General features: G+C 34.9%; 3 protein-coding genes across 3 annotated transcripts; 1 reads left to right on the top strand and 2 right to left on the bottom strand.

The window, feature by feature from the left end:
- Positions 1-7435: 7435 nt before the first annotated feature.
- On the bottom strand, positions 7436-12637 carry LOC145665159 (uncharacterized). The gene has a single exon (XM_081732441.1). The coding sequence runs from the start codon at positions 12635-12637 to the stop codon at positions 7436-7438; it is 5202 nt and encodes a 1733-aa protein (XP_081588567.1).
- A 28416-nt stretch (positions 12638-41053) lies between these two features.
- LOC145663587 (adenosine receptor A2b-like) lies at positions 41054-42865 on the bottom strand. The gene has a single exon (XM_081729699.1). The coding sequence runs from the start codon at positions 42660-42662 to the stop codon at positions 41406-41408; it is 1257 nt and encodes a 418-aa protein (XP_081585825.1). The 5' UTR covers positions 42663-42865; the 3' UTR covers positions 41054-41405.
- A 798-nt stretch (positions 42866-43663) lies between these two features.
- On the top strand, positions 43664-49765 carry LOC145665158 (uncharacterized). Its single transcript, XM_081732439.1, has 3 exons — positions 43664-43740; positions 45944-46186; positions 49503-49765. Exons 1-3 carry the CDS (start codon positions 43664-43666, stop codon positions 49681-49683), a joined length of 501 nt encoding a protein of 166 aa, XP_081588565.1. The 3' UTR covers positions 49684-49765.
- The last annotated feature ends 22324 nt before the right edge of the window (positions 49766-72089 follow it).

Here is a 72089-nt window from a genome sequence, read left to right as displayed (position 1 = left end):
TCACGAAGAAGAAAATGTCTTACCACTGGTCTAATTCCTAGCTCTGTATCTTTCGTGCACATGATCCCTGTTCGATTTCCGGCGGAGAGCATAAAAAGTTAATCTCAAATCATCCACTTTCAATAATCATCTGTCTTACTTAGTCTAAATTGCTGGAATCTCGAATAATAATAATAATAATAATAATAATAATAATAATAATAATAATAATAATAATAATAATAATAATAATAATAATATCATCAATCAAATACATATGTACTTTTATATAAATTACTGGTAAGGTCGACACTAGAATATGCATCAGTGACTTGGAACAGCCTAACAAAAACTCTCGTAAACAAACTCGAGATGGTGCAAAAGTGTTTTATTAGAATATACTTTGTTTTAAGTTAGTATTTGACTATTATTCTAGCACGTATGAATATTGGATAACGTATTTTAATTTGGAACGACTGGCTGACAGGAGAAAATTGATTGAATCTGTATTTGTAGAAAAGTCACTTGACAACCAATGTACCTCAGACTATATTTTAAAATATGTTGATTTTAAAGTTCTAACATATGGTACAAGGGTAAAAATTTTATTGCAACCGCATAATAGAAAACATATTTTAATCTGTAGGATTTTAAACAGTTATAATGAATGCATATCATAAAATATGACTTTATTTTAGAATGTTAACTATCACTTAGTAGTTTTTATTTTTTTACTTTTAATTTTTGACACTTCTTTGTTTTAATAATTGGCGTACACTACACTGTCAGTGTTTTTCTTATTAATAATTTGTTATAGATGTAATCATAATTTTATCACTTGTATTGTATATTCATTGCTAAAATAATGTAGAATAAGACAGTGTTGTATTTTAGCTGTTCTCAGCACGTAAAAACAAAGTTTATTATTATTATTATTATTATTATTATTATTATTATTATTATTATTATTATTATTATTATTAATTTTCGGAGGGAAAAATGTAGATTTCATGCTTCTTTATAGTAGAACAGCAGACAAAAATAAGTGGTTACTGGAAATGGACTTTTTGTACCTTATATTCATACAAAGAAATGCTAACAAAATACATATTGTCGGAGGAGAGAGCTGTTTCTGTACCCTAAAGAAAACAAAGCCGAAAATATTTGCAGTAAGGATGCTTTTTATTCAGAAAAACTTTGCGAGCAGCATTTCAGATTTCACTGAAGTCAGAAAAATTTGAAGCTCGAAAAGAACGAAGAAAGACCTAACATTTTAAAATAATGCGTAATTTAGGCCCTCTTAATTAAATAATTTTGTTTAACTGCGTCATGAATATATGCAATTTTCTTGCTTTTTTTCTTCTTTTTGGGTTAACGATATCATTCATGGCTTAGATCTACAGCACATGTTATATATTCAATTTATCCCTTGTTCAATAACGTGAGTGTAGAGGTTTTGTATATAAATAGTGTATAAACGTACACTGATAGTGGTTGTTTGAAAAAAAAAAAAAGGAAATAGCTTATATATTAAATCAATATTAGAGAATACACTTTAATCAATAAATATACAAATAGAGCTTAAAAGGACTTTCTTCTTCATATTTCCTTAATATTTTTGGGGGGATAAGACTCAAGAATGCTGGAGGAGGGAAACATTTGCGCGTATCTGCATACCTTTGATATTGCAACATTGCAACCGGTGCTTCTAGAGACCACGAACCGCTACTGCGGTATACCCTTGTAATGTATTTTATTTGATATTTCTTCCTAATTTTGTTTGATTGATCTCAATTGTTGATTCATAAGCAACCCTTACTATGCTCTTCAGTGGAATTTGAACTTACGATTGGCTTTATCCTCTCGATCATCAGCCTATTGTAGTGGTTTCCAACCTCGTTTACCTTGTGCTTTCTTCGCAAGCTGCACATTTACGTCTTCCTTCTTCCCTCTCGTTGGTCATATGCACTTTTTGTCTGTCCCATCTGCGATTTTAGATGCACCATTGAATTCTCAAATCTTCAAGTAATAATAATAATAATAATAATAATAATAATAATAATAATAATAATAATAATAATAATAATAATAATAATAATAATAATAATATCGCCCGTTTGTATTTATTCAGTTGTGCGTGTGGGGTTAGCCGCTGGGAGTGATTTGTTAGAGGAGGTATTGGTGGAGCTTAGAATGAGTTACCTGGTCTTCTTGCTACCTGTGTTGTTGATTTTACGTTCTGCCAGGGACAAAGGTGCAGGGCTCTTCTGAGCATGGGTAACGGTTGTAATAGTGGGGAGGGGGGTTCGTTCACTGGGGTCTTGAGTCTGCGCCTTGTCATGTTGCTGGGATCGTGGTTGTGCCAAGGGCTTGAGATTACGTTTCTTGCCAATATATACACATGGCATTGAGAAACAAAATACAATTAACGATAACTTATTGGATACAGGTAACTAATAAATGAATGAAAACAGGTAAATCATAATTTTCTATACATTAAAATGCTAAATTTATATGTTTGTCTCCAAAGAAAAGTTTATGTTTGTCTCCTATCTTTCGACAATGAGATCTCGAAAATCACAAGTGCTAGTAACATGCCATTTTCACTGGTCGATTCCAAATTTTGTGTAAATTGTCCAGTTCTAATTGAATATTTAAAAAGCATGGCCGTTATTTTTTATTACATTTTTAGGGATACACTGGAAGTGTTGGAATTTAAAAAAAAAATAAAGCATCATATCCTACGAGTTACTCATTCCAACACCACATAATTGTGTATGGGAGTAGTATATATCTCAAGCGCTTGTTTCATGTTCAAACGATAATGAAAAATGAAGAATAACCGTGTTTCCAGTCTAAGATGAATCTTTGTTGTTTGGAGTGTTTTGCCCAATGAACGCCACTTATCAATGACATTATTATTAATTGTGTGTGTAACGTATTTGCTTATTACATACTGCATGCCAGAAGAAAGAAAACACTGATCATGCATGAATTAGAAAGTCCAACCGGAAGTAGGCTCAAATCTTGCAAACGGTGCGAGATATCGAAAAAAATAATCAAGAAAAATTCCCCTTTTTGGTACTCTTTGCCGATTTTTATTAAGACGTCTTTACTTCTGTCTGTAAAGGGAGACATGTACAGATGTTGTGAGTAATGATAAGAAGATTCATGCTCATATGTGAATGGTGCGCTGTGTAGAGAGCGCAGGTTCAACTAGTCTATATAAATATAAATAAAAATGAGAATGTTTGTGACTCTTAATCTCTTGAACCACTCGACCGACCTCGATCAAATTTTCAACATTGATGAGTTTGGCCTGGGATGGTTTCTATCATTTCACTTTGACGTTGCAACTTAGGAGAGAGGGAGGGGTGGATATATTTGAAAATGATATAAAATGACTGATATTAGTGTCGAATCGATAGTTTTCGGGGTCGCTGAGATGAACACTGACACTTCCGTTGTTTAAATCCAAATTCAGCCCCGCAACTTGGGAAGGAAAAAATATAAAAAAATGATCGAAAATGGCCCGTATTAGTATCAAATTCATAGTTTTCGGGGTCGCTTAGATGAATACTAGCACTTCAGATGCCGTTTAAAATGGACATAACGCATTACGTTGTCGAAGTGTCTGACTTCATTTCGTTTCTGCGATTAGTGATTCTTGGTGATTTGTAAATGAAATAAAATCAAACATATAGTTTTACGACTTACAATTATTGTCTTTGTGTTAAAGGAGACTGATGTTTAATGAAACTGAATGATTATGAAATATAATTGGATCATGAAATTATAACGTGGGAGGAAACGGAAGAATCTCTATAAAATCTAAGATCATGATATTGTCCACCACAAATTCACATAGCCTGTAATCAAACCAGGGGCCCTTCACACCAGAGATGATCAATCTATTATTGAACCATCATACCCTCTTGGTGAATTATGTATGATTATTTTATTTTATTGTTCATACCAACCTTACTTTATGACTTTTATAACATTGTGTTACATTCTTACAGAGCTGGTCAGTTCCTTAAACTATTTTGATTTGTAAGTTTTTTATAATACATCCAGCCTTTAATATATATATATACAGTCATATATGACCGGATCCAGGGTTATCTGAGGGGAGTGCAACATATAACTGCAAGTACATTTGAATTAAATTTGAGTTTTTTAAATGCCTTAAGCATCTGTGGTGTGAATGAGGAAATGCCCTGGAAATGCTAAGTGTCTGCTCTTTGATGAATTCTTTTCGTTCAAGCTTCAGAAAATTGACTGAAACTATTGATTTTGCAAAACTTACTGCTAGATTCTCACTTTAGGTAGTGTATATTTCCAACGAAGGGGGGTGGGGTGCACGTGCACCTTTGTACCCCCTAAATCCGGTCCTATATATATATATATATATATATATATATATATATATATACTTGTCATTTCTTGCCAGTATTACCGCCATAATTTCACATTGGGAAAATCTTGAAGGGCGAATCTTGAATTTTTGAGCTTACACACAAAAATTTTATTCTCAGAGTTACCGGGTGAATCTTGAATGGCACCAACGTCTCAGACCACCCGACTGTACAACACTGGTTATGAATCACTGCAAGTTAAAACAAATATTTCAGATCATATATTATAAAATGTCGATCACTGCTACAACAAGTTATATAGCTTGACTTCATCCCGACATAATAACAATAGACTATACGACATGAGTCAAAACTCAATTTATTAAGAAGTTTGGTGCTCCAAAATTGCTTTGTGTCTGTACGGGAAAGAAAATAAAATATAAATAATTATTTGATGGATCATCATCATTTTTGGCCAAGCTGTAGAAGCTGAAAAATGAGGAATTGACTTAGTTGATGGAGGTGATCCGTTTGGTTGATCCAAAGAGACGGATAACAAAAAATCGTTTCTCATGTATCTAATATATAACGGAGAAAGTAATCTTGTTTGTTCGCTGAATTGTTTAAAATGAATTTTTTGAATATAATTATAAACCCTTTTAGGATTCCCACTTTTTGAGGTAAATTTTAGACTTTCACTCAAACAGCTTGCTTCCTTACTATTTATCGTAGGATCATGGTTCAGACCTTGTTCTTTTTTTCAGGATAGAGCATACTTTTTAACAGCATTACTCTCTTGTCCGTAGTATACACCAAAAACAGGAAACTCGAATAAAACCGAAAGATTTTTCGAAAAGAAAAATCAAAATTTTTGCGTCCCCCTAGCCCGAGCCTGGGTTCACTTAGGGATTTGATTTTTTGAAAGAATATGTTGCAATGTATATAAAAAATTTGCAAAAATGAAATCTTGTATATATATATATATATATATATATATATATATATATATATATATATATATATATATATATAGAGAGAGAGAGAGAGAGATAATTCAAAAATGTTCTGCGTCATTACTATTTGGTCTAGAGTCATGATCCGAGCCTGGGTTCACGTAGGGATCTGAACTTTTCTTACGAAATATGTTATTGTGTACATAATACGTGTGCAAAATTTAAATCTTGTATCTTGAAAACAAGGGGCAGAAAAAATTGTTGAAATTATGAATTTAGGTTATATATATAATGGAAAATTTACAGAGTCATTACTATTTGGCCTAGAAGCATGGTTTGAACGTCAGTTTCTTCAGTATAACAAGCCTTTTCCAACGGTAGCACTTACATGTCCGTATAGTACACTCGAACTGGAAAATTCGGAAAAACCGGAAATTTTTCTGAAAAATCACCCCCTCGGAACATTTGCGCCTCTCGGGCCCGGCCCTGGTTTCGCGTAGGAATCTCAGAAAAAAATTTGAAAAATACCCAATGTTACACACAAAACGTATGTAAAATTTCAATCTGGTGTCTTGAAAACTAAAGGGGTGAAAATTTTTAGAAATTTGCCTTGAGAAAAAAAAAAAACTCAGGCCCCTCCGCCCCACTTAGCGCCACCGAATTGACCATCCTGTTCCAAAACGCATCTGGGGTTTCTTTGGTCGATCCTTGAGTTGAGCCATAAAACAACCGGTTTAAATACCTATTATAGAACCTTAATAAGCGGTCAAAGACGATATTTCGCCATGGTAACAAAAGTTACCAAAAATTCTAACAGGGTTAACTACGTCGAAGTGAGGTTCTGTGAAGTTACTTTGATTAAAATGCATACCCTAAGGGAGGGAGTGGGGTGTTCATAATTTTTGCGTAATACTTAGTACCTTACGAGCCCCTCAAGTTAGGAAGATGGAACTATGCGTACAAACTCCTTATTTAAAATAAGGGAGCATGTATCCAAGCGTCGTTTTTGAAATTTTTTGTTTAAAGGGGGCAAGGAGACATGTTCTAAATAAATAAAAGTATTATGTTTGACGGCCAACCTCTAGGCAGTTGACAAAATTTGATTTTTGGTACATGCTCTAGTCTAACTTAGTTATTTTTTAAAATGATATTATCGGTAAAATCGGAGAAAAACTGGAAGGTAGTATTGTAGGCAAATATAGTTTAGACGAAAGAAATGAAAGGGGAGAATTCACTAGTAATTGGGAACACTTGGTTCATTCAGCACAAGAGAAGAAGATATACCTGGAAATCCTCAATAGAAGGCCGAAGGTATCAGATAGACTATCTTATGATTCAGGATAGATTCCGGAATAGCTTAAAGAACGCAAAGACCCTTCCCGGGTCCGATATTTTCTCTGATTATAATTTTGTGCTGGACAAAGTAGATATTCAACTGAAAAATGTAAACAGAAGAAAAGTATGCAAGAAAGTGTTGAATACTCAAACGTCGAAAAAAGAAGAAATAGATCTTTTCGTTGAAAAATTCACTGAAACTGGAACGAAGCGGTCAATGTCAAATATAAAAGTGGGAGGTGAGAAAATAGAACAAGTGAATAGTTTTCTAACCTGGGTAGTATTCTTAGGAATGACATGAAGTGCGAACGTGAAATAAAAGCAAGAATAGTAATGGCGAAAGAAGACTTTAGGAGGAAGAAAGGACTGTTTTGTAGGACCTTGAATGAAGAGTTGAGAAAAAGAGTCATAAAATGTTTCATGTGGAGTGTTGTACTACATGTATATGGGGAGAAAAACATTACGCAAAAGTGATGAAAAACGACTAGAAGCTTTCGAAATGTAGGTGTTCTGTCTTTTAATGAATAAATGTTCACAAAACTACTTAATTGTGATAAATGAATACATGTTTATTTGCACTAACTACACAACATCTGCTAACACTTAACTTACTGTTATATTGTCTTTTTTGTAAGAATTCCGGAGGACCGTCTTGTATGGATCTCCTGGTGCTCAACTTGCTGACACTCACACACACAAACTAACTTTTAAACAAAAGAGAAACGTTATGCAAATATAATGACAATGATACAAACTCACAATAAAAGTCTCTACATTCTCCCCTCTCTTGATTGAACCAAGTCAATCAACTTACACACAATCCACATGATCATTTTGTGGTAAAGGTACAATTTTAGTAATCGGTCTTTTAACAGTCCCTGTCTTACACTTTACACTCACTACTCTCACTAGTCCATCTTTTCCCGGAAACACTTGTTGAATAACACCTAATTTCCATGACAATGGAGGAGTATTGTCTTCTTTGATTAGAACCACATCTCCAATAGAAATATTAGGTTGTTTTGTTGTCCATTTCCTTCTCTGCTGTAGTTCATGTAGATAATCCTGAGACCATCTTTTCCAAAAATGCTGCTTCATCTTCTGAAGATGATTCCATCTTGATAATCGGTTGGTCGGAATGTCCACTAGATCGGGTTCAGGAATGCTCATCAAAGGTTCACCAATAAGGAAATGTCCTGGCGACAAAAATGAAGGATCATCGGGATCATTGGATAGAACGGTGATTGGTCTTGAATTCAAACAGGCTTCTATTTGTGTTATGACTGTGTTGAGTTCTTCAAATGTCAAAATCGTGCAACCTACTATTCTTCTTAAATGAAACTTAAATGACTTCACTGCACTTTCCCAAATGCCTGCAAAATGACTTGCTCTGGGTGGAATGAAATGCCATGTAAATCCTTCTTGTACTGCAACATCTTGAATTGAGTTTTGAAATTGTTGTGAACTGAGTAGTTGTTGAAGCTCCTTAAGTTCTCGCTGAGCTCCAATGAAATTGGTTCCGTTGTCACTATAGATGTTCGAAAATTTGCCTCTTCTGGATACAAATCTTCGAAGAGCTGCTAAAAATGCTTGGCTACTCAAATCACTCACTAACTCCATATGAATCGCTTTGGTTGCTAAGCACACGAATATTGCAACATACGCCTTTGTCACTTTACGAGATCTAGTTCCTTGCTTAATCATTAGGGGACCGGCGAAATCCACCCCTACGTGAATAAAAGCTCGAGCTGGCTGTACTCGTGCTGATGGTAATTGACCCATGAGTTGTTCTGAGGCTGACGCTTTCAATTTAAAACAAACTAGACACTGATGAATGATAGATCGAACGACTTGTTTAGCTCGTGGGATCCAATATTTTTGCCTCAATGATGAAATCAATAACTGCGGTCCAGCATGTAACAATCTTCTATGTTCCGCTTCAATTATCAATTTGGTGAGATGCTCTTTAGGTGGTAAGATGATCTGATGTCGGCTATCATACGGTAAGTCGGAGTTTTTTAGTCGTCCTCCCACTCGTAGCAACTGTTCATTATCTATAAATGGATACAAAGATTTAAGTTCACTTTGGGATGAAACTTGGCCTGATGAAGCTAAGTCCTTGAATTCTTGCGAATAACTGATCTGTTGAATTAACTTAATGCATTGTTGTAAAGTATCACCAATTTCAGTAGTGGAAATAGTTCCTACTTTCTTCTCGTTGTGATTTTTACAACTGTAAATAAAACGACGACACAAACAAATAACTCGCAATAGTTTCCACAATGATGAAAATTTTTCCAGAAAGCTTATGTCACCTTCATAACTAACCAAAGATATGCTCGTTACTTTCCTTTCTTCTGGAACATCTTCGTCTACCACTTCTGATTGTTCGGGCCATGCAGATGATTCAAGCCATGCGGGTCCATGCCACAAAATATCTGCTTCCTTCAACTGTTTCGGATCCATTCCCCGTGTAATAATGTCGGCTGGATTGTCCATTGACGACACATGATGCCACTGGTTGACTGATGTGATCTCCTGTATCTCTGCAACTCTGTTTGCCACGAACTCCTTCCATTTGGCAGCTGGAGATGATATCCATGCAAGCACTATTTTTGAATCGGTCCAGAAGTAAGTACTATTCACTGAAATGTTTAATATCGGAATTATTTTCCGATACAGCCTGCTCAAAAGTACTGACGCACAAAGTTCAAGTCTTGGTAACGTTACCTTTTTAATAGGAGCTATTCTCGATTTAGAACCCAAAAGTTTAACAGTAGTTTTGCCTGAAATGTCCACAGTTTTAACATAAATGCAACAGCCGTACGCAAGTTGACTGCTGTCAGCAAACCCATGTATCTCGACATGAACATAATTCTTCAATACTACACATCTATCAATTTGTATTTCGTTAACACTTGGAAGATGATGACACAGGTCTAACCATTGCTGGTAGAGCTCTGATGGTATTTGATCATCCCAATTGATCTTATGGATCCACATTTGTTGTAAGAAAATCTTGAACGGAGTAACTACAGGGCTTATAAGTCCTAAAGGATCAAGTATTTTTGCTATGGTCGAAGTCACTTGACGTTTGGTTGGTATGTTGGTCGTGAGACATTCTTTAACTGACTTGTTGGTGATGAGAAGCTTATCTGATGCAGGATTCCACGATAAACCCAATGTTGAAACACCTGACTCGGACTCAAATTCAAACGGTAAGTGAATTTCCCTATGTTCTTCTGGCACTGCTTCCAACAATGCTGGCTCGTTCGAACACCATTTTCTTAAAATAAACCCACCGCTTTGCAATAATTGAATAAGTTCTTTCTGAAGCTTTAACGCCTGTTCAACATTATGGCATCCTGAGCTTACATCATCCATATAAAAATCACGTTCCAATACTGTTGCTGCTCGAGGATATTTACTTCTTTCTTCTTCCGCTAACTTTCGAAGACATGCCGTCGCCAAATATGGGGATGATGTTTCACCATATGTGACCCGCTGCAACTCATAAATCTTGACTGGTTCCACTGATGAATATCTCCACAGAATTCTTTGAAGTCCAATGTCATCTTCATGAACTTTAATCATTCGATACATTGACTGAATATCCGCCGTAAAAGCAATAGGAAAGGTTCGAAATCTCGTGACAATTGAATGTAAATCTTGCTGGATTGTTGGTCCTGTCATAAGTATGTCGTTTAATGAAACCCCCGTTGAAGTCTTTGCAGAAGCGTCGATAACCACTCTTTGCTTTGTTGTGGTACTGGATGGTTTCAATACTGCATGATGTGGCAGATAACATTTCATACCATTATCTTCATGTTCTTCTTTCACTGGTTTCATATGATCTAATTCTTCATATTCCCTCATAAAGTTACGGTACTGCTCGTTAATTTCTGGACACTGCTGCAACCGTCTTTCTAGCTGGTAAAATCTACGAAGAGCTAAATTATATGATTCTCCTAATGGTTTATGGCTTGGCTTAATTGGCAGACATACAACGAATCGACCACTGCTATCTCTGGTAGTGTTTTCCTCAAAGTGTCGTTCACATTGCCTTTCTTCTTGAGTCATGACTGTTGAATGTATAGTTTCGAGCTCCCAAAATGCCTGCAACTGTCTATCAAGGTTACTTTCTTGCACAAAAAATGACACTTGTGGTATACTAGAATCTCTTGTTGTAGGAACTTTACCCGCCAAAATGTACCCAAATTCAGTCTCTTGTACTACTGGATAATTCCCTGGTCTAGTTAGTTTATGCGATCGCAAAATGTCCAAAAACACTTCCGCGCCTAACAAAATGTCAATAGTGTCTGGTTGGTGAAAGTTAGGATCTGCATACACTATGTCTGTCGGCAAGTTCCAATCAGCATGATCTATTGGCCTACTTGGGATGTTATCTGTTATTTTGAGCAAAACTAAACAGTTTACATCAATTGCAAATTCACGAATTCTTGATTCTATATGTACATCTACACAATGCTTTGTTTCACTAATCACACTATTAATACCTTGAATTGGAACTCGGTGTTTATTTTTAGGTAGACGCAACCTTTGAACTAAATCTTCAGTTACAAAATTACTTTGACTGGCAGAATCTAATAATACTCTACATGGATGTAATTTACCATTTGCATCTTGTACATTTACTATAGCAGTCGATAACATAACAGTAACATTTGGTTTTCCCTTGAAAATGCAATAAGAACCTTGTGTCATATTTTCCCTATTCGTATTAGAATGACTCGAAAAATTTCTTGATTGTGAATTAGCAACACTGGTTTTCTCATCTGATTTTGACATTACATCATAATGCAGCAAGGTATTATGCTTTTTGGAACAGCGTTTACAGCCACCTGATCTGCACGTTTTTACTTTACATTCTTTTTTGAGACAGTTGAAACACAATAAATTATCTCGAACATAGTCTTGTCTTTCTTTTGCTTCAGCGTTTAAAAATGCAGGACATTTAAACAACTGATGTATTAGGTTTTGTTTACAAAAGTTACAGAAAGACTGAGTTGTTGTCACGTATGATTTGGTTGTTTTTTCTTTTTGTTTTGGTTCAGCACTCTGTCTATTTTTATCACCCCTTGACCTTGACACTACTTCCTGCGATGGTGTATTTTTTATAGTTTCAAATGCTTGACACCTACGTTCCAAGAAAGCAAAGAACTCTGATAAGGGAGGGAAAGAATGATCTGTGATTTGTAACTCCCACGCACGCCTAGTGTTACTGTCTAATTGAGAAACGAAATGTTGAACTAACAAAACCTCTTCTAGTGGTGTCTGCAAATCTAAAGCTCGTAATGCATTCAAGTTACTAGTAGCTGTATTAATAAATTCTCTGAATTCTGATGTAGTTTCCTTTGCGATACATTTAATATGTAACAAATTACGGACATGAGTAGCTGCAATCAAACGCTTATTTTCATACCTGTCTTTCAATAATTGCCATGCAATTTTATAATTAGCTTCTGTAACTTGCAGATTCGCTATTAAATCATACGCCTCCCCCCTCAATGCACTCCTTAGGTAATGGAACTTTTGCAACACTGACACGTTATCGTTATTATGAATCATAACTTTAAAATTGTCTGAAAATGAAAGCCAATTTTCGTATCGTCCTTCAAATGATGGCAATTCAACACGAGGCAATTTTAATTGATCATTTGACACCTGATTCTCATTTTTCGAGGAATTGTTTGAATGAAATTCCTGGCTACGCTGAATAATAAAATCCTCTAGTTGCGCTAATACATCATAGTAACTGGTTTCAAAGTCCTCTCTATATGCATCGTCCTCTACTTGTTCGTAATTTATTTCTAACTGTGATTGTACTTCATCGAACTTTTTATACAACTCAATCATTGCAGTCTTACGTACTTTCACCTGACTAATTGTAGTTGTTGAATTAATATTACTTACGTAGTTTTGAATTCTTGTCAGCTGACTTTTGCACACACCACGTTGTTTCACTAACTTGCTTCTGTCTGAGTCCTCCATCTTGAAAAATATTGTAAGTCCACACTAACTAATAAACACAAGTCCACACACAAGTCCACACTGATGAACGTGTTCTCACTTATGTCTATTCACATAGTTTCCAGAAGAATTAATAAACGTCACTGCACACATGAACAGAACTACACAAAGAGCAGTGTAACAATTGTTCACATACACATTCACAGTTTGTATCAAACGCTAGTTCACTGATCCGGTCGGAGCTGACCAATGTTCTGTCTTTTAATGAATAAATGTTCACAAAACTACTTAATTGTGATAAATGAATACATGTTTATTTGCACTAACTACACAACATCTGCTAACACTTAACTTACTGTTATATTGTCTTTTTTGTAAGAATTCCGGAGGACCGTCTTGTATGGATCTCCTGGTGCTCAACTTGCTGACACTCACACACACAAACTAACTTTTAAACAAAAGAGAAACGTTATGCAAATATAATGACAATGATACAAACTCACAATAAAAGTCTCTACAGTAGGTATGGGGAAGAATGTAAAGAATTAGTTGGGCCGAGAAGAAAACGAACGAGATGGTGTTAAAAAAGGTGGGGGAGAAAATAACACTTTTAGATATTATTGAGAAGAGAAAGAGAAACTAGTTGGGACATTGAATGAGAAGGAATTCTATCATGAGGGACGTGATAGAGGGTATGGTGGCAGGAAAGAGAGGGAGGGAAGGACGGAGGTTACAAGTAATGGTCAATATAAAAGCAAAAAGGTCATACGTGAAGATGAAAAGGTTAACGGAGGACCGTGGAGCATGGAAACTTCTCAGCTGCAGCAAATGATCTGTCAATAACGGCAGAATACCTATAATGATTATCGGTATTGGTGTGTGTGTGTGTGTGTGTGTGTGTGTGAAAAAGAGAGAGAAAGGGGGGGGAGTATGAAATGTAAAATAATCCAAAACGATTGATATTATGTTGTGTCCAATTAAGAATATTTGGGGTCGCTGAGATGAATAGTGATACTCTCGATATCGTTGAAGTTACATTCATCTCCCTGTTTTAGGTCTACATTTATCTCCCTTTCATAGGGATGTGAAGGTGGAAGAGGTGTAGTGGGAAGGGATTTTTATTATTATACTTTCACTGTATTGCCAATCATATGGGGAGAAAGAATATTCAAATACTTTTAAACCAAATGTCTTTGCGTGGTATGCATATAACACTGTTACTTGTTTACTTACGCATCTTGTTTGTTCCTCTATTTTTGTTATTCCAAACAATCTATTTTGTTTGTTATGAAGGTCAAATTTCATTGGGTCAAGGTGAAAGTCAAACTGAAAGTCAATTTAATTTTCTTTGAACAAAATAAAACAAGTACATTTTTGGAATACTTCTCAATTCAATCCGAGACATTTGTTATTAACTTATTTCGTTATAGTGTTACTTTCTAGGCATTATCTTATGTTACGTAACGGGATAGGTAGTTGTACTGGATTGCATGACTTGAGTTTACTTCTCTATTTTCCTTTAGTTCGGCGACGCCGAGTACTATATGGTGAGGTTGATATAAATGCAAATGTATGCATCATAAATTTATGAAATCAGACACCAACTTAATCAAAAGCTGTGTCGGCGAGAAAACACCACATTCTAAGCTAACTGTTGTCTCTAAGGTAACAGGAAACACCTTCCATATAGACAACGTATTTACATGTAAATATCGTGTTTCCGTGCTGGAAGGAAATTTTAACGTTGCCTCTTGCCAGGATTGTAAGTAAGTATTTCTGATTTTCGAATTAATTATTGAATGTCCGCGGGTCTATTTAAAAGAAAAAAAAAATGCGCTCTGATAATATACTGTTTTTTGAAGCACCTGAAGATTTGTTGTCATTTCACATATACAAGCGTGGTTAAAAAATGTTAACGCTTATTTCGGAAGCTATGATTACAGTATGTATTCAATAAATCAGATTTGTTGGACGATGATAATGTAATTTAGCTGAAAATTTTATATCTGTGGGCAGGAAGCGATTTTTTTTTCACTCCACTAGTCATTTTGCAGTAGGTCATATGAGTGATGTGGATGAGAATGTAGAATATCAGTTACCAAAATTAATTCGTCATCTTTCATCATCATCCCTAAATTTTTATCAAGTTTAACATTGAAATTACTATACAACAAAATCCAAAAATATAGGTGACTTGGATTTAGATCCGCATCTAAATATATATATATACTTTGTACGAGGTAACACGTAACACTTTGTACCAGCTTGGGAACACTGACAACCCAATAACCTTAAATGTTGATCAGTTTCATTCTCTATATTAGTGTAAATGTATTTGCACAGGCATAATTCCATTTGATTGTATTATTCCTGCAATATTGAACATTTCCATTCACTTTCCCATAGTGAGCCATTGAAGGGACTCGACATTTGAACACCCTGTATCTCGGAAACGAAGCGTCATCATACCCATGTTTATAGGAACATTTTTACTTATTTGGATGTCCGCAATCACCTTGTCACTTTTGGAAATGCGTTAATGTTACACCCTGTATCTCTCTCTCTCTCTCTCTCTCTCTCTATATATATATATATATATATATATATATATATATATATATAACACTATAAACGAAGAAAAAAGAGAGAGAGTAGAATCGTGTAGGCTATGTGATCTGTGTTGTATTACTAGGGTTGACAATGCCCTTTATACGTATAATACGAGAGTGTGAGACATTCAATGGCTGAATGTCTATGAGTATAGTGAGACAATGTTTGGCATTTAGAAGGGGAATGTCTTTATACGTATAAGTGAGCGTGTCAAATGTAGGAAGTGACGTCCCAGCAATATTGAGAGAAAAAGAAAGAGAAAAGAAGCTTAAGTATTTATTAAGTATATACTGTATTATGGAAGTTTGGCTTGGATGGAGCTTTTCCAGAAAAGTTTCTTATAGGGCAGTGATGGCAAAATTATGGCCCCGGCCCCACGAAAACATAAAAAAAAATATGGTTTCACTCTTAAAATAAGACTGTCGTAACTTAATGTAAGTTATAAATTGTCATCCATGTTTAATGTGTAGACCTAATAATTGTAATTTATATGCAATTAAGAAACATAAAAGCATAATTAAATTTCTTTAGATTTTTCTGGGCTTACTTCTATAATTGATATTTCAGAGTTATGACTATCTTATTCTGAGTGTGTAGTCATGTAAATAGAATCCTCATGCGTAGTTTCCGAGAAAATCGATAAAAAATAAAAAATTCTTTTTTGTAAAAATAAAAATGTATGTTGGTCCGTAATCAGTTTGTAGTGATAAGATATCGTGAAACTTTGGACTTCTATGTGCACTGATAAAGTGCTCTAAAACTTTGGGCTGTTGTATATACTGATAAGTCTATAAAATTTGCATTGTTATGTGTAGTTATAAAGTGCTCTAGAGAATGTATTTACCAAATATACATGCAAAATATATCACACTTCGCTTTTATACGTATATACAGTAAAAGAAGGTATTAACAAAGAGATATGTTTCTATATTATTTGATCATCTGACTTGAATTTATTTTTTTAATTGTATTGAGCATTTATCTTCACTATTTTGAGTTATATTCTAGTCCCAGTTTTACTGCCTATTTTTTAAATTTTAAGTGCCTATTTGCCTGCCTATCTTCCAGGTTTTTAGTGCCTAAACATCCGGTCTCTAGTAATTACATTTTTAGTCATTTTAATAGACCTTCTCGTTAGTTAAACAAACGTAAGTAGATAATTTACTTCCCTCCCTAGTGAGTGTTTTTTTAATTTATCAGGATCTGTTATGTTTCGTGGCTTTCACAGTCTGTTTTAGCTCATCCAAGGTATGATGTTTCTTTTCACACGTTTTATCTGTTCGCGTTGTATCTTTTTTTTTTTTAATAATGGTTAATTCATTTTCAATATGTTCTGGAGGCATTTGTTATCTTCAAATAACTTCTTTCGTTGATTTTTTAAAATCATTTCTGTTATTTTTAACAAACTAACAACTCACATGTATTACGTCAGAAGTGGAAAAGAATAATTATATGTTTAATCCCGTGAATAAAAGCGAACTAAAATATTCCCTTCCTTTCTTCTTCGCTGAAATCCGGGACATTTAAGCGTCCCGAGAAATATTTACAAATATCTCGATAAGGACAAATATCTCGATAGGAACAAATATCTCGATTCCGTGACGGTCCCGGACTTTCCGGAACGAATGGCAACCATAAACATTGTTATGGCTTTATAAACGCATATCGATCGTTGTCAATCTGATACAGTTGATAGTTTTTTTTTTAAAAAAAATTCTGCTAAAATAGTTTCTTATTATTAATATATATGCTGTATAGGAAAACCATGAACCGTTTATTAGGTTATTGTATCTATTCTTGTTTTTAATTCTCCTGACAGTGACACACAGCTACCTGCAAACTTCATTCATATACGAATATTGCAACAAAGAGGCGTTGAATTAAATACTGTAGCAATACTAAATGACTATTAAGTAAGAACTATACCTCCATTAAAAACAAAGCTGGTAAAAAAAAAATAAGGGTAATAGTACTACAATGATATGCAGAAATTTTGCTGAATTAAATATAAGTTATTGGGAATTACTATTATTAATTCTAATACCGCTTTTCACAGAATAGCTTTATCGAAAAGTATTTAAACTTCTCCCCTCTTTGGATACGCAATTCAATGAAAATATAATGACAAATATTCGTAAGATAATTTATGCGTGAGATAAATGTTAGATTGACCTACGGGTTTAGCCAGCGCCGTAACTTAGATTTTTTTCTGGAGGGGTAAGCATAAATATTTGGGCTCCCTAGGAAAAATTGTTTTGAACCCTCCCGCAAAATTCGAAAATAGGCCCCTTTTTCCATCTTTCTCTTACTCTTTGAGAGCCGCTGGAGCCTGTGGGCCCTCCCGCACGCCCCTGGTGCCGTTCCATAAATTAATTAAGGGGACAATATTGACAAATCTCAAAGCCATACCAACAAAATATTATTTCTAGGGCCCCTAATAGTAGATTTTTTTAATTAAAATGGGCCCACGACTCATCTTCTTCTTCTTCTTCTTTTTTTAACCTTTTGTGTACTGTTTTGTTTATGTAATGTAGTGAACCTGTTTGATGCTTCATTTATAATTCCATGTTCGTATCGTATATGGAGTAAGAAAATTTTGTCTTAAAGTGGCCCCCCTCGAATTGCGGAAGCTTCCCTAGGGAGGCAGTTGCCCCTCCTGCCCCCACAAGTTACGGCACTGGATTTAGCATACATCTTTTAATTAACCCGTTAACTGCCATGATCTCATTTGAGTATTTCTTTTCATCATCTGGCATGGAAAAATGTGTTAAGTGTCATTTGGCATAATCCCCAATAGAGAGTTGTAGGAGGATACACAATTTATTCAGAAATTATTTTATTTATTTATGTATTTATTACCTTTATTACTTTCTCTACGTACTGCACAAAAGAGAAAATATGAACAACTTTAAATTACATTTTTAAAAGAGTGGGAATTAATGAGTTACAGTGACATAATATGAACCCAGCTTGAGACAGGTACTAACGAGCTTTCAAAAAATTCTTTTCCAACTGGTTAGCCGTTTTCCAGTGATCACAAACAACAGATAACGTAGATTTTGAACATGTTTTTCATCCCCATAGCGATGGGACTTAAACGACATAGAAAAAATGGCCGTATTCATCTTATGGACCTCAAAAACTATGGATTGGTAAGTAATATAGGTCGTTTTTGATTATTTTTACATGTCATCCCTTTCTCTCCCCATCTTTTCACACCCGACATACCGATGGGAGCTGAACTTTTACCTAAACGGCATTAGAAGTGTCACTATTTATCTCAGTGCCCCGCTAACTATAGATTGCATACTAATATCGGCCGTTTTCGATTATATGTCAATCCTTTCCCGCTCCTAGAGAGCTAGGGTTTCTTGCCAATAAAAGGGTCTAGCTTGGGGAGGTATTAACTATGCTCTGAAATTCGTTTTAAACGAGTCACCCATTTTCCCATGATGTAATCACAAAGAAACAGATAACTTCAATTTTGGACATTTTTTATTCGCCACCCGTCACCCTTCTCAACTCCATGCCGAGGGGTTAAACTTGGAATTAAACGACATCGTAAGTTTCACTATTAATCTTGGCGACCCCGGAAAACATGGATTGGACAATAATATCGGTTATGTTGGATTATTCTTACATGTTACCCTCTTCTCCCCTCAGATATTCTCGCCTCTCATGTCAATGGAAATAAACTTGGACTTAAATGGCATCGGAAGTGTCACTTTTCAATTCTGCGACCCCGAAACTTATCGATTTGCACACTATTTGTCGTTTTCGATTATCTTGACATGTCACTCCCTGTTCCTAGCCCGTTCTCGAGCTTTTCGAATGTTGAACATAAAAGAGAGCGTTGTGTCACTATTCACTTGAGCGATCTCGAAAACTATTGGCTTGGACACTAATTTCGGTCATTTTTTATTATTTTTACATGTCACTTCATCCCATCCACTCTTAAGGGGGCAGACTACTAAATATTTTTGAAAAGTTAACAAATCTTCTTTTGCCCGTTTCTCGTAAGGGAAAAGAGATAATGAAATGTAACTTACCACAATAATAGATAATGTTATTTTACACCCGAAATTACGAATCGGAAGAATTATCAGTGTTGCCATTCATAGAAATTACAATGAGTCCAAAATTTGAATTACCCAATTATCTAGGTTAAGGCAGCGACTAGAAAAATGAACTCAACGATAGTTGATTACTTATCATGTTGTCCTGGTTACTTGTTAACTACTTTTTAAATAATGTTTGTATTTATTTTGTAATAACTTATTTATTTTGTAATAGCTTATGAAAGTTATTATAAAATAAATACAACTATTGTTTAAAAAGTAGTTAACAAGAAACTAAGACAACATAAGTTCTCTTCCTTATGAACTCAACGGTAGAGGCATATCTACAGGTTACCTGTTGGGGCTAACGACGTACAATAGTTTCACAAAATCTGTCTATGTTGCTTTGAAGTGAGGCAAGTGTTCATCTTATAAAAGTAGTTTCGAATTGTATAGTGTAGAGTAAACTAGCTTATTTGTCGCATTAACTGACAAATGTTTACATAGAGATCAAAAAGGATGTTGTGTTGTATGGCGAACTGCAAAAGAGTTAATAAGTGTGTAAGAAGAAAATGACCTAGAACTGCTTTTCGATATATCGTATAGTTTTTGCTCTATGAAAAGCAACATTGAAACCGGAAATAGTAGTAAATTTCTACCAGTTCCGGTTTTCAATAGAGAGATAGGGGTGGAGATGGTATATTTTCTAGAGACGTTGAATCAATTCCCTAAAACCGCTTATCGCCAGCTATTATAGTTTTTTTATTTATGGCCCGTAGGTGGTCGATCTCTATCACATCCGATTTATATAGGAGATTGACGGAGGAGGTGGAACCTAGTCTTAGGACGCTAAATCGATTCAGGAAAACGTTTCTCGATATCTCTTGCCGCTTTTACTCTGATATCTGCTGGTGAACTGCTTTTAGTCTGAATTGCTTAAATATCTTCCCTTTCCTCTTTCAAAATTAATAAAATCACTTATTGTGTTCTGCCATGTCATTTATTTACTATAAATATTATTATTTTCCAAGTGTATAGTGAATATTTTATGGGATAACTGGGAAAGGATATGACAAAGTTTGTCCTCTAAAAGTTGCATGACATTTAATGTCCTTTCGAACGATTCCAATGCAATTTTTTGTTTGAAGGCTCTACGTGCAGTATTAGCTGCGATATAGGCCTAGTACGTTCTTATTGAATCACCCTGTATATATATATATATATATATATATATATATATATATATATATATATATATATATATATATAAAATTGAAGAGTTTGGGGGAAAACAATGATAACACTCATATGAGCGTCAATGAAACAACAGCATATTCAGTATGTTTTTTTTTTTTTTTTTTTTTTAATCTTTAATTCTTTCAGCAATTCAGCTCACATGAGTGTTATTATTGTTTTCTGTAACCCTGTAACCAACTCACGCGGTTTTAAAATTAGAGTTATCGTTGTTTTCCCTCGAACTTTTCAATCAATTCTGGAAATAAGGTTTTCAATCAAAATCAAGTGAAAAAAATATTTCACTTGCTTATGCTTGGAATACCAATGTCGGGTCCAAATGATCTAGATCCGCAGAAATATTGTAATATTTATTTATTTATTTTGTATATTACTGTTAGGCACACGCCTGAAATTCCATGATTTGTTCTTTCATCTTCCCAGATATTTCTTTTGGTTATAAGTTTTATTTTTTAAAGTTACATTCCTTATTTTGGAAAGCAAAATATTGATAATAATGCTTTTAGTTTTGGCTTTCCTCTGTTGTGTCATCGTTTTCACCTCGCAAAAATCAAGACAAATGGTCGAAAAATGAAAATAGAGAAAGTGCATTCTGTTTGACAAGGCTTGTTATAAAATACAAGTAAAAAGATGTGTAGGCAGATAAGGTTGTCTCATTTCTGACAGCAGCCAGTCTTGTTTTCCGCAACCCTTTCTTCTTCCGAACCATATGATCAGATTGTCAACCAACATAACTTCGAATATACACTCTCTACATTATTAGATGAACAATCTTTTCTCATTTCGTAACTTGTTATCCTCCCCTACCAACGTTTTGAAGATCAGTGAGGAACAATGGTGTGAATGAATCAGGAGAGATTGTATCAGCACCTTCACGAGCAGGAAAAGAAACCCTGGCGATTCTCCAATACCTGAATTTGTGTTTATTTTTATATTATTTCCAGCGTTGTCAGATTTATTTTTAAAATGTAATATTAATGAACTATAAGAGCTATATTAAAAATAAGAAAGTGGACATGTAGTATTGGGGTAGGTTAACATCTGGAGAAAGTTTGAACTGCATAAGACAAACAGTTTTCATAATATTTTGGAAAGAAGTTCACCATGCTATTATATAGGGACTGATGATCTCAGCTCAAAACGTTAGACACGGCCTTAAAGGTCTTCTTTGCTGTGGTCTAACAGCATCGAAATACGTTAACGTGTTAATAGGGAGCACTTTTTTTCTAGCCAGTTTGTGAGAAAATTAAAGCGACAGTTAGCTATTGAATGCCTGTTTATTTGACAGTCACACATTTCTGGATCTCCTGTTGTAAAATACGATAATTTACAGTATTCAGGATCGTGGTCTACTTTATGTCTGAGCTGGAACACATGTACCTTTTTTTATGGATTTGATTTGATTTGATTTTGAGTTTAGCGTAGAGTGACCTGATTCTGACAAGCGAAAGGTAGGACATAAATAGTAGTATATGATAATATATGATAGTATAATAGTATATGGTAATTTACTGCGTAGGCAATACACATATTCTTATTTAATTTATATATAATAGTTTACAGCACCAACAATATGCATGTTCTTATTTCATTTAACTTTAACCTAAATTAATCATTCATTTTTGTTTTAAAAAAAGTACTGAACAAAAGTATTGAAGGAATTCAACACAACTCAGAATACTTTGATTAATGACAAAGTGGTTTATTTTTATGAACGTAAACTTCGTGTAGGGGTAAGTATAGTTTTAAATCGATTTTTGGAGTGTGGGATCCCTTCCCTGTGTAATTTTCTGACTGAGATCTTCTTTTCAGTGTGTTCGGCGTAATAATACGCTCCTGGTCGTTGTAGCTTATTTTGTGTTGGGCGTAATAATACGCTCTCGTACATAGTGTAGTGAATCTGCCTGCGTTGAGCGAATTAATACGTGTTTCTTGAATATCTCACCACTATCAGTATTTATGAAGTGGATGAAGGCTTTTCCTACATGAAGTTCATCCAAAACAAGAAGAAAAAGAAGGAACAATATTTTATTAACTGGCCTATTTAAAGCATGAATACATCTCTGTCTATTCTGTTTCTTCCGCTATTTGTTTCTGAAGCAGTGAGAAACCCTATGTGTAGATGTATATAATTTTCAGAATACAATCGCAAGTAAGAAACGTGTTGTTGAAGACGACGCGACGACATCATTGAACACCTGCTTAGTTCTAGTGACAATGATTTTTTTTTATCCGATATTTCAGATTTTTCTGATTCTGATGGAGACGATGGGAGTGAAATTGAAGATGTTACTGGTACCTCGTGTACAAGACTACGTACGCGCGTGTTACCAGAAGTGTTTTCTAACAATAGTGGTTTGCAACTGGATGTGGATAATAAGGATAATGCTCTTGAATTGTTGAAGTTTTATTTCTCAGATGATCTTTTGCAGTTGATTGTGCTTGAAACTAGTGGTTTGCAAGTCAGACGTTGTTGCCTAAAACATGCCTCCTGAAGAAAAGAAGTCTACTTTGCGTGGATCGACACGTACACAGACGAAGTAAGGGTGTCCTTTGCAATTCTAATTCTTCAGGGACTAGTGTGGATACCCAAACTCGCTATGCATTACCGCAAAAGATGAAATTGGAGACACCAACTTTTGGACATACTGTGCTACACAACAGACTTGTTTTGCTCAATAAATGCCTGTATTTTATTGATAATTCAAAACCATGCACCCATTCCAATCGAAAACTATGGAAAATAAAACCTTAGTAGACGCGTTTTTACAAAAGCCTGTTAAGTAAACTAATAATAGATCCATAAACTAATAACTAATAGCTAATTAGTAAGTAAACAAATAACTAATAACCAATTTTTATTATAAACTAAAAATTTGGGTTTCCAATTCGTGTCGTGGAAACTGCTGTATATTCAAATTTATAAAGTATACGAAACAATTGAAGGCAACAATTAGTTCAATTAATATTTTATATTCGTCATTCTCTTTACATTTTAAACTAAAATTGAGAAAAATGAGGCCTAGCTTGGTAAAGTACTGTATGTTACAAAACTCTTATTTGTAGCTTACAGAGCTGAATGTGTAGCTTATTCTCCTTTCCTTTGCAGTGGAATGCCATGTGTGATTCTTGTATGCTAAGTAAGAATATACACATTGGGTTTTCTAGCACACCTGCACGTCCAGGAATGGAGACACACACAATTTTCATCTATAGTCTCAGGCAGGAACAACTTCCATCACTGAATCCCTTCGCCTTCCGTTTGCGTGACCTTTGCTATCTCTTGACTACACCGATGACGTTCTCAGCGATAAGCAGGTGTCAGAGAAAAACTAGAAATTTATATGCGTACCGTATATCATTTAGAAAACAACTTAGTTTTATTTTCATTTTTTCAAAAAATAAATAAATAAATAAAATAAAATAAAATAAAATAAACGTTCAGAACAGAATTCTTACGAAAATTGATTAATTTTATTCGCAACCACAGAGCCTATACTTTACTCAACGGTCTACTAATTATTCTTGATTTTATTAATTTTTTTAAAATTGGATATGGAAGTATGGTAAAGTTATTTTACTGAAGTCCTAAGTGCTTAATAGGGGAATTTCATTTCGTTTCTAATGGATTCAGTGGCGCGATTCCCTTTCCGGTATTTTAACTAATGTTCTTGAAATACAAACGTACATTAAAGTCAATTTTGAAATATTGTTCTCGTTTCTCTATGTTTTGAAATATAACTTTCATTAGAGCGCTCCGGTTAGTGCTCTCAAACGGGTTGGGTCAGCTCGAGTCGGGTTACGGGTCGGGGAGGGTCGGGTCAACTCGGGTCGGGTTGTCGGATCAGGCTACTCGGGTCGGGTTGTCGGGTCGGGTCAATCGGGTCAGCTCGGGTCGGGTCAATCGGATCAGCTCGGGTCGGGTCAGGTCGGATCGGGTTATCGGGTCGGGTCACTCGGGTCAGCTCGGGTCGGGTCAGTCGGGTCAGTTCACTTTGGTCAACTGAGTTTAGGTTGAGCTTAAACTCGGCTGGAGTCGGAAGCTGCTGTTTTTCAGTAGATACCTAATTAAAAATAGCAATTTTCAATTGATTTTATAGAAACCATAAATCTATTTTGAACACTTGCAGCTAGTGTTTTTATGGTAAATGCTTATTTTTGTATTTGTGTGTACTTTAATTTTCAAATGTGGAAGATTGATTTTACCAATCGACTGTAATATTAATATCTACGCCAATATGGAGTCTGGATTTAGAACAAAACTAGAAGTTGTTTAAGCAGGGCCAAAAGAAAGATTGGATATGGACGACCAAGCCCAAGCAGGGCCGCGGTGGTTCAGTGGTAGAGAATTAATCTCTGGTGCATGGTGTCCATGGTTCGATCCCAGCTTGTGCTAAGTGGGCTTTGTGGTGGAGAAACGCCGTGTAGTGGGTTTTCTCGAGGTTCTCCTGTTTCCTCCCTCTTTCTTCATTCCACCATTGCATTCATTTCTCATGATCACCATATCCTTTAGCCTCGGTGTAGAATCGAGGGACCTTAAACTGAATATTTCATTTTATTTCACCAAGCCCAAGAACATCGATACAAGAATAAGATAAAGATTGGATATGCAAGACGAAGTGCATAGTAATCTTGCTCTTGGCCGTGTTTTGGTGATCACCAAGTAGCGATGAGCATATTTTCTTGTTTTCCTTATAGTATGAAAGACCATAATCAAAAATCACACTTGGTCTTTATTTGTACCGATGAGGCGAGCATTCTTGGCTCTTGTATAGCATGAAAGACCACCATGACTACGAAATGCAGGACCAAGACTTGACTGTGCAAGACAAAGACGCAGTATTGATGACCAAGACCCAGGTGCAAATTGTTTGAATTTAATTTGTTGGGCTGAAAATGATGAAATAAAATTAGTACTTTATAATTATCATATTGTATTTTTAAATTTTAAATTACAAAATTCATATTATGTATCTTCTTACTTGCAATTATATATACTGTAAAATACGTTTTAATTACCGAGATAGAAAAATCAAAGTGGCGCGAGTCCCGGAATCATAAGAATTTATTTTGGAATGAAAGTTGAAGGGTTCGAAAAAATCACAGGTGTTCTCCCGTTTCATCAATCCTTATCATTGTAGTTAAACGATTTCCTTTTGTCTCTGTCAAGAGACTCTTGCTACTGCCTTCCGAGCAGGTGAGAACACTGACCTTGAAGAAAAATTTCGTCACATAGAACTAAAGCAAGAAAAAAAAAATAAATTTCTCCCACGTCGGACATTGGTATCAGTTATAAAAAGAAATAACCAAACCTCAAAAGTGCCAAATATTCATTAAGATGCATATACAAATCCCCCGTATGATCTAGCTAGTGGTTAACGTGTAAGACTTCGGTACACGTGGTCCGGGTTTAATTCCGAATGGGAGTTCATTTTGGCGTTCACCCAGTGTCGTTACAATAGTGCTCTCAAATGGGTCGGGTCAACTCGGGTCGGGTCAGCTCGTGTCGGGTTGGCGGGTCGTGTCAGTCGGGTCAGCTCGGGTCGGGTTGTCGGTCGGGTCAATCGGGTCAGCTCGGGTCGAGTTGTCGGGTCGGGTCAATCGGGTCAGATCGGGTCGGGCTGTCGGGTCAGGTCAATCGGATTGGATCATGGGTCGGGTCACTCGAGTCGGATCAGTCAATTCGGGTCACGGGTCGGATCGGGTCGGTCTTCAACCAGACCCAACCCGACCTGTTGAGAGCACTAGCTCCGCTACCAGAGGCCCCTCGTTCGGTTCGAGGCCATGTGGAATTGTGGTGGACAACATCGTGTGTTAAAATGTTTTAGATACTCTCCAGGTTCTTCCACATTTTCACTCCACTAACTTTTTTCATTGTCATTCAGTTTCATTAATCATTCGTCCCTATTATTATAAAATGCAAGAACCATGAAACGTTCAATTAAATACTTCATTTCGTATTTCCTAAGTATTATAATCCAAATTTGGAGCTACCATGGTTTACGGTGTACGTACACTCATGTCCAAAATTATTGTCGCATATATATAATTGTCTTCTTGTAAGAATATAATTTGATAATGATTTTGAAGGGTACTTTTAATACTGATAGTATGTATATAATCTGAAAATGTATAATTGTGGTAAATTTCATAGGAAAAGAATTATAAATATGAAAATTATAATAATTAAAATAAGATGTTGCTAAATAGACAAGAAAATTTTATTTTCGTTTTATTGTTCTTATTTATTGCTCTTTTGAAATGAAATTTGCCACATACATATCTTTGCTGATTACACATATACTAACATTATAAGAAATACCGGGGGAATTCTTTATCAAATTATATTCCCAGAATAACATACACGGTGAGTCAAAAGTCCTTGGACACCTGCATAAGTTTGAAAATCAACGGGAAAAGTAAAAAGTTATGATGAGAACAGAGGTTTGATGAGGGGCCGCAACTTTTGGAGTGTGTGTCATTCATGGCCGCCATCTTGAAATCCGCCATTTTGGATTCAAGTCATTTTTTTAAATGGGAAGGGGGTGTATGACACATCAAATAACACTAGCTTGAGCTCAGGAATTTAGTTGTGTAATTTGTTTTTTTTCTATCTTGTACAGTTTAGAAGTTATTAATGTTCAAAGGTGGAAAATTACCTTTATACTGAATGCTACAACACATGTTCTACGTGTTGTCCATCCCGTGCAATGCACAACTGTAGTCGCCGCAACCACTCTGACTGCACACAGAGGAGAATGTCTCCAGAAATTTGGTCACAGGCTTATTCCTCCAGGTGTCTCAAATCACGGATTGTCTCAGCATACACTATCTGTTTAAGATGTCCCAATAGATAAAAATCAAGGGGCGTTAAGTCAGGGGATCTGGGCGGCCACTCCCCGGGACCACGGCGACCAATCCACTTCCCTGGCATTGTTCATCCAACCATCCACGGACACCAAGTCCATAGTGTGGAGGGGCTCCATCGTGCTGAAAATAAGATGGGAAAATGCCGTCAGCGTTCAGTGTGGCAGGGAACACAAGGTCCTGCAGCAGCATCAGATACTGTGGTACAGTTAAGGTGTTGTATATGAAAAATGGCTCAATAATGCGGGTGTTCCATATACCACACCACACCATCACCTTCGCTGGACTATGTTCTCGACTCGGGTCAACCTAGTTCGGATTTCCGTTACACCAGTATCGAAAATTATGTCGATTAACCTGCTCGTTCAGAATGAAATACGCCTCGTCGGTGAACAGTATGCCCTTGGCAAACGCAGGATCCAGTTCGTGTTGTTCAGTAGCCCACATGCAGAACTCCAACCGGCGATCAGGGTCATCCTCGTTCAGTTTATGTTGCATGTGCAGCTTGTAAGGATACCATTGATTGGCGTGCAATATCCGGACAACGGAGGATTGGCTTATTGCACATGCTAGGGACACAAGACGGGTACTTCGTTTAGGACTTTTCACAAACGACGCAACAACCACCGTTGCAGTTTCCTTATTGGTGGCGATCTTTGGTTGCCCACTACGTGCCCTATCTTGAACAGAGCCCGTCTCCCGGAATTTGGTGATCACGTGAGCCACCGTGCTGTGCGATACCGGTTCTCTGTCTGGGTGCCGTCTGTTGTAGTCAGCTGCTATTGTTCGGTAGCTGCGTTCCCCTGATATAAGGATGATTTCGACCCCCTGTTCACGTGTCAGACCCATTTTAGATCACCTGGAACAAAGAGAGAACTGGGTCAGTATCAAGGCAATTTTCCACCTTTGAACATTAATAACTTCTAAACTGTACAAGATAGAAAAAAAAAACAATTTACACCACTAAATTCTGAGCTCAAGCTAGTGTTATTTGATGTGTCATACACCCCCCTTCCCATTTGAAAAAAAATGACTTGAATCCAAAATGGCGGATTTCAAGATGGCGGCCATGAATGACATACACTCCAAAAGTTGCGGCCCCTCATCAAACCTCTGTTCCCATCATCACTTTTTACTTTTCCCGTCGATTTTCAAACTTATGCAGGTGTCCAAGGACTTTTTACTCACCCTGTATTTATAGACATGCGACAATAATTTTGGACATGAGTGTACACGTCTTGGACTCGACTTCTCACAAAGTCTACAACACCTATTTGTAGTATAATAGCCAGAAACATCCGCAGAAGTTTTTCAAGGGGAGGGGGAAACCGACATACAAGCGAAGTCGCGAATATGCAAACCTTAATGCATATAATATTTCATCTAAAACAGCTATTATTGACGCGCATTGCATACCTTTATTAACTAAAGAAGATATATTAAATACTGTAGTGAGTGAGTAAGCAAATCTAATATGAAGGATACACGGAAAGAAGAGGCTAATCGACATTTTACATTTTTGTCAGGAGAAGCAATTTAAAATGTTGATGGGCGCCTTCTTTCCTTGTATAGCTGATTTTCTTGTGTAAGTTTTTCTGCAACGAGTCACTTTTTTCATAATATTCGTAGTTCATTTAGTAGTACAAAACTAGCAGCAACAGGTAGTGTCCATATTGGCTTTCTCGCAAAAAAATTCTTTTTTTTTTTTTTTTTTTTTTTTTTTTTTGGTGTAGCCTTCATATATATTTCTAAGTACCAAACTTATTTCAAAGATTCAAGAGAGGACAACTGCCTCCCTTCGTCCCCGCTGCGGGTGCCTATGATAACAGCGAGCACGAGAGATTCACAGATCCGGAGCACCTCAAACATAACCTTAAATATTTTAATTAACATTAGTGGAAATGAAAATTCACCATTTGGGCTCCGTGCCTACATTCAATAACCAATGGGGACCGTGGTGGCTCAGTGGTAGAGCGTTCACCTCTGGTGCTGGGGTCCCGGGTTCGATCCCACCCCCCACCAAGTGAACCTTGTGGTGTACAAACACCGTGTGCGTGGGTTTTCTCGAGGTTCTCCCATTTCCTCCCACTTTCTTCATTCCACCATTTCATTCATTACTCATCATCACCGTCTTCTTTAGCATAACCGTGGGACGTAAAACTCAAAAATTTCATTTCATTTTTTTCAATAACCTATGATATTGAAAACACGAAGATAGACATATCGTGCAGTTCTTCGGATTATAACTATTGTCTTCCAAAAATATTGGTATATGTATTTGGTTCTACCAGACTGCAGTGATGTCAAAAAGTTGAATTTATCATTTCCATGTTGACTACTACATGTTTAATACAATAATTAACAGCTATTGGGAAGCATAATGCATGTTGGTTATCAGATTCATTTGTGAAATCATTCATCTGTACAGTTCTTCAGAATTTTCATCGATATTCTTTTCTAGAACGAAAGGTGCATCTTGGGTCCTGCAGTTTACATGAACTACATTACATATTTATACAACAACTTTCTATTTAAGTATGAAGCATAAAAGGCGATTTTCTTTGTGTTCATTTATATAATTTTTTGAATACATTCCTTATAGTCTTCAAACTCCACACTGCCGGCTGAATTATGCAAGCTTTACGAACAAAATAATGGGACATTTAAATGAAATCCGTTACTAGTATTATAAATAGATGAGGTATATGAAACTTCCGGAAGGTGTTTGAAATTCCGGAAGTTATTACAAAGATATACAAGAAAAATATAAAAGGATTTATAAGCATTTATGTCCTTTAGCTAAGCTAATCTATATAGAATGATTATTTCATACATACAAGAAATATGCATTTAATTCGCGAAGTGCTTAAAAAAAAAAAAAAAAAAAAAAAAAAAGCATACGGCCGACTTACCACCTATGCCCCCTTCAGAGTACTTTCCTGCTGCATCTACAGGTCGATACCAACGAAATGTGACATGGAACATTATTATGATTAAAACGCCATTGTCTACTTGCTCACATGTCCAGCCGAACCAAATCACGTAACCATTGTAACGCTGTTAGGAAGACCGATAGTTTGGCCACGTGGAACAAGTGGAACACTTGAAGCAAACATAAAGTTCAAATAAAACATCCCTTGCCAGCTCATGTATCAAACATACCACTGTTGTTAGGATAGAAAGAGTAACACACAATGCTTTTAAGGGTAACTTTGTATATGTATAATGATTGTGAGATTATTTGTAACGCTTATTTCACGTAGGTAATTAATTAAAGAATAAAATGTTTTTAAAACAGTAGCTATTATTATTACCCTTGCAATTATTCATCTGGTGGTGAAAGGAACTAAGTTCATGCTTTTCAAATTACACCAGGGGCGTACTCAAGGGGTCCAAAACTTTCTAACTCAACATATATTTGTACACTTTCTGAATAAAATATTCTTGTTTAGCAGCGAAATGATTAATGTAGCATGAAAATTTGATCTTCCATTTCATCTGTACTCTTTCTATTATAAAAATAACATAATTCTGTCATTTGTTCTGATATCCGTTCAATACTACATAGATATAGTGACTTGTAATATTGAACTCCCCCCCCTGGACCCCTCCTAACTAACATTTCTGGGTGCACATCTCACTGAAGCTAACGAATTTTGAAATGAATTCTCTACGAGTCTATTGAATTGTGTTACTCTGTCTACTTTTTCCAACGTATAGATATATCTATTATTCTTATGGTTTCTTATGAAAATTTAATTTTTATGGACTTCGTTCATTTTCTCAGTGAACAAGTCATTTAAGAAAAGTAGGCTATATGTCGTCTTCTGAAACATAACAACAACAAAAACACTTGCATTCAAACTTTCCAATTACAGCTTGAACTAGTTAATTCATATTGGCAGTGTTTATCAATGAACACAAGAGAAGTATATAAGTTTTACATACATTTTTATTGCTGAGCATATAGATAATGTATAATATATAATAAGTTTTACAAAAAATCGAAACAAATCTATAAAATACAAACGTCTTTTGTATTGTTTAGGCCACCAAGAGAATAAAGCAAGTAGTAGTGAAGTACAATGATTCATGAATGGATCGGATTAAGACAAAAGTTGGAATGTTTAATAACAAGCAAGGCAATATATACATACATACATATACCTATATACAGTACAATACTTACTAAAATGAAACGTAATCTATAGCCTCTATTGGAAGAAACGATGTAACCATTTTTTTAAAATTATTTAACTAATTATTGTCTTCACAAAATCACAACAAACTTGTAGCTATTGTAAAGTATACTTTCATTTAATGAAACTCCAAAAATAGATTCCGTACCTCGTAGCTTCATTCGTTGTTAGTTTGTATATTTTAGTAGTAATTGTAGAAAACCATTTAGTGCAATTTATATTGGAAATTAGCAGCTACGTTTAAAACATGATTCAAACTTTACATGACTGATTGATTTTTATAATTTTCATTGTGTTTCATTGACACGTACGGTCATATTTAAAATAATTGTTCTCCTTTTTAGTGTATATATATATATATATATATATATATATATATATATATATATATATATATATATATATATATATATATATATATATATATATATATATATATATATATATGCTATTATCCCTCTACTGTAAACCCTAGTCACTTATTCCTACATAGGTATGTAGAAAATATATAAATACACACTTAATCTCACGTATTCACAAATATCTGAGTGTGTATAGTATACATATTCAAAACATGTATTTCTGAGTATGTTATATATACTCACACACTAATTTTATACATACCATGGAAATGAAATTGAATTTCTAGTTTTCTAGTTTTATGTCCTGGAAATATGCTCTGCAGACTAAAAAAGAAATAGGGTGATTAATTGCGAACGAATTGGTGGAATGAGAATGTGCAAAGAAACGCAAGATCCTAGAGAAAACGCGTGGACACAGTGTTATCTAGCTGAACTATGTATATTCCATGTGTGCATATATGTCACATATGGATGAATGATTTTAAAAAGTAGGTAAGCATGACTGTACATGCTATAGATGTATCAAATTTTAATGTTTCATGTATGATTAAGGGTGAACACACAAGATGACTTGCGCATTTAAAAGATGCTTAATCTAAGATCATTCGTTCAATCGATTCATTAATTGGACGTTTCCATTTAACGTTCAATCAATCAAGCATGTTTAAAAACAGTGCATTTTTTTATTCTATCGTAACTACCATTTAAAGATATAATATGAAAACATAATAATATAAGCTAATGAAAGCTGCATATAATTTTATACCAGCAAGTCTACATGAGGGGTTCTCAATATTAAGTGAAACTTGCAACATTTTTGACTATGTAAAAAATTACATATTGTGAATAATTGTGAATAATATTTGAATAATTTGAAGCAATAGAATTACAACGTAAATATAACCAATATTTTTTGATTCAATTTGAAAATATCGGAATGATGGTATTAGCAAAAGTAGTGTCCTAGTAAAGAAGGCCCATGAGAAAGATGAACTCGCTCCTTTTGTAGTGATTTAAACATGGTATTTCCGTGCTTACTCCACATATACAAAATTGCAATCCTTACTAGACATTTTTATTCAGGACATTATCGCATATGTTCACGTATCCAGATAACATGCAAACTGAACGTATGCACGTTTCTGTTTCATAAGCTGGAAGAATAAATAATTTTTCAACAGGGTAAATACTGTATTATTTTATGTCTAATGTTACTTGCCTATTTAATAATAGCAATATTACTATTATAGTCAGGAGATAAATACTATGTTCTATGTAGCAACTTCAAATCAGTATCAAATACATGTATTCTGATGTTCGATTCAATCGAATATTTTATTGATGAAATATTATTTATTTGCTGTTTACAGATGAAATTATGTACTTTTAATATGCGTTATATGCTGCTATAATCATACTAGACAAACTTGTTCCTAGTCATATGACACTTTTTTCAGCCATATGTAGGTACTTTTCTTAGTGGGTATATTATTAATTTTGTAACAACAACAACAACAACAACAAAAATACCTATTGGAAGCAGAACACAAGCGTAGCGTGATACAACATTGCTACCCTGGGAAAATACTTAAACTAATTTTGTAAATTATTATGGAATTAAAACGCGTATTGATAACTTTATTAGCCTTGGTTGTTTCAATAAAGTAATATTCTGTAATTAGCACTAAGATTTAATATAAAATGATAGGCAAATGCGGAAGCAATGTATTCGTGTTCAAACACCGCTTTGCTCTAAAAACACTGTCATTATAAAAATATTAAACGTCTTTCATTATAAAAATATTGATTTTTGCATCAAAAATGTTTTAAAAAAGAAAGGAGTACGAACTATTTTAAATCAGATACTATATAACATACCACTATATAACAATTCTAGAAAGCGCGGTAGGAACAGTATAAGTCAGAAATTGGTCAAAATGAGATAAGTCAAAATTGGAGATCTATATGTAATGCTCCACCCCCGGTTAACTTGGCAAGTCAATTCTAAACGTGAGTTGAATAATCACGTCTTTGTACAGGGTGGTCCAGAAGTGGCTGTACCCTCCTTTAGTTTCAACAGTATAGTATTAGTTATGGTAGAATGTCTGTACACAGTTACCTTGAAGTCTTAAGAGTCATAAACATCGGTATGCTCACCATCCATGTAGTAACACAGCTGAATTCTGCGCCAAGTTCTCGCAGATGTTTTGCAGAAATACTCTGGAGTCACGATGGTGAAGGCTGTTCCGCAGCTGCTCGTAATTCCTGCGTTTTGTAATATCGAGTGTTTCTTACTTGTTGCCTTATGAAACCGCAGAGAGCATTGTCTAGTGTCGTCAGATCGGGACTTCTTGGAGGCCAGTCAAAGGGAGCTAGTGAAGATGTACAACCTCTTCCAATCCAGCGGCCAGGAAACGTTTCGAAGAAGTAAGGCCCAAAAATGTATTGCACTCATTCCAACTCACACCATCACGTGTGGTGGGTTTCTCTCCATCTGTTTGTAAAATCGGGGGTTTTCCTTCCACTACATTACAACGTTTCGAGAATGCATACTCCGGTAGATAGCACACTCGTCTGTGAAGAGGACTGCATCACGGGATCGTTTGGAAGAGAACGCCTTAAAGGGGCAGACTACTAAATATGTTTGAAAAACTAATATCTTTTCTTTTGCCCGTTTTTCGTAAGTGGAAAGAGATAATAAAATGTAACTTACCACAATATTACATAATGTTATTCTACACTCGAAAATATGAATCGGAAGAATTTTCAGTGTTGCCATCCATAGAAATTATAGTGTGACCAGAATTTGAATTACTCAAAAATCTAGGTCAAGGAAGCGACTAGAAAAATGAACTCAACGGTAATTGATGACCTATCATGCCGTCTATGTTCCTTGTTTACTACTTTTTAAATAACATTTCTATTTATTTTGTAATAACTTATTTATTTTGTAATAATTTATGTGTTTTATAAAATAAATACAAATATTATTTAAAAAGTTGTAAACAAGGAATATAGACAGCATGATATGTCATCAATTACCGTTGAGTTCATTTTTCTAGTCGCTGCCTTTACCTAGATTTTTGAGTAATTCAAATTCTGGTCACACTGTAATTTCTATGGATGGCAACACTGATAATTCTTCCGATTCGTATTTTCGGGTGTACAATAACATTACCTATTATTGTGGTAAGTTACATTTTATTACCTCTTCCCACTTACGAAAAACGGGCAAAAGAAAAAAATATTCAACCGCGCATTCACGTCGGCGTCACTCAGTTCATTCACATGCATTGGACGGTAAACCCTCAATTCTAGATCTTCTTTCATGTGCCTCATCATGGATTCAAGGAATACCAAGCTCCGAAGACCTTTCACGTGTTGATTTTGAAGACGACTACTGCACTGATGCTTCCACTTCAAAGCACGTTTCCCTCTGTTTTATAGGGCGACCGCCTCGGGAAAGGTTTTTCACACTGGCTGTAGCAAATGCACGTTTTTCTCACCCCAACATTGTTGCTTTTCTTGGTGGATTAATACCAAAGCGGTCTGTAAATTTCGCTTTAACACTTTCCATGGTGTCATCTGTGTAACGTAGGGGGCGCGGTGGCTCAGTGGTAGAGCGTTCACCTCCGGTGCTTGGGGTTCCTGGTTCGATTCCACTTCGCACCGTGTGGACTTTGTGGCGGACAAACACTGTGCTCGTGGGTTTTCTCGGGATTCTCCCGTTTCATCCCACTTTCTTCATTCCACCATTTCATTCATTTCTCATCTTCACCGTTTCCTTTAGCCTCACCGGCATAACCGAGGGACGTAAAACTCAAATTTCATTTCATTTAATTTCACCTGTGTAACGTCTTTCGTGAAGCCAAACCGCAAAAACTAATCTTTGTTCAATGCTATATGGACTTTGATCACACATTGTTGATTACTCCAGCTTCACTGCAAATAACTGTTACCAAGAAGAAAACAACAAAAACCAAATGAGCATGGATAGCAGACAATGCCAAGCAATGTTACCAAACAAATGTGGGTAAAACCTAAAACCGTCAGAAAACACCAATTAAGGGTACGCCCACTTCTGGACTGCGTTGAACTGTTAGTATAAGTGATTCATACTTATGCTTGGTAAAATATTTTAAAAAAAATGCCTCCTGAAAACCTGTGTTTCTTTGACTTAAACTGTTTCTCCCGAGCAGTCTAGAATTATTACTGTAGAAAGAAAAATTCTTCCTGTTAAGGTTACAAGAAAAAGCAAATTTTTGGGATATCCAACTATTGTCTTTTATTCCCTTACAAAACTAATGTTATTATACATTTTACAAATATAGTAATGTTATTTATCTTGTACTTATATTAAAAATAATATTTATCATATTTTTGATCGAATGTGACCTAAATTAGGAGAAAGAAAGTTATATTACAGAAAATACTGACTAATATTGGGAATATTCTAGAAATTATTCAGATAACTCGTTATTACAATGATTATTCGTTATCCGAATAATTTTAAGAATAATTTTTCGTTATCAGATGAACGAATTTTAATTCAAATAACGAATATTCAAGAAATCCATTATTTGAATAGTCGAATATTAAGATGTTAGAATTTCAACAGCATTATTTTGGATTACCGTTTATCCAAACTAGTCTGAAAGCGTATGGTCAATTTGATCCCAAAAGTATTTATTTTCAGTCCTCCGTAAAGCACGCTAAACATACGTAGTTTATTATCATTACTCACAGCACATCGTTCCTTCCAAACAAGGCGTTTATATGAGTTGTCAAAATGTAAACAATTTTGAATAATGAAGCTAAGAGCTAAAATAACATGGACAAAAACATTTGGTCAGCAAAACGAACATGGAAGATTACATTGAAAGACACGTAACAAGATCACAGATTATGTTTTTTTTAGCTTCACACAATAAAACATGTATGTCTTTTGATAGTCATTATATATATATATATATATATATATATATATATATATATATATATATATATATATATATATATATATATATATATATATATATATATATATATATATATATATATATATACCGTACAATATATTTCTTTTCTAAAATGAGCAAGTAAAATATGCGTATATTTTACTTAATATTATTATTACAGTACATTGCACACCTTAATTCTTTACTTTCAAAATATAAATAGCTTCTTTCTCTCATATGTACATTATTTTACCGTAAAACTCTATTCCTTTATACAATAGGCCGTATTTCAGTTATCACAATATAGTGATGGAAAGCCATCTACAATAATATCGTAAAACAATACTACAACAGTAATGAATTATTTATTTTTTCATAAAATTAATTTTTTTTAATGAATTTTTATACTTTGTTCATTTTTGAGCACCTATATCTTCTCATATTTGACTTACAACCAGATTGAGAAACGTTTTCCTATTTTTGTTTTCGAAAAAACAATCTGCTTTTAACTGTTCTTTAGTTAGTTCAGCGACATATCATGAAGGAACATACAATTGAATCACTTACAATCTAACAGTTACAAGTATTTTAAAGTTTTTATCTATATTTGCTAACAGTTATGGTTTTATCTACCATTTAATTTTAACATCTTCTAATTAGTATCATCTATGTATATGTCAGCATGTAGCTTTCATTCTCAACTTCAATTTGTATCCCTGACTTGTGTACCTGGCGTAGCAGTCGAATTTTTACAGATATAGAGAATGTAACTAATGTGCAAACTTGAAAATAAAAGGGAAGTTGCAGTTTAACATTGTATTGTTGTTATTTTAGCAGAAGTAGACCAATGATAAACTAGCAAATGTTATGGAAAATTGGTGGAATGATAATGCTTAACGAGACGAGAGAATCTTGAGAAAACATTTGGACCAAGGATCTTATAAAATATAGGATCAGCCCTTACAACAAAATCTTGAAACCATAAGTCACAGTTTCGCCACCCCTACTCTGCCCACTCTGCCCAATAGGATCGCAATGTTTTGAGCCAACAATCATGGCGGAAACGAAAGTAGCCAATCAGACGATGCAAGAAATGAGAGTAGCCAATCAGAGTTGGCGATGCTCGGTTGTTTTTTTTGGCTTCATTGATTTAATAGGATGAAGATACATATGGGCAGATCCTCTATTTTATAACATCCTTGATTTGGACACATCAAATCGAATCAGGGTCCCTCGCATCAGAGCTACCGTTCCACTGTTTGTGTAAACTTAGGTTATTTGATACAAAATAAATATTTACGAATGTATATGTCATCATTATTTTCATACAAAATTATGAATTTAGAAATGAACATAAAACAATGTTAACTGACTCTAGTTGTTCATCTATGCACATTATTTTCACTGAAAATAATGTGTAAACTTGATTCATTTTCATACAAAAATTAGTGTTTCGTAATTAAACAAAAATTACAGACAAGTAGTTAGTTTTGCCTACATTAAGACACTATTTACAATGTAAATAACGTGCAAATTTGTCATTTTAATACGAAAATTTATATTTAGGAATGATCAGCAAAATAAATTAAACTGCTTTAGTTTGAACACTACTTTTACTATAAATATTGTCCAAACTTGACTCATTTTCATATAAAATCCTATATTTAAGAAGTGTTTAAAAGAAGGTTAATTGACTCAGTTTTAGTTATATTTGAATTCCAATTGACTTATAGATAATTCACAAACTTGAGTACCTCCAGAAAATATAACTGACTCAAATTTGGTGAAACGATTATTTGTTCTTTCCAAATTAAATAATTCAATTGTAATTTTGTGTTCAAATAGTATTTCTTAAAGAGTTTAAAAAGACATATCATTTACTAAGATTATGATTGCATTTACGATTAACTGGCACATGTCTATGAAGTTTAAAGATTCTTATTAAAGTTGATTTCATAAATTTAAATATTTAAATGTTTAATAAAAAACGTAAGCTTTACATTCCGTTAGATTCCATTTGTGAAACATTTCAGAAATTGTAATTAGAAAGCACAGTAAAAGGAAGAAATATGAGTCTACTAAATACATACAATCATTAAGATTTTTTTTCTGAAAACAATCTTTAGCACACTCTACCGACACTTGGCATAGTTTTAAGTAGGTTTATTTTTGTAAATTACTACACAGTAAATTAAATATAGTCCAAGGATCTTATAAAATAGAGGATCTGCCCTTACAACAAAATCTTGAAGCCATACGTCACAGTTTCGCCACCTCTACTCTGCTCACTTCGCCCAATAGGATCGCAATGTTTTGAGCCAACAATCATGGCAGAAACGAAAGTAGCCAATCAGACGATGGCGGAAACGAGAGTAGCCGATGCTCGGTTGTTTTTTGGCTTCATCGATTTAATAGGATGACGATACATATGGGCAGATCCTCTATTTATAACATCCTTGATATAGTCGGTAATTTGAATTTTATAGGTGCCACAGTACAAGCTTCCATGCAATGCTTCTTTTGTCAATTGGGCATATTACTGTATCTTGATAGTTTAAATTTTGAATTACGTACTGCTAACGCGTTACTTTTATCTAAATTTAATAGAGACAAAAGCGTATTCGATATAGAATTACTGTATAACAAATTTAATTTATGAATTTCTTTCAAGTGATATCAAATGAAGGGTTGATTTGAATAAATTATCATGTAATAAATTTGAAATTTCAAATGCTAGGTTTTTGTTTTTAGATTTCGTACCATGTTTCACAAATTATCTTCTGTAATTTAGCTTGTTTGTGACTCCACATACTCATCTAAATTACTAATAGGTCTATACTAATAAAAAAAATAATGCGAAAAATAAAGGAAAAAACAGAAAAAGAATCTCTTGTAAAATTTAAAAATTTGTTACAAGAACCCTTCAACACTCTCAATTAACCCTTCAAATGTAAATGTACAAAATTATTTCTATTCCAGTAATGTAATAGTGTGTAATTCGTAAAACTGCTCAAATGATGGTTAGAGTTTAATAATTCAAAATTTAAGAAACTAACAATATAGCAATTTATGAAACTAGTTTCTGTCGCTGTGTTCTGAACAACCTCTAAATATTCTTTTTTATTGTTAAGTAGTTTAATGTTTAAACACAAAGCGTTTAATTTTTTCCTTACCTTAGAACAATATAAAATTCGAATTTTGTAAGTATGTTCTAGAGCAATGAAACCTGAACTTTGAACAACCTGTCTGATGTAACATTGTGCAGTACTTTTTTAAGTGGAAGCAAGCTAATTTGGAATGACCTATCAGGAATACCTCTTACTCTTTGCGTTGTAGTTGTTGCTTCATGATTTCATCTTCAAGAATACTTACAATTGTTAATATATGGCAAGTACATTATATGTCTTTCTATTGACTTACATTGAGATTTGCATCCTAAGTTGGAAATGTTAGTAACACTGGTTGCCACAAAATATCTAGGTAGTGTCATCCCATTTTATATAACTTTTGATTTTTTGTACATTCTTATATTATGCTGAATATTGATGAAAAACTTGCAACTAACGGCTACGCTTGACATAAAACTAACTCTCCTGAAATTTTAATATTAAAGTGATTTTGAAAGTTGTAAGAGCAGGAAATGAAATAAAATGGAAACCAACATTACATGCATATATACAGGAACAGTTTGAAAATCGAACAAAGAAAAGATTAGGTGAATGTATAACACCCAAGTTTTCAAAAGTAGCATTAAATGTGTTGAAGAACATATCATTGAACGCAATTTTCATACGATACTATCTAAAACCTCAGATCTATTTCAGAATGAATGAAGCTTCGTTAGAAGATCGTATCGAAGTATTTATTAATTTACTTAGAACCGTTTGTGTAACAACTGACAGCCATCTGAAGAGAAACAAATATATTCTGTGGATATTCAGCATCTAATATTGCCATAAAATGACTTTACAATAACTAAAACGTATACAAAGTGCAGAAATCTATCCATCCTTGTATATGCATTTGATAATGAAGCACAAACTATTATGAGCTCATCCAGGATTCTATATATAATTAAATTGAAAATTATATACAGTGTTAACTGTTTAGAGTATATTCCCACTTGCAGTTGCTAGTTACCTAACATAAAGACAATAAATTGTGTACTGTTCACTAAATATAACAGTAATTAATCCTGTAGCACATACGTGTTTTCATTATCGTGAGAAAAGCAAAAGTTCTGTAAAATCGGTTAACAAATGAAAAAAAAAAAAATTAAATGCAATATCATGAATAATGTAAACATCCATTTTCTTTATAAAAGAAATATTTTTGCACTTTCCAGTTTACTTATGGATCACTCAAATCATTATTTTCCTCATGGTTTTGCAAAAGCAAAATAGAAATAACGTTCGTTTTCCCTTTCGAAATACTGCAGTCTTGTTTGTCAAGTAAACAACAAAACAAGTTAATTTTTCTGCTTATATCACAGTCTTTTCTTCAATTATTGGAATCTCTAGATGCACAACAGTCTCTTTTGCCACTGTAGCCATTGTGCTACACTCTGTAGGGTCTTTGTGATGACCAATTAGTGTTCTGACTCCACCGTAATTAGGTGAAACTGTGCACAGTCGAACATTTGATGCGTAACTGTTCATTTCCGTTATATAAACACTTCGACAGGTTGACACTTGGGCAAATCCTAATTTGCCAACAATCTCTTCAAGTACCCTGTGTACACAAAATCTTACTTCGGCGTTATGGTAGCCATATACCCATGGATTAAAGGCGCTGTTTGCTAAAATGGGAAATGCTAAATAAATGCATGTCCAACCTCGAAGAATGTGAGTATTCTGAAACATGTCGATGAACATACAAACTTGGAATGGAAGCCAGAGCACTAAAAACAGTCCAACTGTAATTGCCAGTGTTTGTCCATACCGTGTGTGGTTGCTATCTTGTTGTCCGGACTGACGAAGAGACATTTCAACAGTGTAGATAGCCCTAGCATGATAACGCGCGACCACATAGATATAACAGTAGCACGTAAGTACAATAACGGCACAAGGACCGTAAATTGTGCAGAACAAGAAGAGTTGTACGTTTCTGTCAACCATTGAAAAAGTACAATAGGACACAACACTAAATCGGCGGCTGCACTCACTGTAAAGCAACGGTGAGAATCCAACAATTAACGAGTACATCCAAAAAATTATTATATATCGCTGCACAGAAGCATGAGTAATTAGATTGTTGTACCTGAGCGGCTGAGATAGTGATGTAAATCTGTCCACTGCAATGGCTGTCATGCTTAGGATAGAAACACTACATAAAGTCACTGCAACACAATACGGAAATAAACAAAGGGACACGTGTCGCACAGACTGATTGGTGAGTTCCAGGTACAAGCCCACAGGAAGGAAGATGCCCATTCCAATGTCGGATGACGCCAGTGATACTATGAAATAATTGCTTGGAGTTCGTAATCTCTTGAATCGGTACACAGCAGCTAATATTAACGAATTGCTGCATAGAATCATGGGAGAGAGAAGGAACACTAGTAACACGGACACAGACACATTAATAGGGGAGTCCAAGCGGTACACTACATTAGTAGAATCCAGCAATTGTGCTGGAGGCATTAAAACCCTGCTTTCGTTTACTACTGCATTGACACTAATGAAGTTATTATCACCAATGAAAGTACCATTAATAATATATGCTGATTCTTCAGGCATGACTACTTTATACGGACTACAAAAGTACTAATTAAGTTTATGTAAGAGGCATCACTCTTTCATCGTCTTTCTTCGTTGGTTAGTTTTGTAGGATTGTCAAATAGCTAAATTGACAACACAAACTGTAGTCCATTGTAGTGATTCTTCGCAGATCATGTAAAGGCTTCTTTTATCAGCTTCAGAATATGAAGTTTGTCTCTAAGCAGGACCTGAAAGAAGAAGGAAAGGAAAATATTAAACAATTTTATCAAATTGAAATATAACATCTTTGTTTCAAACTCTAAATCAGAGATACATTTTCATAAAGTAATGTTGTTGAGCTCTGAAGTTTTCACATTGCATCCTTTCTAAAGCAATAATCTTTGATTAAATGATTGACGGAACTTGAAAACGATTCTAAAGGTTTACCTAAAATTTGACAAAATCCATTTTCGAGTTCGAAAACGCGATATACCTAAGTCTCAACTTTGGGTGATTTATTTAGGGTTGTATTAGATAAACTAATTTCTGGTGAACCTCAATATTATCATGGAAAAAATTGCATTAGCGATTTTCACGAAATTTAGTGAAGAACTCATTTTCGAGTGCGAGAAAACAGTTTAGATAGGATTCAATTTAAAAAAAAAAATCACATTTATAAACGATTGTAGAAAACCTGATTCTCGGAGAGTTCTAACGATTTCCCGATTTATATCGTTCTAGTGTGTAATTAAACGAATTTTTGCCACCCTTGATTCTGGGAAATCTAATTTAGGGGTAGTACAGTCTTTCAGATATTATTAATAATAGGTAATCTAGGACAGACGGTCAGGAGAGATTGTATATCATGACTGTATGCTCTAATTTATTGCATGTGATGGTTTTCCAGCAAGGTTAAATAAACTCCGAAAATTTAAAATAAAATTTTATGAATTCTAATCATGATAATTACGGAAGGAAGAGTTAAAATGAACTGTTTGGTTCAAGTTACATGATTATACCAGTAAGTTTAAGAAAAATGGATGGCAAATGAAAGTAGCGTTAACGGAGAAAATAGTGGAGTATACGAGGAAATTCCAAGAGAATTTCAAAATACAGTGTTAGTTATCACAAATCTACATATCTACGATTGAAGTGAAAATCTTTTCCATCAGAGAAATGGATTTCGTCATTAAGTTACGCTCCTCCAAAATGGAATGTTTTGTAATGACAATATATTTTCTGAATACGGTCTTATTATATTCGTCATCATATCGTAAACCAGTTGAGAAGTTTAGCTTGTGGATGGCAGTGTAAAATGCATTGAAGACAGATATATATTATACTGTATAGTCCACAAAACTGTAAAATAATAACTAATAACTAACTAACTCTATGACCTATGAAACCCGAAGGTCCAATGCTGTGTTCACAAAAGCTCTCCACTAACTTCTATCCGTAGCCAATTGGATCCAGTTTCTACTTTATATTCCTACTTCTGCGAGATCCATGTTAATACTATTCTTTCATCTGCGCCTATGTCTTCCTAGAGGACGTTTTCCGATTTGTTTTCCAGTCAAGACTTTGAAAGCATTTCTATCTTCTTCCACCCTGGCTACATTTCTACCTGAACCTCCTAGATTTGATGACCCTAATAAGGTTTGGTAAATGGTATAAATTATGTAGTTCCTCGTTAAGAAGTTTCCGCCATTCCCGTTCCTTTTCGGTCCGAATATTAGTCTCACGATTCTGTTCTCAAATACTTCCAGTCTACGTTCTTCCCTCAGAGTAAGCGACCATGTTTCTCAACCATACAGAACAACAGGCATGAAATTATTATTTTATATGTTTTAAGCTTTAAATTCTTTGACAGAATTCGCGACAACAAGAAATTTTGAACTGAATAATAACTCGAATTCCCTGCTTTTAGTCGACATTTAATTTCTTCGTGAATATGGTTTCCGTTTGTTAATATTGATACTAGATATTTGAAAGTAATAATAATAATAATAATAATAATAATAATAATAATAATAATAATAATAATAATAATAATAATAATAATAATAATAATAATAATAATAATAATAATCAGTGTTGAATACTTGCACCATTTTTACTTTCCCATTGTTGAGGGATCATTTTCCTGTTTTCTTTCAAATTAACTGTAATTTTAAAGACGTGATTTTATTGATTTCTTCTTCAAATCTACTAATACTTTGTGAAAATTAAATGTTATATAGCCTATGTAATTTTAATATTGATTAAACAAGCTTAATTTAAGTAATATTACATTTAAATATAATGCAAATATATTTTTTTGAAAAGAAGTTACAAGTAACTAGACTTGAAGATGAAATCAGTAAAAGAATGTCATTAAAATTCCAGGTCGTTTTAGAGAAAATCAGGAAAATAATGCCCCTTATTAGTCAGTGGGCTTAAAGCTAATACAGTGGATTTACTAAACATCATCAAATGTTAGAGTCTCATGAGAATATGTATTTAGATAATTTGAATCTATGATAAATTGAATGAGAGAATATGTATTTAGATAACTTATTCTATGATAAATTGAATGAGAGAATACGTATTTAGATAATTTGAAACTATGATAGATTGAATGAGAAAATGTATTTAGATAATTTGAATGTGTGATAGATTTAATGACGAATGTATTTAGATAATTTGAATCTATGATAAATTGAATGAGAGAATATGTATTTAGATAATTTGAATCTATGATAGATTGAATGAGAGAATGTATTTAGATAATTTGAATCTATGATAAATTGAATGAGAGAATATGTATTTAGATAATTTGAATCTATGATAGATTGAATGAGAGAATATGTATTTAGATAACTTATTCTATGATAAATTGAATGAGAGAATACGTATTTAGATAATTTGAATCTATGATAACTTGAATGAGAGAATATATTTAGATAATTTGAATCTATGAAAAATTGAACGAGAAAATGTATTTAGATAATTTAAGTCATTTATGTTTGCAGGGAAGCTTTTATCTAACAGAAAATATTCTTTTTTCTATCTCAGTGAACAGGAATCAAGATGTTCGCGTTATTGCACAAAAATTGTTGCTAAGTGATTTTCAACTCTTAAAAGATATGTGATTGAATTCTGAATTTGAGTCGCATTATTTACAATACAATGTTACTTTACTGTCCAACATTGACTTACATATTTGTACTCTGCATTAAATTCCTTTTTTTTTTTTTATACAGCGTATCTTATTCTGTTTCCACAAGTCAACAACAAATGCCTTCAAAAAGTTGCCTCAAAGATATATTTTCCTTTTACAGATGCTACGGAATAAAAGAAGAAGAAGAAAAAGAAGAAGAAGAAAAGAAGAAGAAGGAATACGAATCACTTTTTGAAGAATCAAAAGAAATGTTGCTCTTTCTTGTCCAGATGTCGTTGCAGCCGCTTTTAAAGATCGTAAACTTGAAATCGCGATTCAGCACAATCGGGCAATGGTGCTCAGTGCTGCATTCTAATGATACTTCTTTTATATCTGGCGCAGAAATTTCATCGTCTCGTCGGATGTAAGTAATGTTTTCTAATAAATTTTAAAGACGCATTTGAAGCAACACAACTTTTTTCTTAGGATTTTGCAGACGAGAAGTTCAAGTGTAAGGTTGCTTATAAATGACACTTTTTTTTGTGGAATACGCCTTCTGTAAAATAGAAAAACGTTGAAAGAATAAAATAAAATGGAAGGCGAGAAATGGAAAAACATATTTTTGCTTGCCCTGACACAATCAACGTTGCTGTAAATGGACAAGTGAGTGTTATTCCCCCATCAATCTGAATATTTCATTTTGTGCAAGCATTTTCGTGATTTTCTGTATATCAAACAGAAAAAAATAAAATAAAATAGTGAAACATCATAGCATAGTTATACTAGTGTGATACTGTACATTGTAGAAGCAATCAATCCTCCCTCTTCCCTCTAATTTCAACCCCAATTTATACGAGCAAGTCCTTAATCTCAAGTGAAACAAATATTATGATTAATAAAAGTACTAGTACATTTTACGAAATGTTCACGAGCTAGTTCGTGGTTAAGTAGTTAGTGTACGCTCCTTTGCTGTGGGAGACCCGGGTTCGATTCTCGGCAGGAGCTCATGTGGTTCGGATTCCACGTTAATCAGTAGGTCCCATCTCATATAGCCTCGTTGTGGAAAGGCGCGTTAAACTCAAAATCAAATCAACTCAACGAAATGTTCCTGGAAATATTTTACTTTAAATTGAGAGGAGAGTATTCACTCTCTCATTATTAACCCATTTCAATTCCAAGAAGTAAAAATGACTGGGAATCATCAGAAAAATTTACACCGTATTCCATCAAAATCGAGTGATTTTATTTTACAAGAGCTATTATGGAACATGTATTTTAAAATCATACAATGTGGGCGTGAGGGAAACGCTAAAGGGACTCGTGATTTGACCTACTTCAGCCCCAGTCGTTGGGAATTGTGTGAGATCTTCAATAAACATTCACACCATATTATGGAAAAATGTAATAATTTTTACGTATTTAATCGTAAAACGTATTTTTAGACTGGCGAAGAGGGTAGGAGAGTTCACTTGCTCGTTTTCGATTGGTTTTAAATTCAAGTAACAGAAATGATCGTGAAGATCTCTTGGAATATTTTTAATCCTGGGAGGGGATTATTCATCCTAAATTAGGGGTTTAAATTCGTTGATCATTTCTAACTATTTTTAGACCCATGCACTGGGAACTGCGGAAAGCCTCAAGGAAAATATACATAAAATGATATCAAGATGGAATCATTTTTACGAAAGTTATTATTATTTTTTTTTTTTTTAGTGTAGCGCCCCATGATTATGGATAATTTAGACGGTGATAATGAGATGGAAGATTATGGTCAAATGAAGAAAGTAGGAGGAAACGGCAGAACTAAAAAAAAAAAAAAACAACCTATGAACACAGTGATTGACTACCAAAGTCTACTTGACGGGAGCTGGTATTGAACCAGGGACCCCACGTATCAGAGCTGAGTGCTCTTCCTCTGAACCACCACAATCTGACGAAAGTATTATGGAATCTTTTTAAAAAGTTTTTTTTGGTGGGGGTCATCCTAATTCTTTACTCCTCACCGATTTTAGGTAGAGGATGATTAGGAAGCCTCAAAGAAAATATACGATACTTTGGATCATATTCGAACATTTTTAACAAAAAAATCATCGTCTGAAATATTTATTTAACTGAGGAGAGTTAAACATCTCTTATATTGTAGGTATAACCCTTTCATTTTATTAAAAAGGAAAAATCTTGTTATATGTTTTAGTAGTGCACTGTATTACTTGGATCGCACTTGGTGGAAGTCAGTGGCATACATAAGGGAGAGTTTCCACGTTTATACGTACCTCCTACAGCTAGTTATTATGAAATAATAAACATTTATTATATTAAAATACGTATACAAATATCTGAAGTGATACTAACTTAGGAGCTTCAACACCGACCCCCTTGACGAAATTCTGCGTAGCCCAACATTAATAGTGGAAGTAGTTAAAACTGAAATATTATTTCACTCCATTTTTTTTTCAAGGACTGAAAATCAATCGATAATAAAAACTTGAGATGAAAAGTTTGGTGCACTGGAAGCTCTGAAGTGAGGGAGGAATTTATCCTTTCATTTATTTTCTTCTGGCGAATTTTGATAGATAACATTTGTCGGTATTTGATTTTTCCTTGGATTAGATTCAAGAAAATAGTAAAGAGTAGCGGCTAGTCATTCTGTCCAGCGACTAAAAGAATGGCTAAAATTTTAAAACAAGGCTGTAGAAAATAACTAATCAAAGTAGTTTCTCAATTTCTTCTAGTCACTTGAAGATAAAGGCACTAATAGATAAAAAAAAAATGAAAAGTAACCTTGCAAAAATTGATTAACTATTAATCAAATTATATAAACTTCTCTCTCTGTGAAGATGAGGACACGGTTAATAATGTCTCCTTCCCCTTACGTTCTGGAAGTTCAATCTCCCATTTAACAAATTTTCGATCCTCGGATTTCATCGATATCCAACAACAGAAGACTGCGCAAGAGATCAGAAGTATGCATGAGAGGAAATGACATCTCGTTTTTCTTCTATTTTCTGGCGTCACTAGTTTCATTTCCCATCTTATCAGTAAACTATAATGTTACGTTATCTCTTCTCTCTCTCTCTCTCTCTCTCTCTCTGTCTGTCTGTCTCTGAATACGAGAGAGGGAGTGCTACAAACTAGCTTTAAAAGAACAGACATTATCGGAATTCATAACGTCGCTGCACTGCATTGAACTAGTCAGAAGTTTTGAGAATGATAAACCTGTGTGTGTATCGGAAGCGTTAACGTGCTTCCTGATAATTCTTGTATAGTTTGTGTGTTCGAATTTTGTTAACACCAGTAACGGTAGTTATCTTCTCTTACCGTAATAACACGAGGTTTATTATTTTTATTTTTATTTTCTGTTTGTTTTGATCGTCAGATCAATTATCAAGTGTTAACAAAAATGAAACTAGATATATAACTTTATAGCATGTCTAATGCAAAATTGTGGACGATAAAAGCATAATTTAACTCGTAAAATCGTTTATCTACGTTATACATATAGATCGAAATTACCATTTATTAAATCTTAAGAAGATAAAAATTCTACAAAATTGTACCTACGACGGCAAACAAGTTCAAAAAGATGAGATACAGGGTGTTCAACTATTATGTCTGTATTTTTGTTTCAACGTTATTTTTTTCAGTAATGATATAATATCAATATCTTTGCTATTACATTATGTTTTGTTTTATCCCGTTAATTAATTGTTAGATAACTCACAATTAATTGTTTGTTGTAGATCTAACCACGGAAGACTGAAGATAGCCAATAAACTAGACGATTCTGAGTGTGCTCGGATTGTACCTAGAATGGAAGTATACGAATGGTGCAAACACGCGATTCTGGATGTGAAAACAATAAAGAAACTGCATACGAATTCTATACGTATGGGTTCAGTTACTGACCAAAAGGATGCCTAGTCTCTATAGAGAATTGTCATCGTCGTTAGCTGTGTGGTTCGTACTTGTGATGATGCTCTCCTTTACATTCTTAGCAAAACAATGAATGTGGTGAGGTATGTGTATAACTTTGTGCTTGAAACTTTTGTTCATCCCATTCTACAGTGTACTGAAAATAGGAACATAGTAGTGGAATACCCTGTATATATCAACCGATAGATAATATGATAACTTGAGGATAACTTTTCGAGAAATCTAGAATATATATAGCATTTAATGATTTTCGAATATAATATTGTGCGATCACTTGAAAATCTCTTTGTTATTGTCTGTAACCTTAACAATATGGAGTTATATTATCATATGAAATATTTGATATATTGGTGGCCTTACAATTATCAGTTTTTCAATCGTAGTCTGATGAGGATCTTGACCTCAACTTTCCTCAGATTACAACCTCCACATTCTATACTCTGATAAATGTTAAAGAGTTGAACCGAAAAAGCTTTCAGTACTTTATTCTGCACGAAGAAAACAAAAATATATTCCAAATGGAACTAAGGAAAGAAAGAAAGAAAGAAAAATAGTGCAATCATTCACAGTTAAAAGTTAAGGCAAGAAATGAGTTTCAGTTCTGAATCTAATGTATCCTGTAATGTATGTGCCAATACCAAGAGGTATCAGTCAGTGTTGCAAGTATGGAAGGAGGTAAAAAAAAGAAACAGACGAGTTTGGTGGCGTCTACCAACCCTGGTGTTCATTTTGTAGCAGAAATGTAGGAAGGGAGAAACAGCATTTCGTACGACCTTGATCGTGAAAAGAAGTGAAGATTTGTCCTTGAGGACAGCCTGAAGATGAGGATGGATGAGGTAGGCGGAGGGATACAACTGTTTGTCGTAGATCAAAACGCGAGCGCGAGAGGGAGAAAAAAGAAACTCTTCCTTGACCTTCACAGTAGACTGGCAACTACAAGGAAAGGGAAAAAGAGAGAGAGACGAGACGAAGAGGAAAAGCAGGACGCCAACCCAAATGGCTTTTCTACGAGCACTGTGTAATCCATTTCTGTTATCCTTCCTTACCTCTTTCGCTGTCAGTATTTCATTTTCCCTTTCCTCTCTCTTCCGCGTTTCAGTACATGTCTTTGGAAAGGGAAATTTCCATCTGCAGTTGGGGGGGGGCAATTTTTAACTAAGAGGGAGATATTTAAGGAGTGGGGAGATATCAGGGTATTGTGTACGCCAAGATGAAATTTCGTGAGCAAACTTAAGGAAATATGAACGAAGTAATAGTTTCAAGAACTACAAATTGTAGAAGTCATCAAACATAGTGGTAATATACAGTAGTTAATTTATAGATTTTAGGGAAGATTCAGTATAATTTACAATAGAAATGAAAATGAAATCATTTTAGTGTAATGACTCATGATTGTACGCTGCAGATTAAAAGAAACGGATGACTAAGGAAACTGAATGATGACGAAACAAATGGTAGGATGATAATGTGAAAGGAAACGGAAGAACTTTGAGAAAACTCACAGACATAATGTAGTCTACCACAAACTATAATCACAGATCTGGGATCAAACCTGAAGTATGTATATTCTTGTTCTTGCACTTTTCGTAACTACCAGAATTGGTAAGGATACAAACTCAATAATATCGAGAACAGTTAAAAATACACGCCCATGCTCTTCACAGGGAATTGAACCTTTAATAGGTGATGCTTATCATTCAGTCACCGTCAGAGCTGGATTTAGGTTTGGTGGGGTCGGGGCCCTTTATTTGTCCAGATGAACGTAGGCATCCTATATACAGAAATGAAGAGACTAGTGATATTTTAAAAATTAGGCTAGCAGAAGGGGACCCATTACTTATATCATAGGACTTACCCAACACGAAGCACTGTTGCTATATGTAGATTTTATCTTATTTACTGTTTCTCTTATATTTTGGAAATGTAAATCCAGTTTCTTCCTTTATTTTTTGCCCTCCCCCCAAAAGAGTGGGGCCCTAAGCTATAGCTTGTTTAGCTTATACGTAAATCCGGCATTGGTCACCGTGCTCCCAATTTATAACGAAAGAAAAATGCATTTATTAGAAAGGTGCAGCTCGCAATTATTAAGATATCTTGCACTTAAACAGTTTGCACAACCAATAATGAAACACGATTTTGAAAGTAAATTGGCCAGGGCTTACATTAAAATTCCATAATATCGTGGCAGAACCAGGGGTAAAAGTAAGGGAGGACGCGGAGGTACGTCGTCCCCAACTTCCAAACAATATCTATGGCGTCCCTCCACTTACTAAGAAGATCACACTGTGTAAAGATACGCACGGGAGACGGCGTGACGTCATGCGTCCCCTTACATTTTCAGATCCACTTTTACCTGTGGATGGAAATAAGGAAAACCATGAAAAATATCATTCACAATGACCAACCATGAGATTCGAACTCGGAACTTCTAGATCGCGAAACATTTGACCTTTCACTACTATTGTACGGCATTTATATCTAAACAACCCATAAACAATAAACGTGGGGTAAAGAAACGCTGCTGTCCTACTCTTTTTCCAATTACATCTTCCTAAGAGCCTGCCTTACTAAAAATAATACAAAATTTATCATTTTTCTTTTGCTTGTTTGTTCATCAGTGAAAGGAGATTATGAAATGCAAGTCACCACATTAATAGATAATGCTATTCTACAACAGAAAATATGAACCTGAACAATGATCAGTGTTGCCATCCATAGAAATTACAGTGTTGCCAGAAAAACAATTTTCCTAAAGTCCAAGTTAAGGCACCGAGTAGAGGAACAAACTCAACTGCATTTGGTTACGTATCATATTGTTTTGGTTTCCTGTGAACTACTTTTTAAATAATAGTTGTATTTAGTTTGTAATAAGCAAAATAGTTTTAACATACAGTTATTAAAGCTAAATAATAATGTTAATTAAAAAGTAGTTCACAAGAAACCAGAATAACATGATAAGTAATCAAACGCAGTTGAGTTCATTCCTCTACTCGCTGTCTTAACTTAGATTTTAGGGAAATTGTTTTTTCTGGCAACACTATAATTTCTATGGATTGCAACACTGAACATTCTTCAGGTTCATACTTACTTTTGTAGGATAGCATGATCTATGATTGTGGTAATTTGCATTTTATTATCTCCTTTCACTGATGAATAATCAGGCAAAAGAAAACTGGTAAATTTTGTATTACTTTTAGTAAGGCAGGCTCTTAAGTTTTCATTTCTTCCACTTCATCCCAAACTTTTTTAGCGTGCTCAGTTTACCCTTTTCTAAAGAATAAACACTGGAAAAATTTCCTATGGAATCATTAGTCTTATATCGTATGTAGCAAAACTTTATGCTTTCAATACAGAACAGAAGGTTGGAATGACAAAACAAATGATGAAACTAAAAAGCTACAGAAGAAACACAAGTTAAACGCACTCACTCACCCATTTGGACTTCATAATTTCTCTTCATACGTTTTTTTTTTTTTTTTGAACTCTAGTTCTTCATATGAATAAATAAAGTGAAATTTCATGTTTTGCCTTTACCTAGGTAGTTTCGAGATTTATTTCAAGAGCTCAAGAATATCACTCAACTAACTAAATAAACAATTTCTTGTCTGTATACATTAAAACAAACAAAAAAATTAAGTAAATGGAAGACAGGGAAATATTACAACACGAGTAAATTATATAACAGGAACAACTCATGTAAAGAGCCTTTAGAAGCGGATCTTTATATGATGCAAGCAAACAAATGAAAAGAGCTCTGACGTACAGAAGTCTTCAATGTAGTGGTATTCATGTATAATTAATGTTGGTAAATAAACAATTGAGTAAAACAGCTAGTAGCAGAAAAAAATGTCATTCGTGGGCCGCGGTGGCTCATTAGCCGGTGGCAATAGCTGAGTGGTCTCGGGCGTTCGGCTTCGGATCATGAGGTGCAATCCACTGGGGGTTCGAATCCCTCTGAAGAGCAAGATCGGAATTATAACTGTCCTGGATATGTACGTGTCCCTGTCGAATATTGTAAAGGTCGAAGAGGCGTTGTATACGAGGAAAATCGGGTTGCTCAGGAAACTGAGGTATGATCGGTCGATCTTTTTTAAAAAAAGAAAAAAACATTGATAGAGCGTTAACCTCTGGTGCTTGGGGTCCCGGGTTCAAACCCTGCTCCCGTCAAGTGAACTTTGTGGTGGACAAACACCGTGTGGGTGGGTTTTCTCGGGGTTCTCCCGTTTCCTCCCATTTTCTTCATTCCACCATTTTATCTATCTCTCATCATCATCGTCTTCTTTAGCATAGCCGACGCAATCGTGAGACGTAAAACTAAAAAATTTCATTTCATTTCATTTCAAAAAAGTCATTCATTGATTTTTACCCCGCTGCACTTATCCTCTTTAACAGGTTTGTTATATTGGAACTTGAATATTGATGTATAATAAGTAGGGAGCCAACGGTATACATGTAACCAAGATTTAAATGTTGATAGACCTTAACGAGCTTAATACACAAATGAAATATCAAAGTGTGGAGTTCTTTGATTCTCGACTTATTGACCAACAAATTTGGGGTTTGGACTCAAGTAAGTCCACACCACATCTTGGATGGCAAATAATTCGGTAATTAAAGAGTTGCACATCATAATATGTCATATACATATTAATTTTGTAAGACTCTATCACTACGTCGAACTTAGCGAAGATCTGGTGAGTTGCCTCGATTGCATATAAATAGAAATGAGTTTCTTTTATTTTTCTTTTCCTTTCTTTCTTTTTAGAAAGTTTGACGGTCCAAACTCGAAGTTTTATAGGCAATAATACAAGAACTAAAGATCTGCAATTTTATCATGTCTGAAATAGTGATAGAACTTGACCCTAATAGGATTTTAGATCTTTAATAGCCTTACCCAAGCCTTCAAGGGTAAGTTTGTAGGCTTGTTGCACAAATTCCCATTTACACTGCTGCAGACCCAACCAAGACTATAGGAAACTTGCTGGTTCCTCGATTGCAAGCTTGGTGTAGACTAGTCATTAATTCGTAATAAGGATAACCTTAAAAATCCCTTTAAATTAACACACCTGTCAAGAATGAAAGCCATAGAAATCTCTAAGGCTAAGTCTTACGCCTACGTGTTTTAGGCAGCCTTAACTTTTACACCTGGTGCTATGCGTTTGCACGTTAATACAAGATTATTTGAACTTGAAGCGTGACTTGAAGTTTACACTTGGCAAAGTTATACATAGAGAGAGTCTTTAAGGTTGTCTATTAAGGGAAATTAAGGGCAAACTTAGACTTGCCGTAGATGTGTTTGCTTACTGGCTGTAAGAAGTATTTTGTGCTGTGCTGGATTTTGGATAAGGGCTTATTGGCAATCAAAGCTCAAGTTTGAATTTAGTAAAAAAAAAAAAAAAAAATCCAAGCACAAGCATCAAAGGTTTCTTAAACAGTAGCTTGAGAATCAAAGGTTTGTACACCGTAACATTTTATAAGCACACTAATCTCATCAATCTCTACTATCATGTCAATTTTGGTCAAAATCAGATGCGTTCTACCAATCAGATGCGTCGTTTAGTAAAATTTCTTTTTGATTTCATTGAGTCCAAACCCAATTTTGATGGCCAACAACTCGGAAACCAAAGGTTTGAACTCTACAATATTTCATACTAAGCTCACATTTGTATTTTGCACTTGTCAAAGTCTACCAACATACAAAGTTGGGTCAAAATGAGAAGGGTTTAAGCGATGATTTAGTGAAATTTCGAGATTGATCAGACAGTCTTCTATGCCATATAAAGTAAAGATAGTTTCTATATGGTTCAACTAAGTATAAAATAACCAATATTGAAGTAATATTGTTAAGAATTACACAGTGTGTAGTTTGAGTAGTAGCTTGTGTATAATACCAGACCTGTCATCATCCTTGAAAGCGATTGTGCTCTTAGTGGTGACCGGTTTTCAAAACCTTACTTTGCGCGATCTCTCCTACAGTGCTGGGAGATTGCGCATATGGGTAGGTGAGATCGTGCACGACGGTCAACCTGTACGATGAAGAAAATATAAAATATGTTTTAGAAAAATGACATAACTGACAGCGAACATTTGGATGCTACTGTACGATACGTCACTTAATATCGATGCTATGAAAACATATATATAAACTGTGCCACGAAAATAACGAACAATCTTGAAATATACAGTTACTTAATGAATAAAACCGCATTGATACAAACATTCACCTCAGACCCGTAGCCAAAGCACTAAGACAAAGGGTGATGAGATCATATTTTGGGTGTGTGTGACTTTAATTCTCCCCTCACGCATCAGGCTACATTCTAACAAACAACTGAAAGTCTTAGAGAGCCTGAAGATACTAACTCAAATAACTCAAATACACATAATTTTTTGATTTGGCAACACAACCTTCCTATGAATTTATACCAAAAGTTCGGGAAAATGTACGCACGCACTTTGCATTATTCAGGCAAAATGTGGAATATATTACTCAGCGAACAGATTCTATCGACACAAGATATTGACTGACGACTCTATTTGAAAAACAAATTCTCCATTTGTCACAACTGCAACCTCCTTTCCTCTCCTCATATCTGAGCCCCGTGCGAACTCTCCTACCTAGCGATCTCTCCTGATTTTACCTTACGTGCTAAGCTCCTCGTGATGTATCATCATGCTGCATGGCTGCTTGCTGCCCAATAGCAAACAAATACAGCATATTCTTCCACAAAGTCCAAATCTAGTTTTGGCAGCCAATAACTCGGGGACCAAACATCTGCACACAATAATATTTATCAGGTTTACTAATTCCTTTAAACTCAACTTCCATGCTAATTTTGGTAGGAATCGTACGAATTCCATCGATCGTGTATAATATATGTGACAATTACGCTCACACACTAAAATTAATTGTTCTTATATTCAAATTAAAACATCTTTATATGTAAATTCAATTTATTTTAAAAAGTCAAGGAAAATTTTATTTTGTTTCATTTAGCAGCCAAGCAACCTCTTTCATTTGTCCCAGGTAAAGAAGTTTCTCTGCTTTTCAAAAAAAAAAATATAAGACGGTAACCGCACTAATAGACCACCCACCGTTCTACCTCGCCAGTCGATGGTATTGTTACTCCAGCCATACTGTCGCACTACCTAAGTACCTCGATATCGCAAATATCACGTCACAGACACACAGGAACCAAAATTTTTTATCTACAATCTTCGCAAGTGCTTATGAAACTCTTTAACATCACGTACGAGCCCAGAACAGACGCTAGAAACCCAAGCCAAATTATCAACCGATTTTTGGGAAATGGTGTCACGAACTTAAAGCGGCGAATCAGAATCCGAAATTCAAAATTCACAAAGAGAAGAATGAAGCGTCTATTTTTTAAAAAAAAAAAAAATAAAGAAAGCTGGGAGAACGCCTACACGGAAAGGATTTTACTCTAAGTCGACACTTCATCGTGAAAACATCACCAACACGCGATTCATAAGCGTACGTCAACTCATATGTACATATATATATATATATATATTTAAGTGTTTAAATTTCAGAAAAATGGCTAGCTAGACACCCGTTAGCAGCCAGTTACTTAAATCACGCGTTATCCACAGCAACTTCGTCGTTACAAGATTATTTATACAAATATTTAAAACATCGACAGATAATTCTTATCATCTTACGGTAACGCTACATAAATGGTGATGTTGAAGTGAGTCTGTGATTCTATATACGTTGATTTCCCGCATAAAGTGCAAAGACAGGAAAAGTAGTGCGATGTATGGCGGATATATATATAAACTGTGCGAGTGAAATTTAAGTGCAGATGGATTTGATAAGTGACGCATCGTTGCATTTCAACAACATGGAGATGAAGGACGGAGACACGGGTTCGATCCCCAATACTCGAGACAGATGCCTTGCCACAGGAAGACCCAGACGCTTCAGACAAACGAGGACCTCTTCTCCGGGAGTTGAATCCAGAGGACAGCGGGGTCTGAGAAGGGACATTAGGAAGCATTGTGACGGTCAGTTAAGTACAGTGCAGTTTTCTTCTGAAGTGTGGAAATATAAGCGGAAGGACTTATTAAGGTAGGACAAAGTATTCTGCTATTTTTTTTTATTGAAGAAGGACTATGGCCAATATTTCCGTGATTCGTGATCTCCATACTCACCTTTTCCTAGAAACTTCGGGACATTGTTTATTCATACGGAACTGTCCGTAAACATTTAGAGCATTTTTTTTCTTTCTTTTTAAAAGAAGTAAACATATAGCCTAATGCCTTGGTTGCATTTCCAAAATTAATTCACTGATATAGGAACTGTTAATTTCATTCTTGAATAAGTACCATAAAATTTTTGATTATTTTACTAGTGAAATTTGTATACTTTGATTTGATCTTCAATCATGCATTTATTTGTAATCGTAATGTGTCAATATTTAGATCCTTGAAGCCGTCATTATAATCATTTATATGCAATCCAGTATTTATTTATATCAAGTATGAATTATTTCTCTTTTAAACATAAATCGCGTTTAAGATGTGTGAATGTAATGTAATTTCTGTTTTGAGTAAACTATGATTTAGCGTCAAAGTCTAGTTTTTCAAATTTTAACATTTGTATAGGTTGTGTTAGGGAAATATGTGTCAGAGCGGTAAACAGGCTTAATATGATTTTATTGTAATTTGTCAATTTTTATTATACTCATTCTTAAAAGAAACAATCAATATAAAGCTTCCAAAGACATGCTATGTTGAGTAAGTTTTTAGACAAATAAGTGTAAACATTCTTATCCCGTAATATCGTTAGTCTCTCGTAAATAAGGTGAACAAACTTAAGATACTCGAGTAAATCCCTTCGGAGGTACCTATCTGAGCAACGAACGCAGATAGGGTCCATAGCTATGGAGAAACGTTTATTTGCAAAAGAAGGAATCACTGAGAAAATCAGAAAGCGTCGACAATGTAATTATTTTGATCAATTGGCCAAATTATAATAATAGTAGTACTATATATATATATTTCTGTGTAGTGCATTTGGATATGAAATATTTGTGTAGTTAGTGTTGTGTAACGATTTTTATTGTGAATTGTATTATTTACCAACTGATATAGTATGTGTACAAAGCTATGTTTTGTTTATGCAAATCTTTTAATATTGAAAATTCATTAGCGTTCATTAGAAACAGTACACTAAATTTTCTCAAAAGCATACTATCGCTTCTAAACTATTTCTCCAGTAAGTCTTGCAAGCAACCTAAATCATTAATTCTTTCATTCCGCAATCCGATTCTTAAACTTATTTCCATTTCTTTTATTAATAAAAAGAGGAGTAACTGTGGGCAAATTACTTAATAGTCGTTTATGCCTAGGGGAAAAACAATAAATCATTTTGTTAATTAATATTCAGTTTAATAGAAATTTTTGTTTGTATAACTACGTCATGGTAATTATAAAGTTTAGAATATTGTCAGTTTAGTTGAGTAGAAATAAATTCTTGCTAAATTTTACAGTCAAGATTAAATAATTTGAATATTACGTTGTACAGTGAAGAATGTGTTAAGAGAAATCATATTATTTGGTCAAAACAGTCAAAAGTCTGATTCATTTTTAGTAAAGTCAATTAATTCATTTTTTTTTAAATCCAAATTAACTTTCTTGTTGATTTTTGTAGATATCACCTTATTTCTCGTTAAATTTATTAAAAGTCTATTTGACGTTAGAACCAAAGCAGTTATGTGGTTATCATTTCAAAGATATGCCTATTTCTTTAACCGTTATTAGCATACCTAGAAGAACAGAAAAAGTTGAAGCACGGTTACATTGACCATCAGAAATTTTCATCTAAATTAACTCATTTTTTTTAAACTTTAAATTAAACTTTCCTTATTTGTTGCTTTTTTTTTAAACTATTTTTGCTATCTCCACACACTTCGGTGACAGAGTGATAGTCAGTGTAGCCAACTGAACAAGCCATTAGCGAAAAATCTTTCTTTCAGCTTTGCAGCTTGTGAGATTTTTGCTCCGCATGTTTAAATCACTTAACCATTAACTACGCACCTGTTTTCCTAGCGCCTTGGAGACACCGTTATGGGGAAAACAGGATCGATTAGACTTAGGTCATCTTTCGTTATATATATCATTTTTTTTAATTCCTAACCATCTTAGCAAAACTGTATCTTTACCTTGGAGAACTGAAGTTCGAGCCCCGTGGAGTCAACTTCAATTCTCCAAACTCTCATTCATTTTTTTTATTTGTGTAATAGGCAGATGAGTTGTCGCTCATCAATACCATTCACTTTTCAAGTACAAGGTCAGGTATTCATTTCTCTGATGCATATTAGGCTCATCCGTGAGTGCCTTAATTATTCATTCTAGTTCAGATTAAATATGCAAATTAGAGATAAGGAATCGAATTCCGAAAACAATACGTTTCATATTCTTCGTCGCGCAAATACGTAAGATCTGCTTATTCGTAAATATCACGCAGTAATTCTATTTGGCAGCCCGAGCAGAAATTTTCCTTTAATTATTAGTAATTTTCTATCGTTGCAAAACTTAGCGCCCGAGACAATAGCATCATCATTACCAAACTTGGCTTCCAATACCGGAACCCACAGTGTAACAAGAAATGGCGCAACCGAACTAGGACCAAAGTACAGTGTCACAAGAAATGGCTTCCCGAACAGGAACCCGAATGCGTAGTTAATTTTATTTAAAGGACCCGAATGCGTAGTTAATCTTATTTGAGGAACCCGAATGCGTAGTTAATCTCATTTGAAGGACCAACATGCGTAGTTAATTTTCTTTCAGGACCGAAAAGCGTAGTAAGCGTTAAAAAAAAAAAAAAGTAGGAAATCTAGTTTGGAGAAGCATACATAGTAAATTTCGAACAGCGAACGAAAACAGTAATCAAGTCTATTACGTAATACTAAAATTAAGAATGGGAAGCGTGACAGGAAATTAGGTAATTTTGTATTCAAAGAATCATTATTTCGAGATTACCCGTAGGGAACGATTAAGCGTTCTACTCCCCCTCGCAACCAATTTTATTTCATTTCAGCACATGCGTAAATAATAATAATAATAATAATTGTTCTTACCTCATGTTTGTTTGTTGGTTTGTGTGATTGGAAGAGAAAAGAGATACACCATTTTCTTTGTTAAAAAAAAAAGAAGAAAAGAAGGAAAGAAGAAAACAAAAAGGTAATGCACCAGGTAAGCGATTAATATAAGTGAACATGCAAATTTTTGGCATATTGATGCATAAATTTAGCTAAGTTTGTTTCTAGTGAATAACATTAGTATTAACATAATTATATATTCATATATAGATATAGGTTTAGAATAGGTCAGATATAATACTTTTATTTACACATGCATTTTATTACTTACATATTATTGTGTTTTAGACATGTTATCTGTTAATTAATACACTATTTGTATATACACATAAATATCCATATGAATATAGTAAAAAAAAAAAAGAAAAAAAAACAAGAATGAACTAAGTTGTTGTGGAAAACGTGTGGTGATAAAGTAGCTTGGCATGCTACATTGATGAAATAGTAATATTTTTGCGTATTAAGGTGAACTTAGAGTACGAAATTTAGAGTGATTGACAGCATAGGTCAGACAATTAGAATTCATTTTAGACAAATTTTAATAAGAATTATTCTGACAATCCAGTTATTTAAGTCTACTTGCAGATGCCACAGTTGAGGCCATCTACCTTGAGGCAACGACCAAGAAACAGGATGTCTGCAATGGAAGAAGCACAACGTTGTCGCACGTGTGAACGTGACCTATGGGAACAGGATTTGGATCTCACGGATGAGGCTCGAAATTGTCCCGAATGTGGTGACCAGAGGGATACAAGTCCAGTTATGGAAAATGATGTCACTCAAGGAAGTAGAGACAACATGCAACAGCATCACGGGCCGAACAGCACTAATGTTGATTTTCAGGAATCTCTTTTATCAATGATACAAAAGTGGCTTGCAGAACGGGACCGGAAAGAGGAGGAATTTAGAGAAGAACAGAGGAAGAAAAACGAAGAATTTAGAGAAGAACAGAAGAAATTTAGAGAAGAACAGGAGAAGAAGAGAGAAGAACAGGAGAAGAAGAGAGAAGAGCAGGAGAAGAAGAGAGAAGAACAAGATAGAAAACTTGACAAGCTCATGGAAAAACAAGACCATTTGGCAGAAGACCTCTCGAGGAAACTACAGGAGCAAGCCAGGAGGCTGGACGAACACGAGAAGTCAAACAAGGAAGCGCTGGAGGACTTCAAGCGCACCATCTCCCAAAGTCTGGAGGAACAGAGAGAGCGGCAGTACAGGCAGTTGCAGGAGACAGAAGAACGTCTCACGGCACAAGCTGGCCAAATGGAAGAGAGGATGGTCAGGCAAATGGAGGAAAGGCAGGGACAGGTCCTAGAAGATATGCAGCGCATGCGGATGGACTTGGAGACGCAGACCCAAGCACAAAGGATAGAGCTGCAGACAAGGATGGAGAATATTGAACATTCTATGACTGTACGACAAGAGGAGCTAATAGAGAGCCTCACTAATCAGAGCACCAGGATTGAGGAACTCCGGCAAATCCAAGATGTCGAACGGGAGAAAGCAGGAGCTATTCAGCAGACGGTGGACCAACTGACAGCATCCCTAACGGAGAAGATGTCCGAGTTGGTAGAAAGGAGAGTTGGGGAAGCAGTAAGAAACATACCTCAACCCGCCTTCTCAGGAATGGAACCACCTCGAAGGACTCCGACACCTCCGGTTTCAAATCCAATTTTAGAAGACCTCAGTCAAGGGAATCAGGAGAGTGGAAGATCTGTGGACTCTCACGCTAGCTGCAGAAGTTTTCTTCGAGCTCCTAAAATAGATGAATTGCCATCGTTTGACCCGGATACGGATGTGGGACTGCCATCAACCTTCCTTGAGCGGTTGTTGGATGACTGCAGGCTATACGGAATAGCGCAGGAAGAACTTCTCCACATAATTCCACGTATCCTACGTGGAGCAGCAAAGATGTGGATAGACAATCACATCCAACAGTTCAGAACATTTGAAGACTTCCGTCGTGCTTTTCTGAGGAATTTCCAAAGCGAAGCCATTATTCAGCGAAAGCTCACTCGCCTCAGAAACACACGCTATAGGGCTGATTCACGTAAGTCCCTGCGTGAATTCTTTTGGGAGCAAGTCAAGGCGTTCCGAGAACTAAGTCCTTCTATGTCGGAAGCAGAAGTTCTCTCAAACGTGAAGAACATGCTACCGTTACGTATCCAAAGGCAGCTCATCGGAGTTCAGCTGGAGGATACGGAGCAACTGTCAATGATCCTCTGGGACAGCGAGGAGCTGGACAGGATAGAGAGTTTCCAGAGAGACCGAAATGCCCAAAGGAATAACAGTGGTACGACAGGCCAACGGAGAGTACAGAATGTGCGTACGCAGTCAACGGAGGAAACCGTATATAGGGACCCCAGAAATAGGAGACAACGGCACCATCCTTATCGAAGAGAGGACAATCGATTGCGCAACACTCACCAACCATCACAGAGGACTGATGAAGACAGTTCAGGCAGTGAGAGAAGTACAGGAGCACCGACAAGAGGTCACGCGCAGCACCGTTTCCGCCGCAATCAAAGAAACAGAGGAGACAGGCCAAGAAATGAAGAGAGACAAGTCCGACAAGTGACCACGCATCGAGGGAACAGCTCGGAGCGAAGAGGTCACACCAGAGAAAACAATCGTGGGTCACGAGGGAGAGGTAGCAGTACACCAGACAGCATCAATGCTACCAACCCACTGGTCCTGCAGGCAGAGCAGCAGCAGGAAAACTAAAAATTGACCTGCAACGGTCCAGGTTCGAGTCGAGGTTACGTGACAGCTTGCTGGAAAACAGACTAAGATACACAATGGCATGAAAACTAATGGAAGCACAGAAATACAATGATTGTAGGCAAGAAGTAAAGAAAAATTGCAAGAAGATACTGCAAGAAAAGCATAAGTCAAGAATAAAGTAGTAGCGCGAAGAAAGAAAACTTAGCAGGAAAATGATGAAAGAAAGATAAGAGAATTGTGTCTATAGCTCAGTTGAATGTACCTGCATCTCTTATCCAAGCGGCTAACCCTAGAAGTTAAACATAAAGAATAGGAATATCTACTATATGGAAGCATAATGCCCAGAAATGAATTTGTTTACCAGCATTTGTTTTAACTTTATTTCAGATATCGGATGTGAGGCAATCAAAATTACAGAGGGAGATTGGAAAAAGATGTTCACCAATGTGCGCAACCCACATTGAAACCGGCCCAGGAGATATAATTTTTGTTATGCACGAAGAAGTGCCTGTATACGGAGCAATCGGTAGAGATGGATTCCCGATTTGAGCTCTCTGAAGTGGAGTTTTGCGTTTAGAGCAGAGACTCAACGCACCCCTTCGCCTTGGTGATGATACCTGCGAAAACGCGCCGAGCCTAAGAATAGTGAGCTACGAGCAGCGAGCAGATGACAATTCCACCAAGATGTTTGCAAGTTCCCACAATTGGATGTTCGCGACATGGAACTTTGCCTTTATCATTTTACTCTCCTTATATTTTAAAGTTATGTTACTGAAGAAAAATCATGGCCGAAGAATAAAAGCAAAAGTGCGAGCAGTGGCCTTGCCCTCGCACATGGAGGAATTGAAGCTCCATGCCACCCTCTGTAACCAATGCTCTCTTTCCCGATGATACAAGACGCTGAAGATTATTTAATATTGTTGTTTTGTTGTTTTGTTACCTAGGGCAGCCAGAACTTTGGAAGAAATAGAAGAAGTTGTATCCCGCGCAGAGAAAATAAAGAACAACTCCAAGAGACAATTAAGAACAAGGTCATATTATTTAAAACATGCCTCATAAGCTTGTGTCCAGCAGCTTGAACTGACCACCAACTCAATACCTGAGACCTCTCATCTAGATTGAGATTATCTCTCTCAGCTTGCACGAAATTTTACCATTAGGGTTCGGATTTTTGGTGAATTTATAAATTTTCTTCAACATAGATTAGGGTTAGGATTTTCATGTATTTGTACTTTTTATCAGAATTTGAACTTTTATATTTATCAAATGTTACTTCTCCTTAGATGCAGCCGTGCCTCACTCTGTTGCAGCACTTGCTACATCTTGGGAGGGGGGTATTGTGACAATTACGCTCACACACTAAAATTAATTGTTCTTATATTCAAATTAAAACATCTTTATATGTAAATTCAATTTATTTTAAAAAGTCAAGGAAAATTTTATTTTGTTTCATTTAGCAGCCAAGCAACCTCTTTCATTTGTCCCAGGTAAAGAAGTTTCTCTGCTTTTCAAAAAAAAAAAAAATATAAGACGGTAACCGCACTAATAGACCACCCACCGTTCTACCTCGCCAGTCGATGGTATTGTTACTCCAGCCATACTGTCGCACTACCTAAGTACCTCGATATCGCAAATATCACGTCACAGACACACAGGAACCAAAATTTTTTATCTACAATCTTCGCAAGTGCTTATGAAACTCTTTAACATCACGTACGAGCCCAGAACAGACGCTAGAAACCCAAGCCAAATTATCAACCGATTTTTGGGAAATGGTGTCACGAACTTAAAGCGGCGAATCAGAATCCGAAATTCAAAATTCACAAAGAGAAGAATGAAGCGTCTATTTAAAAAAAAAAAAAATAAAGAAAGCTGGGAGAACGCCTACACGGAAAGGATTTTACTCTAAGTCGACACTTCATCGTGAAAACATCACCAACACGCGATTCATAAGCGTACGTCAACTCATATGTACATATATATATATATATTTAAGTGTTTAAATTTCAGAAAAATGGCTAGCTAGACACCCGTTAGCAGCCAGTTACTTAAATCACGCGTTATCCACAGCAACTTCGTCGTTACAAGATTATTTATACAAATATTTAAAACATCGACAGATAATTCTTATCATCTTACGGTAACGCTACATAAATGGTGATGTTGAAGTGAGTCTGTGATTCTATATACGTTGATTTCCCGCATAAAGTGCAAAGACAGGAAAAGTAGTGCGATGTATGGCGGATATATATATAAACTGTGCGAGTGAAATTTAAGTGCAGATGGATTTGATAAGTGACGCATCGTTGCATTTCAACAACATGGAGATGAAGGACGGAGACACGGGTTCGATCCCCAATACTCGAGACAGATGCCTTGCCACAGGAAGACCCAGACGCTTCAGACAAACGAGGACCTCTTCTCCGGGAGTTGAATCCAGAGGACAGCGGGGTCTGAGAAGGGACATTAGGAAGCATTGTGACGGTCAGTTAAGTACAGTGCAGTTTTCTTCTGAAGTGTGGAAATATAAGCGGAAGGACTTATTAAGGTAGGACAAAGTATTCTGCTATTTTTTTTTATTGAAGAAGGACTATGGCCAATATTTCCGTGATTCGTGATCTCCATACTCACCTTTTCCTAGAAACTTCGGGACATTGTTTATTCATACGGAACTGTCCGTAAACATTTAGAGCATTTTTTTTCTTTCTTTTTAAAAGAAGTAAACATATAGCCTAATGCCTTGGTTGCATTTCCAAAATTAATTCACTGATATAGGAACTGTTAATTTCATTCTTGAATAAGTACCATAAAATTTTTGATTATTTTACTAGTGAAATTTGTATACTTTGATTTGATCTTCAATCATGCATTTATTTGTAATCGTAATGTGTCAATATTTAGATCCTTGAAGCCGTCATTATAATCATTTATATGCAATCCAGTATTTATTTATATCAAGTATGAATTATTTCTCTTTTAAACATAAATCGCGTTTAAGATGTGTGAATGTAATGTAATTTCTGTTTTGAGTAAACTATGATTTAGCGTCAAAGTCTAGTTTTTCAAATTTTAACATTTGTATAGGTTGTGTTAGGGAAATATGTGTCAGAGCGGTAAACAGGCTTAATATGATTTTATTGTAATTTGTCAATTTTTATTATACTCATTCTTAAAAGAAACAATCAATATAAAGCTTCCAAAGACATGCTATGTTGAGTAAGTTTTTAGACAAATAAGTGTAAACATTCTTATCCCGTAATATCGTTAGTCTCTCGTAAATAAGGTGAACAAACTTAAGATACTCGAGTAAATCCCTTCGGAGGTACCTATCTGAGCAACGAACGCAGATAGGGTCCATAGCTATGGAGAAACGTTTATTTGCAAAAGAAGGAATCACTGAGAAAATCAGAAAGCGTCGACAATGTAATTATTTTGATCAATTGGCCAAATTATAATAATAGTAGTACTATATATATATATTTCTGTGTAGTGCATTTGGATATGAAATATTTGTGTAGTTAGTGTTGTGTAACGATTTTTATTGTGAATTGTATTATTTACCAACTGATATAGTATGTGTACAAAGCTATGTTTTGTTTATGCAAATCTTTTAATATTGAAAATTCATTAGCGTTCATTAGAAACAGTACACTAAATTTTCTCAAAAGCATACTATCGCTTCTAAACTATTTCTCCAGTAAGTCTTGCAAGCAACCTAAATCATTAATTCTTTCATTCCGCAATCCGATTCTTAAACTTATTTCCATTTCTTTTATTAATAAAAAGAGGAGTAACTGTGGGCAAATTACTTAATAGTCGTTTATGCCTAGGGGAAAAACAATAAATCATTTTGTTAATTAATATTCAGTTTAATAGAAATTTTTGTTTGTATAACTACGTCATGGTAATTATAAAGTTTAGAATATTGTCAGTTTAGTTGAGTAGAAATAAATTCTTGCTAAATTTTACAGTCAAGATTAAATAATTTGAATATTACGTTGTACAGTGAAGAATGTGTTAAGAGAAATCATATTATTTGGTCAAAACAGTCAAAAGTCTGATTCATTTTTAGTAAAGTCAATTAATTCATTTTTTTTTAAATCCAAATTAACTTTCTTGTTGATTTTTGTAGATATCACCTTATTTCTCGTTAAATTTATTAAAAGTCTATTTGACGTTAGAACCAAAGCAGTTATGTGGTTATCATTTCAAAGATATGCCTATTTCTTTAACCGTTATTAGCATACCTAGAAGAACAGAAAAAGTTGAAGCACGGTTACATTGACCATCAGAAATTTTCATCTAAATTAACTCATTTTTTTTAAACTTTAAATTAAACTTTCCTTATTTGTTGCTTTTTTTTTTTAACTATTTTTGCTATCTCCACACACTTCGGTGACAGAGTGATAGTCAGTGTAGCCAACTGAACAAGCCATTAGCGAAAAATCTTTCTTTCAGCTTTGCAGCTTGTGAGATTTTTGCTCCGCATGTTTAAATCACTTAACCATTAACTACGCACCTGTTTTCCTAGCGCCTTGGAGACACCGTTATGGGGAAAACAGGATCGATTAGACTTAGGTCATCTTTCGTTATATATATCATTTTTTTTAATTCCTAACCATCTTAGCAAAACTGTATCTTTACCTTGGAGAACTGAAGTTCGAGCCCCGTGGAGTCAACTTCAATTCTCCAAACTCTCATTCATTTTTTTTATTTGTGTAATAGGCAGATGAGTTGTCGCTCATCAATACCATTCACTTTTCAAGTACAAGGTCAGGTATTCATTTCTCTGATGCATATTAGGCTCATCCGTGAGTGCCTTAATTATTCATTCTAGTTCAGATTAAATATGCAAATTAGAGATAAGGAATCGAATTCCGAAAACAATACGTTTCATATTCTTCGTCGCCCAAATACGTAAGATCTGCTTATTCGTAAATATCACGCAGTAATTCTATTTGGCAGCCCGAGCAGAAATTTTCCTTTAATTATTAGTAATTTTCTATCGTTGCAAAACTTAGCGCCCGAGACAATAGCATCATCATTACCAAACTTGGCTTCCAATACCGGAACCCACAGTGTAACAAGAAATGGCGCAACCGAACTAGGACCAAAGTATAGTGTTACATATATGTTGCCTTGTAACTGATTTTTAAAAGTAAAATATAGTTAAGAACAAAAAATAATAAATCAGAAATTGAACAACAGAAAGGAAATTAATGGTTGAGACAATGGTCCTAACTTACAAGAAAATAAAATTCATTTGAGTGTGATTGGCTTCTCAATGTCCAAAATGTATTGTCACCATTGCGGAATATGAGAAACAGGAATAGAGAAAGAGAAAAACAGGAAGAGAGAAAAACAGAAAGAGACAGGGATAAACAGGAAAAGCGAAACGAAAAACAGGAAGAGAAAGAGAGAAACAGGAAGAGAAAAAGAGGAAGAGAGAGAGAATAGAAGGAGAGAAAGGGAAAAACAGGTAGAGAGAGATAAACAGGAGGAGCGAAACGATATAACAGGAAGAGAGAGAGAGAGAGAGAGAGAGAAAACAGGAAAAGAGAGAGAGAAACAGAAAGAGAAAAAGATAAACACATGAAAGAGAGAGAGAGAATAAAGAGAGTAAGCTTTGTTGCTTAATGAGGAAATCTGTCAGCTGACAAGCAGAATCCTTAGCCACTGGACTTTCTTTCGCAGAGTAAGAAATTTCGCAATGTACATTTCTGCACTACATATACCTATATAATCGATTTGATTTGATTTAATTTTCAGTTCAGCAGCGAGGCTATCTGAGACGTGGACCTACAGCTTAACGTGAAATCCGAGCAACAGGAACCCCCGCCGCAAATCAAACCCAGGTCTTCCACGCCAAAGGTGAGTACGCTAACCGCTTAGCCAAGAGAATGCTCCTTAAATGAATCGAGTTTTGTTAGTCCAATTTTACGACACATTCATTCATTTTTAAACACTTTTAAAACTACTTTCCTAGGGCTACTGAAATTAATTATAAAAATGACTGTTAGGCATTTGTATAGATGCATTAGCAACTAAAATATGATTTTTGCTAAAGGGGCATTTTCTTGTCATTTTACAAAGGTTTCGTTCTGTGGACTGATGCCCTTTTTTAAACAAAACTCGACTCATGTACATGTATATAACGAAAGTCGAAACAAGAAAAGATAAATTTATCTTGAAGATGCTCGAGATTTCCCCTTTCATCTTCTTCAAAAGAGGAAATTTCTCAGTGGAAAGTGGCTAAATCCATTCTCATTGTCCTTCATCCATCCTCGCTTTAACCCGCACCCGCATATCACGTGCTTGGTAAAAGGGAAAGGATAGAGAGACGGAAGATAAGGCTTTAGTGTTGAAAGCAATTCATCAATGCCGTCTACTCATCTGCCTCGCAAGGCTCCGTTGACACAAAATTTGTCTTCTGCAAAGGTTCATTGGGAACATTCATGCATACACACAAGTTAAATTAATGGCGAGACGAGGATGGAAAACAGACAAAAGCCACAAATACATGTATTACTTTGTGTTTTCGTTGATTGAAAAATGATATCCCACCTTCAGTCTTGTTCTAAATATAGTTATTTGTAAGTTGCCTTAAGTATGTGGGTTTATGATGCCAAGTTTTATGAGATAGTCGAAGCAAGCGAGATTTTACCTTTTGACATGATGTATATCATCCGACTTTGTTTGTTTGTATGTATGTGTGTATAGGTCTATGTCTATTCAACATGTGTGTTTCCTTTGAGATCTCCCGACTAGACCTAATGTTTGAGTTGAAATGAGTCAAAAATAAGGGAATAAAGGAAATCCCAACATTGAATTTTTACGAAATTATGTATACACAGTAATGTGCTAACAAAATAATTTTCCATATTGGCTTTCGTAAAATTTATTCAATTTTGGTGGAATATAGGTACGTTACCTTCGAAACTTTATGGTTATTCCCATTCGTTTCTGGTTTAAAACTACTCATAATTAAGCATAAGGGAGTAACTTGACCCTTCCTTAAAAAATAAAATATGTAGTGAAAAGTGATACACTTCGTAAAACCAACTAATTTTTATGAAACAGCTAGTTTTTGATATTTAAGAATGAATATCATTCCTTTGGGTTTGAATCAATCAGGGACAAAGGAATGAATTTATTCCATATCTTAAGAAAAAAATCACAGTAATTTTCCTGAAAATTGCCCTATTTTCATGAAATGGCATGTGCATTCTTTGACACTTCCTAATAGGGCTTACTTAGGCTTGAAATTGATCAAAGAGAAGGGGCGAATTTTTCTCACCGACTTAAAAATGATGTACAATCTCTCCTGTTGTGCATGACGTCACTAGAATTTTGTTAGGTTAATCGTCCTTTTTCAGTTATTTGCGTTTTAATTGAACATAACAGCGGTGCGCATATTCAGTTTATCTTCAAGAAATAAATCTAATTTCAATATTAGAAAAATATAATAGTATTGCCATGTAACTTGACGGGGTTGATAAACATGCTCAGTGGTACCAAGTCAGATGCTTTCTTTAGATCAATCAGATCATTCTTCAAGCAATTTTCATTTGGAAAGAAAGAATGGTTGCTATCTGAACTTTATAAATAAATAAACAAAACACCCATGTGTCACTAATTTCTTAATTTTGTAATCTCTCCCCTTATCATCTCTTTTTGTGTCAACCATAGAGTTACAAAAAAAACACTAGAGGCACAATCGGCGCCAGATCTGTTTCCATCTACTAGCGTGTTGTCAATATTGAACAGTCATTTGTTTTCAACTTGTATGGCAAAAGCAGTCGCCTGCTATTTGTTTTATTGTGTAAGCGATGCTATCAAGTGAAGATTCAAACAATATTTCTGAGTAGAACTTCCTTAAAACATATCAATTATTTAGAAATAATATTACCAATGCATTAAAGGAGCATAATATTTTCGGAGCATGAAATAATGCAGATTTGTTTTGCTGTTATAAGTTCATTCGGAAAGCTATTTGAAAGGAGTAAAATAAAGCTAGCGTATAAACACAGAATACAGATATTATAAACACATAATAAATATTCCAGGACGATACACGTTGCTACTTACATATTAAAATAAGTTATTCAGCTTTAACCCCTTGCCATATTTTGACACGTTGCTTTTCACTTTTCACTTCCGTATTTTGACGCGTGTCACGCGTTTCGATGTTTGAGCGGCTACATCCCGTTTGCTGTCAATAGAAGAGAGAAGCCTACAGGTTTCATGTGCTTTATAAATATCTGTTAGTTTAAGTAAGCGCCAGAATAGGCATAGATGTTTACAGCATTGCAAAAAAAAAAAATCCGAAAAAAGTCATATGTGAAGGGGTTAATTTCAGTTGCGCAGTTCATCTCGATAACGCGAAGAAATAATATATTTAATTGTACCTAAGCAAAATATATTATGTGGTGGCTACGCAAAACATGTCAATCTATAAATTAATTGAATAAAATACGTACTTTTACTAAGTAAAAGGAATATCTATTAAAAGTATAAGGAACATCATTTAATGTATGTTTTAACTGT

This window comes from Thermobia domestica, chromosome 11 (assembly GCF_964235325.1).
Source record: "Thermobia domestica chromosome 11, izTheDome1.hap1.1, whole genome shotgun sequence".
Taxonomy (NCBI): Eukaryota; Metazoa; Arthropoda; class Insecta; order Zygentoma; family Lepismatidae; genus Thermobia; species Thermobia domestica.
The sequence above is the reverse complement of the archived record's forward strand: the minus strand, read 5'-3'. Positions and strand labels throughout refer to the sequence as shown.

Excerpts from the sequence above, each read along its gene's own strand:
- LOC145665159 (XM_081732441.1), bottom strand. The coding sequence starts at position 12,637 with ATGGAGGACTCAGACAGAAGCAAGTTAGTGAAACAACGTGGTGTGTGC.
- LOC145663587 (XM_081729699.1), bottom strand. The coding sequence starts at position 42,662 with ATGCCTGAAGAATCAGCATATATTATTAATGGTACTTTCATTGGTGAT.
- LOC145665158 (XM_081732439.1), top strand. The coding sequence starts at position 43,664 with ATGGCAAATGAAAGTAGCGTTAACGGAGAAAATAGTGGAGTATACGAG. Across the intron at positions 43,741-45,943 it reads AGAGAATTTCAAAATACAGT|ATGCTACGGAATAAAAGAAG; the intron begins GTTAGTTATCAC and ends TTCCTTTTACAG. Across the intron at positions 46,187-49,502 it reads ATTTCATCGTCTCGTCGGAT|ATCTAACCACGGAAGACTGA; the intron begins GTAAGTAATGTT and ends TGTTTGTTGTAG.